At 37.6% G+C, this 72089-nt stretch overlaps 3 protein-coding genes across 5 annotated transcripts; all 3 read right to left on the reverse strand.

Moving 5' to 3' along the window:
• Nucleotides 1–21977: 21977 nt before the first annotated feature.
• Nucleotides 21978–23756, reverse strand: LOC133784149 (uncharacterized). Its single transcript, XM_062223630.1, has 6 exons — nucleotides 23511–23756; nucleotides 23082–23425; nucleotides 22729–22902; nucleotides 22538–22642; nucleotides 22277–22430; nucleotides 21978–22204 (listed from the first exon to the last, which is right to left on the reverse strand). The coding sequence occupies exons 1-6, from the start codon at nucleotides 23754–23756 to the stop codon at nucleotides 22112–22114; spliced, it is 1116 nt and encodes a 371-aa protein (XP_062079614.1). The 3' UTR covers nucleotides 21978–22111.
• Nucleotides 23757–23771: 15 nt separating this feature from the next.
• On the reverse strand, nucleotides 23772–29298 carry LOC133784150 (uncharacterized). 3 transcript variants are annotated; one of them, XM_062223632.1, is made up of 7 exons: nucleotides 29216–29298; nucleotides 24961–25212; nucleotides 24656–24874; nucleotides 24485–24577; nucleotides 24284–24394; nucleotides 24078–24190; nucleotides 23772–23994 (listed from the first exon to the last, which is right to left on the reverse strand). In XM_062223632.1, the coding sequence occupies exons 3-7, from the start codon at nucleotides 24656–24658 to the stop codon at nucleotides 23772–23774; spliced, it is 543 nt and encodes a 180-aa protein (XP_062079616.1). In that variant the 5' UTR covers nucleotides 24659–24874; nucleotides 24961–25212; nucleotides 29216–29298. The 3 variants fall into 3 exon arrangements, 2 of the variants coding, with proteins under 2 accessions (XP_062079616.1, XP_062079615.1); XM_062223631.1 differs by lacking the exon at nucleotides 29216–29298 and adding an exon at nucleotides 25293–27963; XR_009871160.1 differs by lacking the exons at nucleotides 23772–23994; nucleotides 24078–24190; nucleotides 24284–24394; nucleotides 24485–24577; nucleotides 29216–29298 and adding an exon at nucleotides 25293–27963 and having other exon boundaries at nucleotides 24661–24874.
• Nucleotides 29299–30652: 1354 nt separating this feature from the next.
• Nucleotides 30653–33322, reverse strand: LOC133782424 (3-ketoacyl-CoA synthase 11-like). Its single transcript, XM_062221727.1, has 2 exons — nucleotides 32421–33322; nucleotides 30653–31725 (listed from the first exon to the last, which is right to left on the reverse strand). The coding sequence occupies exons 1-2, from the start codon at nucleotides 33144–33146 to the stop codon at nucleotides 30940–30942; spliced, it is 1512 nt and encodes a 503-aa protein (XP_062077711.1). The 5' UTR covers nucleotides 33147–33322; the 3' UTR covers nucleotides 30653–30939.
• Between the last annotated feature and the right edge of the window lie 38767 nt (nucleotides 33323–72089).

Genomic DNA, 72089 nt, shown 5'->3' on the forward strand with positions numbered 1-72089 from the left:
AGTTCTATACGAATCTCGGTGTTATTCCAGAAATGGATAAACCACTCATTTTTTCTAGTGACAGTAATGAGGCAATAGCGAATTCGAAAGAACCTCGAAGCTACAAAAGAGCAAAGCATATAGAGAGAAAGTACCACATTATCGAGGATGTGTGGCGAAGGTGTGAAGTGAAGGTGATGATGATAGCATTGTAAGACAATCTTTCATATCCCTTTACAAAGATATAAGCAGAAAACATAATTGTGAAGCATGTAGAATGCATGGTTTTGAGAAACATGTCCCATTTGTTTTAAAAGGGCAAGTGGGAGTTTGTTGGGTTTTATGCCCTTATAAAACCATGTCGGACATGTAGCATGATTTCATATTATCAATAAAAGTAGTAGAAATCATTTAGTTTGACAACCGTGTTGCTTGCTTGTTTTATTACATGATTATTGAAATAATACAAACATTTATAAAATCCCGAACATATGGATAGTTACAATTATAGTGACTAGGTCACAGTGGATTATAGTTGTAATTATATGTTCAAAAGAACGAGTCCTAAGATTAGATCAGTGCATTGGATTTTCACTGATTAGGCAATCTACGATATGATCTACTTACACATTCAGGGTGTGATGTCTTGTCCAAGGCATCGACCAAGTAGATAAGATCGGATGTATTTAGTTACATCGGACTAGGACCGATATTGATTATTGATTGATAAATAAGTATCGTTGTTATCAAATCTAATCAATGTCACAACGTTGACCATATATTAAGCCGATCTTAATTCTGAGTGATAATATTCTGCTAATTATATTATTTAAATCTTTTGACTTGTTCGTTACCAGCTTACCCTACTAGCTAGCCTATACTTACATCTTGGAGATTTATTAGTGTAATTGAGTGGGAGTATTATTCATAGATACGAAATCTATAACTTCTGTATGAGAAGTGAAAAGATGATTTCCTTAATTGCTTTGTTCAAAAGGTTAAATGATTGAGATCTCATTTCTGTGATTAAGTTCACGGAAATATCATTTATAAGGAACTTAGTGGGAGTTAAGGATAAAATACTGATGAGGGGTAAAACGGTAATTTGCACCCAGCTCATTAGTAAGTCATCGATAGAGGATTGACTGATTGTAATGGTTATAACAATGGATAACGTATTTATGGTTTTGAAAATACGTTCTATGAATTCAAGAGTTCAATTCCAAGTCTATAGTGGAGTCACGAGGAATTAATAAGGTAGTGAAATTATTCGTAAATAAATTCACGGTAACTTGTTGGAGCTTGATTTCATGGATCCATGGTCCCCGCATCACCTTTGAGTAAATCATCTAGAATGTCTCAATTAATTGATTTAATTATCAATTAGGATTTTTAAAGTTGACTAGGTCAATTTTGGAAAATTTACAGAGATATGAGATTTAGAGAATAAAAGAGAATATTTGGGTAAATTTATTAATATTGATAAATTGGTATCAATATAAATAAATAATATTAAATCAAGTTTCAAATTATAATTAGTTAATTTGAATAAGGATTTAATTAATTAATTAAAAAATAAATAAATAAAAGGTTTTGAATTTAGGCCCAGTTGGGATTTAAATTCAAAATAAAGAGATTGGGCCCAAGTTCATTTATGGCAGCCCAAGGCTTTTAGTTTTGTTTGTTATTTTTAATTAATTTAAATTTAAATAAATCCCATTAAGTTGCCTATATAAGGAATATGATATCTAGGGTTTTTAGAAGCAAGTCAGTCTCAGTTGATTTGGGTAAGTGAAAACCTAGACACTCTAATCCTTTCTTAGCCACAATCTCTTCTTCTTTTCTAGATCTCTATCTCATGTGTTGAGAGCCAGCCCACACTAGTTCTAGGTTGATCAAAGGCTTGGTGAGGAAGACTGTGTTGCTGATCTTGTTCAATCTCTTGATAATACTCTGCTACAGAATGGAATCAAGGGTTAGAGAGATTGAAGGGTGGAGTTGTTCCAGTTCCGCTGCGTAATGTAAGTTTTTACTTTACTTTGTATTTGTATCAATTTCATAGGAGCATGTTCTAGGAATTTGCATGTTTGTGTTGATAATATGTAAATTGCATGAAAATAAATAAAGATCCTGCAATTAGTTTTTCCTACAAATAGTTGGGTTGGAGAATAAGACCAAAGACATAGTTAGTGCCAGAGTAGACTTGGAGAAGATGAAGATAAGACCATAGTTATAGCTGAGGAAGTTGAATGGTCGGATACAAAAGCCTACGACCAAATTCACTTTTACTGTTGAATATCGCCAAAAGTTTTGTCGATTTCTTAAATCAGTGAAGTTTCCAGATGGTTTTGGATCTAACCTAAGGAAAAATGTGATTGATAATGACAATAAGATCACTGGTTAGAAATCGCATGATTGCCACATCATTATGCAATGCCTTTTGCCAGTTGGTGTGCATGCATTCCTAAAGAAATAGATAAGTACAACTATTATTGAGTTATGCACTTTCTTCAAGCTCATTTGTGCGAGAATTTTAAAAGTCTCAGATTTAGAAAAAGCCAAAACTTCAATTGTTGAGATTATTTGCAAGTTAGAAAACATTTTTCCCCCTACTTTTTTCGATATCATAGTTCATCTACTAATACATTTATTGGAAGAAGCAATACTTGGAGGACCGGTTCACATGAGGTAGATGTATCCTTTTGAAATGTATATGAAAAATTTGAAGAATTATGTCCGTAATAAAGCACGTCCAGAGGGGTCAATAGCATAAGGATATGTGGTTGATGAGGCATTAACATTTTGCTCCATGTACTTGAAAGGAGTTGAAACAAAGTTCAATCGTCTAGACCGAAATGTAGATGTTGGTCCATCACTTAAAAAGATGTCGGTCTTTCAATCTCAGGGTCGTCCAATTGGTAAGAAATCCTTGACAATTTTGGAAGATGAAGTGATGAAAACAGCGGATTGGTATATTCTAAATAACTGCAATGAGATCTTGCCATATCTTCAGTAAGTAATTAAAGTAGTTATTCCTTTCATTGCATGTTTATTATAACACTTATTAGTAACTCTTAAATTAGTTGTTTTTGTTTGTTGTACAGGTTCCTTGGAAGTACATGAAGAATTAATATCTTTAGCAAATGGTTCTTCAACTCACGTTGCATCGTACCCTGGGTGTGTTGTAAATGGAGTAAATTTTTGTGTTATGACAGGGACAAGAATCGTAAAACTCAAAATAGTGGAGTCTCTGTAGTGGGATTCGAAAATAATACTTATTACGGCCAGTTGGAAGAAGTTTTAGTGATGTCATATCTTTCTAGTTGTTTTGTTGTATTGTTTAAGTGCAAATGATTTGACACTAATCGGTCTTTAGGATTAAAGTTTGAGCAAAACATACAAGTATTAAAACCAGTTCAGAGGCCTTCAAAGATGATAAATTTATCTTAGCAACTCAGGCTAACCAAAATCTCTACATTGATGACCTTAAAAATAAATCTCACTGGAAAGTCATCCAAGACGTGCATCACAGAAATGTGTGGGACATCCCACTAGTTGAAGAACAAGCAGAGGATGTAGAAGTAGATGTTATGCAGGACACTAGTTCCTCTAATTTCCAATTATTCATTGATCTTGGTCCGTTGCCACAAATCAGCTTTGAACGTACGGAGGCTCCATTACAATTTGTTGAGATAGATAATGTTGCAATTGAGGATGAGAGGGAGGAGGAAGAGGAAGGGGAGGAGGAGGAAGTTGAATATAAAGAAGAAGATGATGAAGAGGAAGATGAACATTGTAATGACCCAACTACTCTAGACTTTTGGACCATTAATGAAAACTATACATAAACACTAACCCTTAATAAATCTTTACAAGTGAAAAGACCATAACTTTATTAAGAAACTTGTAAAAATAAAAGTTAAACCTTACATAAAATATCAAGTAGGATATGGGATCCCATTGTTTTAAAATCAAAACATGACATAATTAAAAAGAGATTTACATAATAAAATGCGGAAAAATACATGTAAAAACCATAAGAAACAAACTACATCCTCGAATCGAAACGCTCGGCTCTTGAATCCATTCCGCCTCAATACACATTCTCCAAGCTTCCAAGAAACTTTCCCGCCACTAAGACTATCATCCTGCACATATAAACAAAAATGAGTGAGCCTAATGCCCAGCAAGGAAAATCTAACACATAGTCCATATACATAAATTTCATAAAAAACACAACATAACACTTATATCACATACATACTATAATGGCCATTATTACTTGGGGTCCCATAGACTAAACAAGTTATATGCCCATTAGATTAGTGGGGTCTTGCTAGCTAAGCAAGTCATATGCCCACAATCTATTTGGGGCTTGTTAGTCATATAGGTCATATGCCCAAGCCTACAAACATATTTAACATAACATATTTCATAACATAAAAACCATAAGATAACATATAAAAAGCATATAACATATAAATTCTATCCTATTTTCCTTACCAAAATTACCAGGATATGAGGACAGAGTTGGGACTTTGGAACACTCCTAAAAACCATTTGTAACAGAGTGAGTATAAAGAAAAGAAATGAAAGGAATGGGAGGCCTATACCATTGAGAATATACTTACCAAAAACTTATGTGCAAGTTCTTAGATTTCCTAACTAAAATAAAGAATAAGGTTAGAAGGCTGAGTAGAAGACTATGAGAAATTAAATAAAATAATACCAATGAACTAGAGTGTGGAAATACCTTGAAGACTTGTAAGACCAATCTAAACCTTGAACCGAAATGCTATAAAACCTTACTTCCCAAGAGTTTGATAAGCTTATGATTCCCAACCCAAGTGTTTACACTCTCACACTCACCTAGTAACTTGCAGCCTCTGAACTTAGAGTAAAAGATGAATAATGGCTGGGTACTAGGTCCTATATATAGAGTTTAGCAATGAAAAGATCTTCATTTAACTTGAATAAAAATAATGGCTTTTTGAGTGAAAATAATTTGAATTATCGCTCAGCGGAGGCTGAAGACTCGTTCAGAAAGGTGCTGGACTTATCAAGAGGTTGAAGGTTTGAATGGAAAACGATTTCAAAAACTTTCAAATGATGCTGAGAGGGGCGATATATCGCCCCCTGTAGACGATATATTGCCTGGGCCAGTATGCCCGAGGCAATCGTGCATCGTTTCGTGTTTTTTGTATCTTCGTGCTGCGATATATCTCCCCCTATAGTTGCGATATATCGGCATACGCTGATTATTTAAACACGAAATTACACATTTTTAGCTTAATTTAAATTGAGTAAACAACCTTGACTAAGCCCTCTAACGTTTTCAAAGCTGCTGACTGACCTTAGAGTATTCAAATTTTAACCTTAATAAATTAAATCCTCAAAATGCTTAATCATTAATAAACCCATATATAACATGTGCTATTATCCTATTGGTTCTTATCTAAACCTTATAGTATAATAAATATTATCCTCAATATCAATCATATTAATCAAACCTTAGGTTAAAATTAATATTCCTACACTATAGGTTAAACTTAGAAAATCTACAAGTACTACTATGAGTGTCCAAATAAATCCCGGTCTGAACCAAAAATCCACAGTCATAAAGATAATACTACTATTACTATTATACTACTATCTAACTTAGCTAAGCAAAGTTCTTGGACTCTACAATTCTCCCCTACTAAAAAGAATTTCGTCCTCGAAATTTACTTACCAAATAACTCCGGATATCGGCCTTGCATATCCTCCTCCAACTCCCACGTTGCCTCTCGTTCAGAACTATTACTCCATAGGACTTTTACTATAGGAAGGCTCTTGGACCGTAACTGCTTCATCCCCCTATCCAGGATGCTAATTGGCCGTTCCTCGTAACTTAAGTCTTTCTGGAGTGCTATCGTATCGTACTTGAGGACGTGAGATGGGTCTGACACATATTTGCGTAGCATCGAGATGTGGAACACGTTGTGACTATCTGCTAGTGCTGGCGGTAGGGCTAGTCTATACGCAACTGCTCCCACTTTGTCCAATATCTCAAAAGGACCTATGAATCGGGGACTAAGCTTGCCTTTCTTCCCAAACCACTTTACACCTTTCATAGGAGATATCTTCAGGAAGACTCGATCTCCAACTTGGAATTCAACATCGCGTCGCTTGGCATCCGCATAGCTTTTCTGACGGCTTTGAGCAGCAAGCATACGCTGTCTAATAAGCGCTACTGCTTCTTGAGCTTGTCTAACAGCTCCGGGACCAAGAAGCTGCCTTTCTCCTACCTCGTCCCAGTGCAACGGTGATCGGCACCTTCTTCCATATAATAACTCATAAGGTGCCATCCCGATCGTTGACTGGTAGCTGTTGATGTAGGAAAATTCTATCAACGGCAAGTACTTGATCCATGATCCTCCGAAATCAAGTATACACGCGCATAGCATATCCTCTAAAATCTGAATCGTACGCTCGGATTGCCCATCTGTCTGAGGATGAAAAGCTGTACTAAGACTTAACTTAGTACCCATAGCTTGCTATAAACTTCCCCAAAATCTTGATGTAAATACCGACCCTCTATCTGATTCTATCGTCTTGGGGATTCCATGCAACCGTACTATCTCTTGGATATAGATGTCTGCATATTGGTCTGCCGTGTAAGAAGTTTTAACAGGCAGGAAATGAGCCAACTTGGTTAGTCTATCTATTACTATCCAAGCGAAATCATGCTGCTTATTCGTCCTTGGCAAACCCGTCACGAAGTCCATAGCTATATCGTCCCACTTCTATTCTGGTACACTAAGCGGTTGCAATAAACCTGTAGGCCGCTGATGCTCTACTTTCACTTGCTAGCATACAAGACACTTAGACACAAACTCTGTTATGTCCTTCTTCATCCCTGGCCACCAGTAGATTGCCTTGATGTCATGAGTCATCTTGGTAGATCCTGGGTGAATTGAGTACGGGGTACTGTGTGCTTCTTCCAGAATCGTCTTTTTAATACTTTGATCGTTTGGCACGCATACCCGATCCTTATATCTCAATAAACCTTGGCTAGAGATTGAGAAATCTATAGCTTTGCCTTCTCTGACTGCACCCATATGTGCTGCTAGTGTGTCGTCATATACCTGACCATTTCGTATATCTTTTAGTAGATTCGATTGGATAGACAAGTTAGCCAGCTTGCCTACAACTACTTCTATTCCGACACTGATAAGCTCATGCTGTAGCGGCTTTTCTATTCCAGATAAAGCTGCTAAATTTCCATAACTTTTTCTACTAAGCGCATCGGAAACTACATTCGCCTTTCCTGGGTGGTATAGGATTTCGCAGTCGTAATCCTTTACTAACTCTAACCACCTGCGCTGTCTCATGTTGAGCTCCTTCTGAGTAAAGAAGTACTTTAAACTCTTGTGGTCCGTATAAATCTCGCACCGTTCTCCGTAAAGATAATGGCGCCAGATTTTTAATGCAAAGACCACCACTGCCAACTCCATATCGTGAGTTGGATAGCGCTGCTCATACTCCTTCAATTGTCGTGAGGCGTAGGCTATCACCTTGTCATTTTGCATCAGCACGCAACCCAATCCTTGCTTTGATGCATCGCAGTAGACCACGAATTTATCGTTGGGTGTCGGTACACTGAGTACTGGTGCTAAGCAAAGCTTATCCTTAAGCAACTGGAAGCTTTCTTCACACTTATCATTCCAGTTAAATCTTTGTTGTTTCCGGGTCAAGTTGGTGAGCGGAGTGGCTATCTTTGAAAAGCCCTCTACAAACTTCCTATAATAACCTGCTAACCCTAGAAAGCTTCTTACTTCAGATGCGTTCTTTGGTTTGGGCCAATCCTTCACGGCCTCTACCTTTGATGGGTCTACTGCAACTCCATCTTTCGATATAATGTGCCCGAGGAACACCACTTGCGAAAGCCAAAACTCGCATTTCTTGAACTTTGCGTAGAGTTGATGCTCCTTCAATCACGTCAAAATCAACCTCAAATGTTCCTCGTGCTCTACTTCATCCTTGGAGTATATTAAAATATCGTCGATGAATACAACGACGAATTTATCTAAGAAATCTTTGAAGACCCTATTCATTAAGTCCATAAACGCGGCTGGTGCGTTGGTAAGAACGAAGGACATAACCAAGAACTCGTAATGTCCATAACGAGTCCTAAAGGCTGTCTTAGGAATATCTTCTCCCTTTACCTTGAGCTGACGATACCCGGACCGTAAATCGATTTTTGAAAATACAGTCGCGCCTCGAAGTTGATCAAACAAATCATCGATCCGAGGTAGCGGGTACTTGTTCTTAATCGTTACTTTGTTCAGCTCACGATAGTCTATACACATCCGCATACTTCCGTCCTTCTTCTTCACGAATAGTACCGGAGCTCCCCATGGCGAATGGCTTGGCCTAATAAAACCTAAGTCTAGGAGTTCTTGTAGCTGCGTCTTTAACTCCTTGAGTTCTGTAGGTGCCATCCAGTATGGTGCCTTAGAGATAGGCTCGGTGCTTGGTACTAATTCTATCGTGAAGTCTATTTCCCAAGTTGGCGGCAATCCTGGCAAGTCATCGGGAAATACCTCGGGAAATTCTTGTATAACACGGACATCTCGAACCTTAAGTGGTGTCTCCCTTTCCACATTCGTGATGCTGGCTAAGAATGCTTGACATCCTTTCTCCATCATTCTTTGAGCTTTGAGAGATGATACTAACGGGGTGCGCAATCCTGAAGCTTGTCCCATGAAGCATAGTTTCTGGCCGTCAGGAGTCTCGAACATCACCTTCTTGCATTTACAGTCGATGGTTGCGCCATGCCGTGCTAGCCAGTCCATGCCTAGTATTACGTCAAAGTCCTTGATCACCAGTTTTATCAGGTCTCCTTCTAGTTATAAGTCCTCAATCTTGATCGGTACGCCTCGTACTATCCGTGATGATAGAACTACTTTGACCGAAGGCAACTCGGTTACAAACCTAGTTCTAAATCTTTCACAAGGTTTGTCTAGTTTTTCTATCATTCCTAACGAGATATACGAATGAGTGGCTCCCGAATCAAATAATACATAACATAAGTTATTGAGGATAGAAACCTGACCTGTGACCACCTTATTGCTAGCATCAGCCTCTCCTTGGGTTAAGGCAAAAACCCTAGCAGGAACCATCTTGTCGTCCTTCTTCCCTTCTGGCTTTTGCTGAGGACAATCTCTTTTACGATGCCCTTCCTGACCACAGTTAAAACATTCCTTGGTGTTTGCAGGGCATTCTCCAGGATGCTTCTTCTGACACTTAGCACATGGCGGGTATTCCACGTAGCCCGTCCTATTTCCCCCATTATTCGTACGTGCCCTCTTATCGCTGTCGAATTTCTTGTTATCCGGATGACGTCTTTTCTGGCCGTTACCGTTGTTGCTGGACTAATTGTTGCCGTTATGGTTGTTGCTCCGACTGGTCTGAGGTTGATTCTGCTGTCTAGGTCCAAGCTTTCCGACTTCCTCTTTACTTACGTTAGCCTGCAACCTCTCTAATTCTATTGCCGTCTCAAGAACATCGGCATATGTAGTGTTCCCCAGGTTTGCTAGATTAACCCCCATCTCGATTTTTGGTCGAAGTCCTCTAACAAATTTTTTCACCCTCAGAAAATCGGTTGGAACCATCTCAGATGCGAATTTAGCTAAGCGGTCAAACTGACGAGCATACTCTGCCACCGATAAAGTACCCTGCTTCAAGTTAGCGAACTCCTCAACTCTCGTAGCGAGTACAGCTGAATTGTAGTACTCTTTGTGGAACAGCTCCACAAATCGGGTCCATGTCATGGTGGCAACATCATGCGATTGCTGGACCAAGTCCCACCATATCCTGGCATCCTTCTTGAGCAAAGATGAGACGCAGGATATGCGGTCTGCATTACTGAGATTCATGTGCATCAGAATCGGCTTCACATTCCTTAGCCACTCTTCTGCCTCAAAGGGGTCTGTAGTCCCTTCGAAGTTTGGAGCGTGCTGCTTGTGAAACTTCTCATACACTGGCTCCATGTTCGGTACTAGATATGGCGCGTAGTTCATCACTGGCCATCCCCCATATGGACCAACTTGTTGGGGTGCTGGGGCCATTTGCTGTGGCTGCGGCTGCGCGGAGGCTGAGGCTGAGTTTGAGCCTGTTGTCGTTGTTGCTGCAAAAGTTCCTCAACTTGCTGTCGCAGTCTGGCGATCTTCGCAGTGTTGTCAGCTGGCGGTGCCGGCGCATTGCGGCAGGCAGTAGCACGCACTCCCCTTCTACGAACTGGAGGGGCTTCATTGGTCGCTGGAACAGCGTTAGAGGCGTTTCCGTTGGTGCGTGCAGATCTTCGGAGCGACATCATAGCAGAGTTCTAACAGTTGTAAGAAACATGTTAGAACTTTACCTAATAGGCTCTAAGGCAAAAACTTATTCTAAAACAAACATATCTTGGACTTATTTATTATGACTTCTTATGAAAAAATTATTTAAGTCTTTATTTATTAATTAGAGTGGGTTTCTATACTTAGAAAAACAAGCCATCTTTATTTTCTAAGTTTGTTTCTAATTATCCTATATGACTTAATTCTCAGGCTCGAAACTCATCTTTGTTCCAAAGTTAACCATATTGAGGGAGGGCTAGGATCAGTAAAATCGTTCCCACTACTATGGCCCCCTAACTCTCAATAAGGAAACTTGGTTCATTGATTTGTATCCACCCTCACCGAACTTGGTCATTATTCATTTTATTTATTATTTATTATGATTGCGAAAATAAAATCAAACTCATACATGATAATAAAATAACATGAAATTAATTTGGAAAAATAGTTTTCACTTATTACAACCATAAAATAAAGAAAGAAATAAAACAAACAATGAAAACTACTATTCTAAAAATCAGGATCTTCAACATCCGATCCTTCATCTAGCATGTCGTCATCTATCTCCTCATAATCGTCGTTATCATGTGCATCAAAATGCCCTCTAGGAAGGATTGTGAAAATCCTATGTTTTTGCTCATTTGTAAACTGAAATTCTGATTTTGCAATGAACCTAATTAAGAGGAAGTAATATCGCATTGCTAATGGCAGTTCATCCTCATCATTCATTGTTTCCCATATTTCCTCTAAGGCTGCTATTATAGGATGAAAATCTTTAAATAGTCTAATTATTAATACATATTGTTCCGTTGCTCTCATCATTATTTGCTTAGACTCTTGAAGGTGACCTATTTCTCTGTGGAACAAGAGCAATCTTCGAGTGATTCTTTCTAGTGCTCCTACAGTGTTTCTTGGCTCCCTTATTCTTTTTAAAGCCTTAATGGCTCGAATATCCTGATAGGTTAAAGCTCCATTCATACTTAACTAAAAACATAAACACTAAAGTTGTTAGCTATACACATAAGCAAAATAACTTATAACTTAAATACTTACTTGGCGGTCAGATTCGGAGCTTTTGAGTGTGTGTATCGAGGAGAACTTCATGCGAAGGAATCGTTGCTCTGATACCAACTGTAATGACCCAACTACTCTAGACTTTTGGACCATTAATGAAAACTATACATAAACACTAACCCTTAATAAATCTTTACAAGTGAAAAGACCATAACTTTATTAAGAAACTTGTAAAAATAAAAGTTAAACCTTACATAAAATATCAAGTAGGATATGGGATCCCAATGTTTTAAAATCAAAACATGACATAATTAAAAAGAGATTTAGATAATAAAATGCGGAAAAATACATGTAAAAACCATAAGAAACAAACTACATCCTCGAATCGAAACGCTCGGCTCTTGAATCCATTCTGCCTCAATACACATTCTCCATGCTTCCAAGAACATTTCCCGCCACTAAGACTATTTTCCTGCACATATAAACAAAAATGAGTGAGCCTAATGCCCAGCAAGGAAAATCTAACACATAGTCCATATACATAAATTTCATAAAAAACATAACATAACACTTATATCACATACATACTATAATGGCCATTATTACTTGGGGTCCCATAGACTAAACAAGTCATATGCCCATTAGATTAGTGGGGTCTTGCTAGCTAAGCAAGTCATATGCCCACAATCTATTTGGGGCTTGTTAGTCATATAGGTCATATGCCCAAGCCTACAAACATATTTAACATAACATATTTCATAACATAAAAACCATAAGATAACATATAAAAAGCATATAACATATAAATTCTATCCTATTTTCCTTACCAAAATTACCAGGATATGAGGACAGAGTTGGGACTTTGGAACACTCCTAAAAACCATTTGTAACAGAGTGAGTATAAAGAAAAGAAATGAAAGGAATGGGAGGACTATACCATTGAGAATATACTTACCAAAAACTTATGTGCAAGTTCTTAGATTTCCTAACCAAAATAAAGAATAAGGTTAGAAGGCTGAGTAGAAGACTATGAGAAATTAAATAAAATAATACCAATGAACTAGAGTGTGGAAATACCTCGAAGACTTGTAAGACCAATCTAAACCTTGAACTGAAATGCTATAAAACCTTACTTCCCAAGTGTTTGATAAGCTTATGATGATCAAGCTTATGATTCCCAACCCAAGTGTTTACACTCTCACACTCACCTAGTAACTTGCAGCCTCTAAACTTAGAGTAAAAGATGAATAAGGGCTGGGTACTAGGTCCTATATATAGAGTTTAGCAATGAAAAGATCTTCATTTAACTTGAATAAAAATAATGGCTTTTTAAGTGAATAATTTGAATTATCGTTCAGCGGAGGCTGAAGACTCGTTCAGAAAGGTGCTGGACTTATCAAGAGGTTGAAGGTTTGAATGGAAAACGATTTCAAAAACTTTCAAATGATGCTGAGAGGGGCGATATATCGCCCCCTGTAGACGATATATCGCCTGGGCCAGTATGCCCGAGGCAATCGTGCATCGTTTCGTGTTTTTTGTATCTTCGTCCTGCGATACATCGCCCCCTATAGTTGCGATATATCGGCATACGCTGATTATTTAAACACGAAATTACACATTTTTAGCTTAATTTAAATTGATTAAACAACCTTGACTAAGCCCTCTAACGTTTTCAAAGCTGCTGACTGACCTTAGAGTATTCAAATTTTAACCTTAATAAATTAAATCCTCAAAATGCTTAATCATTAATAAACCCATATATAACATGTGCTATTATCCTATTGGTTCTTATCTAAACCTTATAGTATAGTAAATATTATCCTCAATATCAGTCATATTAATCAAACCTTAGGTTAAAATTAATATTCCTACACTATAGGTTAAACTTAGAAAATCTACAAGTACTACTATGAGTGTCCAAATAAATCCCAATCTGAACCAAAAATCCACAGTCATAAAGATAATACTACTATCTAACTTAGCTAAGTAAAGTTCTTGGACTCTACAAACACATAGAAACCGATGGTGATAGTGAAGATTATTATAGTGATTATTAAGTGGTAATTTTATAATATGTTGAAGTAACTAATTTTAACAATAATTGATTATTATAGTTATTATGTTTAGTATAAATGAAATTTTAATATCGATTCGTTTGATAGATATGGCTGATGTTATTGCTCGATCTCACAGGAGTGATGGTGGAGGATGAGATCCTCCACGTGGACCGTCAGATATCCCAGCTGATTGTGAACGAGGTAATACATTACGCATTGATACACTCCTTAAATTTTAACAATTAATACATATTAATTTTAAAATACTAAATTTGCATACAATAGCAGCTCCAAGACAAACGTGGATGCCACAAAGGATTGAACACGCGGGGAAAAAAGGAAGAGTTGGGGCATCCTCTCCCTCTCGAATGGGATGTGCGAGGGAGAACATATAAAGAGATCAGAGATTACAGCTCAAATTTCTCAAGAGAGCTGGGATTACTTGTTCGACAGTACATAGATCTAGACTGTCCTCAATGGTCAAAAGTACCAAATGCCTCGAAACAAAGAATATTTGCACATCTGGAGGTAAGTAGTTTTTGTATTTATGTTAATTCTATTTTTAGGTTATATATCATATTTACTAGTAAATGTTTGTAATTTAGGATGATTTGTTTGATATTGGGTGTATGCCTGGGATATGGACAAGGGCACATGCTTGGGATCTTGAGAGGCATTGATACATTGTGTGCTAAAAAGTATTCTGATTGGAAGTACAATATTAAAGAACATTTAATGATTAATGGGCCATAAAATCATTATGGTGGTTGCACAGATACGAAGTGGCAAAAAGCCATTGAATTTTTCTTACGCCCATAAATTATGGTATTAATTTCTTGTTAAACTTAACTCTCTTAATTAAATATATTACTAACAGAAGATTTTTACATAAACGTTCTGGGGTCAACAAGGAAAATAGGAAGAAACTAAAAGAGCTTAGCTACGGAGGTTCTTAGTCAATTCCAGCACTACGCTATAAAAAAGTTAGTTAATTAATTCTTTTTAAGTTTGTTTTTCTTATTTACGTTTAATTATTATTTTTATAAAAATATATGTACGTGACAGAGCAATTTAGAGACTGGGCAACTTGAGCCTATCCCGGATAGCTGGATGACAAAGACAGCCAAATAAACTTGGGGGTACGTTAAGTTTTTTTAAACATTTTTCAAATTTGTAATTTTTTGTTTACAATACATAATTACATTATACATTGTATCATAGGAGGAATTACGTGCATATTGCGACACACAGCAAACACAGACAACTGATACTGAGAGTTCCACACCAGTTTCGAGTGCGCCTGAAGATGACAACTTATCTTTGGTACAAACTGTCTTCGGAAAGTGACGTGGCCACCAGAAAGGATATGGACGTATCCTTAACATAAGGTATCGAAATCCATTACTATTGATCCTCCACAAACTAGAGATGAAGAGATGTTTGAGATGAGAGAGCGTGTTCGAAAATTAGAGGAGCACTTCCAATCTCATTGTATCACCCCGGGATCTCAATGTGCCCCACCACCACCTGATGATCCCGATGTTGGAGCACCGACTCAGTAGGACTTATGTATGAATTTGATTATTATGGACTATTACATTTTCATGTTTAGGACAACTGTTTATTTTGATTTAGCAAACGTACTCTTATGTTTTTATTTATATGTTTAATATAAGTGTTTTAATTTTATTCTATTATATTATGTTTAATTCAAATTAAATAAATCATTAAATAAATAAGTGAATAAACATTACAAATATGAAACAAAATCTCGGTTCCAGTCTATACATGTGACAAAATTGGACTGGTTGTGCCGAGGACATTGTCCACTCTATACCAATGACATTGTTCTCGGTACAACTTATACAGAGAACAAATTTAATGTCGTCTGTAGAAGTTTACCTCTACCGACGCGGCTATACCGTTGACTTACTGCCGAGAACATGATCTCGGTAGAGGCTATATCGAGAATATTTAGGCTTATTCCGACGACATTTGTTCTCGGTATAGGGCTTGTTTTTGGCCGTATAAGTACACACCACCTAATAAATATATATAAAGAACACACAACTATTTATTATCAAGAGTTTTCAAATATAAATGAACATATATGTTGGAACTTATCTATATAAGAGTAAATTATTAAAAAATAGAAAAGGTGCTTTAATGACTCCCTAGAGGAAGAGTCCCACATTGTTTTAGAATACTCCTTTGTAAGGGTATATAGAGAGTGGACTTGAGCCTTGGGGTTGTGCCCCAAGGGGTACCCACTTTTGTGGAAGAGGGAGGAGTCACACAAAGGCTCACCTGACCACCACACGCGCGCGCGCCGCTGCCGTCCGTCCGACCGACCGAGCCGAGCCGAGCTGAGCTGGCTGGTTGGTTGGTGTGGTGTGCACCTTATTATTTTTTGGAAAAAATTTTATTTATTAAATATTATTTTATTTAATAAAAACGAGGTTAATATTTGGTAAACTTAAGACTTATTCTCTTCAGCTTTTTCAGGATTTCAACTGCCTCTCCCACGTTTTAATAAAACGTCTTTTTTATTCCCGTTAATAAAAAGATCCACTTTCTCTTTAAAAATGGTGTGATTACTTTTCTGAAAAAATCACTCAACATTTTTTCGATTAAAAAATTCGAGCAGTAGCATTCATTGGGGTGTGGTAAATGACGGTTCTCTACGGTGCAGTGGAGGTCCGATACAGTGTCTAGATTGGGTTTTTTTATCCTGGGGACGACGGGGCTGATAGTCTGCTTGCACATCTCTGGGTAGTGCCGCGAACGTCTTAAAGAGAGCGACCTAGTCCGCGACTCAACCCAGATTATTATTCGGTAATTTCGTTCCTTTTTATTTCTGCAGCAACTATGTCAACAATTTTAAGACGTTTAGTTTCTGCCATGACTACCGATGATAACTCTGGTGCTATTGACATAAATAAACCATTTCGTTTTGAGGGTAACCATTTTAAAAGATGGAAATAGAAGATGTTATTTTTTCTCACAATGAAAAAGGTTAACATTGCTCTAACTACTAATAAGCCTATCGTCACTGAAAAAGATGACAACGATGAGAAGGACAAAAAAACTAAGGCATTAGAGGCTTGGGTCGAAAATGATTTTTTATGCAAAAATTTCATTCTCAATGGTTTATCTGATGACTTGTATGACTATTATAATTCTGACAAAAATGCTAAGGAAATCTGGGACGCACTGCAAAAGAAGCATGACACTGAGGAGGCACCAAGAAGTACGCTGTCAGTCGCTACCTCAAGTTTCAGATGACCGATGACAAGTCAGTGGAAGCCCAATCTCATGAACTTCAGAAAAATCGCTCATGAAATAATTTCTGAAGGTATGTCTTTAGATGAAAATTTTCAAGTTGCTGTGATTATTGACAAACTGCCCCCTACGTGGAAAGATTTTAAAAAATTTCTCAGGCACAAAACAAAAGAATTTTCACTAGAAAGTCTGATCACTCGCCTTCGTATTGAGGAGGAAGCTCGTAAACAAGACCAGAAAGAAGAAGTGCTTGTTGTATCCAGCAACAACAACACTAACAAAAAGTCCACTGCGGTTCTGAAACCCAATGGGAAAACTTCAAGGATCAGAATCGAAAGCAGAATTCAAACCGCAACAATCAACCTCGGAACAATAATCAGAATTGGAACCATCAAAGGAACCAAAACAGGCAGCAGCAACAACCCCCTAATAATAATAATAAGAATGAACCTGCTCCATTTCTGTGCTTTGTTTGCAACAGACCAGGTCATATTGCACGCAAGTGCAGGAACAGGCCAAGCTCTGCTCCGCAGGCTAACCTGACAACTGAAGAGCCTTTCACGGCTATGATATTTGAGATCAACCTTGTTGGTGGATCAGAAGGGTGGTGGGTAGACACTGGCGCTTCTCGCCATGTTTGCTATGATCGAAATATGTTTAAGACATATACTGCTGCTACTGAGGATAAGAAAGTGTTGCTGGGAGATTCGCACACTATGATTGTTGCTGGTATTGGAGATGTGGAATTAAAGTTTACCTCTGGAAGAACTGTGATTCTTAAGGAAGTCATGCACACTCCAGAGATGAGAAAGAATATGGTCTCGGGCTACCTTCTCAACAAGGCGGGGTTTACACAGACTATAGGGGCTGATTTGTTTACTTTAACTAAGAATGGGATATTTGTAGGGAAAGGGTATGCAACTGAGGGAATGTTTAAATTGAATGTTGATGTTAATAAAGTGAATGCTTCTGCTTATATGATGTGTAGTTTTAATACTTGGCATGCTAGACTCTGTCATGTTAACAAGCGCATAATCAAGAATATGAGTAGTTTAGGCTTAATTCCTAAATTATCTTTAAATGATTTTGAAAAATGTGACTATTGTAGCCAAGCTAAGATCACAAAAACACCACATAAATCTGTGACTAGAGAAATTGAGCCTCTAGATTTAATTCATTCTGATATCTGTGAACTTGATGGAACGTTGACCAGAAATGGAAAACGTTATTTTATCACTTTTATTGATGATTGTTCTGATTTTACATATGTGTACTTAATGAAAAATAAAAGTGATGCTCTTGATATGTTTAAATCTTTTGTGACTGAAATTGAAAATCAATTTAATAGAAAGATAAAGAGATTTCGTAGTGATAGAGGCACTGAATATGATTCTAGCATGTTTGTTGATTTTTATAACTCACATGGAATTATACATGAAAGAACTGCACCATACTCACCTGAAATGAATGGCAAAGCTGAAAGGAAGAATATAACTTTTACTGAATCAATTGTTGCTATTTTGCTTAATTCTGGTGCTGCATCTTATTGGTGGGGAGAAATATTATTGACTGTATGCTATGTGCTTAATAGAGTTCCAAAATCTAAAAGCAAAATTTCTCCTTATGAAATCTTGAGAAATAAACAACCAAACATCTCTTATTTTAAGACTTGGGGTTGTTTGGCATATGTTAGAATTCCTGATCCTAAAAGGATAAAATTGGCTAGCAGAGCATATGAATGTGTGTTTATTGGCTATGCTGTTAATAGTAAAGAATATCGATTCTTTGATTTGAAAGACCATGTTATTTTGGAATCAAATGATGCTGATTTTTATGAACATAGATTTCCATTTAAATTGAGAAATAGTGGGGGTGCATCATCTAGTAACATGCCTATGATTAGGGACATTGAGCATCATGAGGGGAATGAAACTGAACCTAGAAGAAGTAAAAGAGCTAGAGTCTCTAAAGATTTTGGTTCTGATTTTTGTGCATATACTTTAGAGGAGGATCCTTCGAACCTCCAAGAAGCTTTGACCTCATTAGATGCTGACCTGTGGCAAGAAGCCATTAATGATGAAATGGACTCTCTTGAGTCTAACAAAACCTGACATTTAGTTGATTTGCCTCCAGGATGTAAGACAATAGGATGTAAATGGATTCTGAAAAAGAAATTGAAACCTGATGGTACTGTTGATAAGTACAAGGCACGTCTTGTTGCCAAAGGTTTTAGACAGAGAGAAAATGTAGATTTCTTTGACACATACTCACCTATAACAAGAATAACATCTATTCGTGTGCTTATTGCTTTAGCTTCTTTACATGATCTTGTTGTGCACCAAATGGATGTTAAAACTGCTTTTTTAAATGGTGAATTAGAAGAAGAGATTTACATGGACCAACCTGAGGGATTTGTGATCCATGGTCAAGAACATAAAGTGTGCAAATTAGATAAATCTTTGTATGGTTTGAAACAGGCACCTAAGCAATGGCATGAAAAGTTTGATAATCTAGTTATCTCACATGGTTTTAAAGTGAATTAAAGTGACAAATGCATTTATTATAAATCTGAGAATGACATTTGCACCATCATATGTTTGTATGTGGATGACTTGCTTATTTTTGGTTCGAACTTGCATGTCATAAATGATGTGAAATCTGTGCTATGTGAAAACTTTGATATGAAAGATCTAGGAGAAGCGAATGTGATCCTTGGTATAAAGATCACTAGGTCTGAAAAGGGAATTTCTTTGGATCAATCTCATTACATTGAGAAGATTTTAAAGAAATACAATTACTTTAACTGTAAAGCTATTTAAGAACACTGGTGATGGTGTAAGACAAACAGAGTATGCGAGCATCATTGGCAGTCTTAGGTATGCCACTGATTGTACTAGACCCGACATTGCCTATGTTGTGGGACTATAGTGCAGGTTTACTAGTAGACCTAGTATTGAGCATTGGCATGCTATAGAAAGGGTCATGAGGTACCTTAAGAGAACTATGAACCTTGGATTGCATTATCAAAAGTTTTTCGCTGTCCTTGAAGGATACAGCGATGCTGACTGGAACACCTTGTTAGATAACTCCAAGGCAACCAGCGGCTATAATTTTAGCATAGCTGGTGGAGCTGTTTCATGGAAGTCTAAAAAACAGACTATTCTGGCTCAATCTACAATGGAGTCAGAAATGATAGCACTAGCTACTGCTAGTGAAGAAGCAGGATGGTTGAGAGGCCTGCTAGCTGAGATCCCTTTATGGGAAAAACCGATACCAGCTGTGTTGATCCATTGTGATAGTACCACGGCTATTGCAAAAATTTAGAACCGTTATTACAACGATAAAAGACGTCAGATACGACGTAAGCACAGTACTGTTAGAGAGCTCCTCTCTATTGGAGCTGTAAGAGTGGATCATATACGCACTGATGAAAATTTAGCTGATCCTTTGACGAAAGGATTAGGTAGAGAGAAAGTCCTTAAAACATCAAAAGGAATGGGACTATTGCCCTTAGAATGATGAATCACACATGATGGTAACCCAACCTATAGACTGAAGATCCCAAGAAATAGGTTCAATGGGTAATAATAAGTTATGATGTGATATGAGATAGATCATGCTATTACTTAAAGTTAACTTGAAGCATGAATTCCTGAAGCGACATAAGGATGAGTTAATAGAAACTCTTAATGAGATCTATACTCTATGTGGAGTGGAGTACCGAGCTACAGGAATACTCTTGATAGACTCACCTACGTGAATGTGGAAGTGGGGCCGCTTCCTATGAAATTTTGGGAAAATTTCTAGAGCGTTCACTATACTGGGATAGACATGCATGGCCATTAAAGCACGAGCTTTTGGACTACACCCTAGAAAGATTGTGCATGGTGCAATGTTAGAGATAGAGTTCAAGACTACGTGTCACTCTAGTATATTCTAAATTGCATTCACTATGCAAAGGTTCAAGTCGAAAGATACATTTTTTTATGCTCAATCTTATTGTTCTTAGGTTACTGCTCGATGAAAAATATTTTTTAAATAATTCAAGTGGGGGATTGTTGGAACTTATCTATATAAGAGTAAATTATTAAAAATAGAAAAGGTGCTTTAATGACTCCCTAGAGGAAGAGTCCCACATTGTTTTAGAATACTCCTTTGTAAGAGTATATAGAGAGTGGACTTGAGCCTTGGGGTTGTGCCCCAAGGGGTACCCATTTTTGTGGAAGAGGGAGGAGTCACACAAAGGCTCACCTGACCACCACACATGCGCGCGCGCTGCCACCGCCGTCCGTCCCACCGACCGAGCTAAGCTGGCTGGTTGGTTGGTGTGGTGTGCACCTTATTATTTTTTGGAAAAAATATTATTTTATTTAATAAAAACGAGGTTAATATTTGGTAAACTGAAGACTTATTCTCTTCAGCTTTTTCAGGATTTCAACTGCCTCTCCCACGTTTTAATAAAACGTCTTTTTTATTCCCGTTAATAAAAAGATCCACTTTCTCTTTAAAAATGGTGCGATTACTTTTCTGAAAAAATCACTCAACATTTTTTCCATTAAAAAATTCGAGCAGTAGCATTCATTGGGGTGTGGTAAACGACGGTTCTCTACGGTGCAGTGGAGGTCCAATACAGTGTCTAGACTGGGCTGTTTTATCCTGGCACAACAAGGAAAAGGGGCTTTTACTTCGGTTTTTAAGCTTGATTTACTTCGGTTTTCGCTAAAATTCGCAACCGCAGTAGTTCGGAGCGAAGTAAAAACTAGCTAAACACCGAAGTTGAATCCCCACTTTCTACTTCAGTTTTTACATAATAACCGAAGTAGAAAGTGTATATACGCTAGCATCCTGGGCACTTTCTACTTCGGTTTTTAGGTAAAACCGAAGTAAAAATGGTACTTTCTACTTCGGTTTTTAGGTAAAACCGAAGTAAAAGGTGTACTTTCTACTTCGGTTTTATCTAAGAACCGAAGTAAAAGGGCACTTTCTACTTCGGTTCTTAGGTAAAACCGAAGTAGAAAGTACACATTTTACTTCGGTTTTACCTAAAAACCGAAGTAGAAAGTGCCCGCCTTTTTTATTTAATATATATTTCTAATTATTTTTAAATGGACGGTTTCTATTTTTATATATATATTTTGGCCTAATTTTATTTAATTGATCTAATTAATATATTTTTTTTGGCCTAATTATTTTTCAACGATTTAATTATATGATATTACAATTATATATATTTTTACAATTGAAATTGGTTAAGAATTTTTTTTGAATGAAAATATGATAACTTTTATTAATTAAAAATGTTGTACATAAGCATATAAAATACAAGTACTTAAGTAAGATAACTAGCCTTAACATTAATACATTTACAAAAGACTAAACTTACAACTAAACAAAATAGGCTTACTGATAAATGTATGTCATCAATTTGCCTAACCATTCGTGTTGGATTGGCAAGAGGCCTGCAATCTCACAATATTGCGTCTTCCCACCAAACTGTAAAAATAATAAATATAAATTAATTTCATAGATTATCGATAGCAAATAAATTATAAAAAATGAACTTACTTTTTCTTTTAGGGTAGTCATTGCATTTGATGCCCGTACAAGATCTCTAATGTACTTCAAGACATAAAAACCACATTCATGACTTTGTGGTTGTCTTGGACATGTAACATTGAATATCTTTGTGGGATTGCCGAGTAATGCATTGGAAGAAGCTCTATAATATGCATTATTTAAAAAGAAAATTAACAAAAGTTATTAAAATGTAGTAACATGTAATATTTGTTGCATATTAAGAAATATTTTAAAAAATTTAAAACTTACCTCATTATCATTGAATCAATTTCTTCTGGACGTTTGTGTGATTTCAATGGATCTAAGAACACGATTTTTCCTTTTGGCATAGCAATCACCAACATCCAATGTTCCCTAAAATAAGAAGCGTATGTTAAGTAAAATAATTAAATTTTTAATATATGACTAATCAAATAAGAAAAGTTTACACTATTTCTTACCGTATGTTCCAAGGTATAAAGTAAAGTTGACCAACTCTATCCATGGTCATCAACCAATTCGCCAAGTCAATGGTTGATCGCTCTACATCGTTAACATTATTAATGCTAAGACGTTCAATGTCATAAAACTTGTAATAGACACGCTGATTTGGAAATAGGGACTCCCAAATGCATCTGCAAAATTTTCTTTAGTGTTAAATATTTTGAAAATTTTCGGCAGAGTTTCCCCTATAAATAGGACTTCCCAAACCTGTAAACATTCAATGTCTATGAAAATTTTCAACAGATCACAGAGCAGTACTCATAACTGATTCTAAATTCCTATCATTCCAAAGAATTAGTTTAAGGGATACCTTAATCCGAATATCATTGCTGAGCCTCCAATCATATGCAAGGTAGCAACTTGTTCCACATCCTCTGAAGTTAGGAAGATTGACTCGCGATTCATGAATGTTGGGTCCACTGAAATGGAGACGACTGAGTTTATTCCCTTAACTCTGCAAAATTCTCTCACCATAAACTGAAGGCTAACATGGATGCGATTCATGATGTGATCGGCAAATGGTTGGCCTTCGGTCAGAGTGTTTTCTGGATTGACGTGAGACCCAGTTGATGACAGATGCGGGCTAGTCATAGGAGGTTTTGACATATCCTTGGATGAACTTTTTGACATAGGAGGTTTCTTTCTTCGAGGACCCTACGCAACATCAAGTAAAAATAATATTAAAATACTGGACCAACAAATATTTTAATAGGTAACAAATTAAAGAATTTGTTTATACCTGGTCAGTCATAATTAAATCTTTTGGCCAAGGAAGGAATGCGTCATAAGTATCTCGAACATAGTGTATCTCCCCAACAGAACATGGGATTTCAGCATCCTCTTGTAACATTTTGGTGACTCGCACCCTCGCGTATTCGTCTGTCAGTTGAACACCATGAATAGTCAGTGGACCCACCCCATCAATGATAACACCCTCTGCCACCACATTATGAATATTATCCGAACAAAGTAACACATCCTGCATGTACGGTGTGTCATCCTACATGTATGGTGTGTGGTATTCTTCGTCGCTCTGCTCGTCATCATTATCGTGTTCATCCATATCATCTATCCCACCTGCTTGTTTAGCTTTTTCCTCCTCTAAAGCTTTAAGTTCTGCTCTGAGCCTCGCAATTTCTGCATCTTTCTTACTAACAGCATTAGCCATTTCTGTTGTTATTTTTGGTTTTCTTCCAAAGACGGACGAAATCTTCGCAAACGACCTACAATAATCAACCAAATTTATTTTAAAACTAAAATATTATAGAATTAAGTTAAATGCAACAAATAAAAAATAATATCATACCCAAGTGCTCTAACGCGCCCTGGGTGCTCAGGTGTCCCTAAAGCTTGCGTTAATATGTCATTCCGACCCTTTGCAATGATTTCTCCACTACAAACTTTTTCTTTCAGCTCATTCTGTGGAACAAACCAGTGGTCACTTATATTAGTGACTTATAAGAACTTTATCATTCCTAAATTACTTTAAAATACTTGCTTGAAACCACTTACAATTCTTGCTTCAATTTGTTTGTCCAAATCTGTGACAAGAACCTTCCTCTTTTCTCGTGCTCTTATCCAAACTTGGTACCGTTCTACATCTGCCACACCTAGTTTAGTTTTCTACAACATACAACAATTAATTAAAGTTGGTGAGTGCAATATTCTTCATAACAAGTTGACAGTTATAAAATAGTGATGCGAATTACTTACCAGGTCCTCTCTAACATTGGCAAGCCCTCTACGAGATGTACGATGCCTCGAAGTATATTTGAGAGCTCTTTCACGTTGTGCTTCCCGCAAAGCCTACATTAAATAGGTAACAATAAGTTTTTAAGCAATTATTAGTATTTCAAAACTAATAATAGATATACATAATAGTACCATAAACTCAGGAGATAAACGGTGGCTAACAAATGTCCTCCAATCTTCTAGGTCAAGTTCTGGATATTTCTTAGGAAGGATTTGGAGTTCATCTATCAGACCGTCTTCTGCCAAAGGGTAGATTTAGTCACTAGTGATGTTGGTCTTAAAATCTCTCATCATTATTCCCGCACTTTTCATTAATTCTGGTTTCCAATTTTCTGGAATGTTAAAGGCACCCTGAAATAGAAAGAAAATGATTAATGAAATGCAAAGTAATTCATGAAAATGATCAATATATTAAAGTAATTAAAATATTTTCTTACATATACATCCTCCCATATTCTATTCTTCAATTCTTGTGGGACTTGTCTCCAATCCTTATAATTGAGAGAGACCGTTCTCCTAGTTTTAACTCCAAGGTACGATTGCATCTCATTATATGCTTTCCCTATAGGTTGACCTTTATCATTAAACTGAATATTTCTCTTTATTCCCTTAGCTTTTTGATTATTGATATTGTTCTTCTTTGTTGGGTCTCGCCTATTTGGTGTGTTCTCCCCTTCAGAAATTGTCATCTGCAGATAAACAAGAATTAACGTTACAATTATGACATAAATAAATACATATTTAACATAAAAATGAATACATTACTCACTGGACACATTTTCTTTTCTTTTTTCTTTTCTTGGTTGATCCACAATCTACCCATATTCCGTCTCTAATATCATTTCTAATGTATTCCCCATCATCATCATCTTCATGGAAATCATGGATTTTCTCAACTTGCTCATGTATTGGTTGTCCAACAATAAAATTGTCATGAAACAAATCATCGTTTTCTTCGTCATTTTCATCTTCTATAAACTGCCTTTCCGGGGTTCGTAAAACAACTGACCATTTATCATCAGCAGGATCAGTTATGTAAAACACTTGTTTTGCTTGGGTAGCCATGATGAAAGGATCATTCTTGTGACCTTTCTTACTTAAATCAACCAAAGTGAATCCAAGTTCATCAATTCTAACCCCAACATTGTTGTCCACCCAAGAACACTTGAGCAGAGGAATTTGAAATAAGGAATAATCAAGCTCCCATATTTCTTCAACAACCCCATAATATGCCATAGTACCAGCAACTGGATTATTGTCTTTTGCACTAGCGAAATGCACTGCTTCTGCCACAATACTTACTCCACTATTTTGAACCATTCGAGCATCATCTCGTGACTTTGTGTGAAATCTTTTTCCTCCAACAATGTAAGCATTGTGCTTTATTACATGAACACTTGGTCCAAATGATATGCGTTTTAACTCTGTCGACACTCCATGGTTTTCTTCTCCCAACCTTGCTAGAATAATATTTTTAATGTTTTATTATGCTCATCTATAATCCATTTCTGTTTATTTTTAACCTTGTTGGGAATCATTGATTGTAATAACTCCATGTGCTCACTACAATACAAAGTACAACATATTAAAATTTCAATTATACATAAAAATGAGCATAATGTTTATTAAATCTATAACTTACGTTATATATGGTTGAACTTCGGGATTGTTTTCCAACACAACTAAATGAGCTTGATCTAATTCTGCACGAGATATGGTCACTACTGTTCCTTTCCCTTGTAATCCTCTATCAACTCCATCCGAGTTATTCCGTGGTTTGCTAATTCCGATTGTGTCGATTCCAACCATGTACTCTGAACAAAATTCCACAGCTTCTTCTGCTAAATAGCACTCAACCATACAAGCTTCAGGGCGATGGTGATTACGTACATATCCTTTCAACACCTTCATATTCCTTTCAAATGGATACATCCATCCCGCCCAAACTGGCCCACACAACTTGGCTTCTCTTACTAAATGGACCATCAAATGTATCATGATGTCAAAAAATGATGGTGGAAAATATTTTTCAAGCTTGCATAAAGTTTCAACTATTTCATCATGCAATGCATTCAACTTCTTCATTTCCAATTCTTTTCCGCATAGTTGATTAAAGAAGATGCACACACTTGTCACACTATCTCTAACTCTTTTTGGTAAAATTGACCGAATGGCAATTGGAAGTAATTGTTGCATTAATATATGACAATCATGTGATTTCATTCCAATTAACTTCAAATCTTCCATAGACACCAAGTTTCGAACATTGGATGAGTAACCATCAAGCACTTTCATCCCTGCCAATGATTGACATACGGCTTGCTTCTCTTCTTTAGACAATGTAAAACAAGCAGGAGGAAAATATGTGCGAGCCCCTTTTTCTTCAGGTGCCAAGCGGTGTCTTATACCCATTTCAACAAGATCTAAACGACTAGACAAACCATCTTTGGTTTTACCTGGGATATCAAGTAATGTACCGATTATACTTTCACATACATTTTTTTCTATGTGCATGACATCCAAGCAATGTCTAACGAGTAAATCTTTCCAGTAAGGAAGTTGAAAAAAAATTGATTTTCTTTGAAAACATCCATTGACTTTTTTGTTTTTATTCTTCTTCCCATACCTAAAGTCAACTTTTTCTACTTCCTTAAGAATTTGCTCACCTGACAATGGCAAAGGAGCAATGTCTTGTTCCACAGTACCGTCAAATGTTTTTTTTTTATTTCTGTCAGGATGACTTAAATGTAAATATCGTCTATGACCCATATAACACATTTTGCGTCCATTTGACAAGCGACGGGCCCTTGTGTTGGTGCAACAAATTGGACAAGCTTGGTAACCTTTTGTGCTTAAACCTGATAGGTTACCATATGCTGGAAAATCATTAACAGTCCATAACAACACCGCTTTCAAATTAAACACTTCTTTTTTAAAACCATCATATGCCTCAACACCATTTTCATACAACTCTTTCAAATCATCAATTAATGGTGCCAAGTAAACATCGATATCATGTCCTGGTTGTTTTGGGCCTGAAATCATTAATGAAAGCATCATGAACTTCCTTTTCATCACCAACCAAGGAGGAAGATTGTACATAACCAGGAAGACAGGCCATGAACTATGCCTACTACTAAGAGATCTATGCGGGCTTACTCCATCAGCAGCTAAACCAAGACGAAGATGTCTTGGTTCATTTTTGAATTCTGGATTGATATAATCTACCTTCTTCCAGGCCTGTGAATCTGCAGGATGCCGGAGTTTACCATCTTTCACTCGTCCAGTCTCGTGCCATATTAAGTTCTTAGAGTGTTCTGCACTTCGATATAATCGCTTCAGCCGCGAAATCAAAGGTAAGTACCATAGCACTTTCTGAGGAATAAGTTTCCTAATCTCCTTACTTTTGTTAGGTTTGTACCGTGATAAACCACATTCTGGGAAAGCGTCTATGTCTGCATACTCCTTACGATATAAAATACAATCATTCGGACATGCATGAATCTTCTCATACTTCAACCCTATCAAACTTAATGTTTTCTTTACTTCATATGTAGACTCCGGAAAACAATTTTCTAGCGGCAAAATCTCCTTGAAAGCAGCTAAAAATTGACTGAAACACTTATCACTAACTCCATTTTCTGCTTTTATGTTATAAAATTTAACCATTGTGGGCAATCTTAGTTTATTGCAACCACTGAACAATTGTCTGTCTGCATCTCTAACCATACTATGAAATTTTTCTGGATTATGAAAAAACTCTTCTTGTGCTTCATCAAGCAATTCTATAGGATGATCATCAAAATCATTACTCTCAAAATCATCTACACCTCGCCTACCTAATGGATATGGGTCATCATTTAATAATTCTCCATGCTAATACCATTTACTATAACTCATATCAAATCCCCGACAAAATACATGATCCTTTATCATGGTAATATTCCCCTTTACTCCATTACCACAATCGATACAAGGACAACAAATTTTTTGTGGATCACTACAATTCTTTAGGCAAAACTCTAAAAATTTGTTGAATCCATCTTGAAATTGTGATGTTTCTCTCCTCTCAAGCATCCATGATTTATCCATACTAATAACAATATTCAATTCCCAATAAGTTAGAAAAAAAACTTATATTAGGTTCTAGTCTTATAAATTTTTTTAAAAAGTCGACAGAGTATCCTCTGTTTCTATAGCATACCGTAATTTCATAATTACCTATAAAATCAATACAAACAAACACAATAATCAAGCATATATGAATCCATCATTATTAGGTTCTAGTCTTATAAATTTTTTAAAAAATTCGGCAGAGTATCCTCTGTTTCTATAGCATACCGTAATTTAAAAATTACCATTAAAACCATTTAAAACAAACACAATAATCAAGCATAGATGAATCTATCATTATTAGGTTCTAGTCTTATAAATTTTTTTAAAAATCCGGCAGAGTATCCTCTGTTTCTATAGCATACCGCAATTTCAAAATTTCCTATAACAACAACACAAACAAACAAAATAATCAAGCATAAATCAATCCATCCTTATATCACCACAGCACGCAAATTTCTCAGAGCCTACTTCACTAATTTTCAAACATATCTTTCACTAAATCTAATATGCATGATTACATTAGTCTTATCTTTATACATAAATCTTGTAGTAATATAAATAAAAAAAATAACTAACCTTCAATATTAATCTTGAATGCACCCGAAATGAACAACAAAGTTCACCACTCAATCAACGACCCTACTAAAACATTACATAATTAGTAAACTACATAATTAATTATCAAACCAATAAATAAAAAAAAATCAAACTAGTTAATGAAACTAATGAACAACACTTTGATCATCTTCAAGCTATTTATTTTTTTTTCAAATATTTAAAAAACAAATTTATCTATTGTCAAAATTTCTAAAATTAACTAATATGCATATATATATATATATATATATTTATAATAAACCTAATTTTTATCACATTATTTAAACTAACAAAATAAACAAATAATTATAAAAATTAATAAAATATTAATTATATTAATTTTAAATTCGGAATAATAAAAAAAATTAAAAAAAACATAGAAAAATAAAAAATTATCATCAAAACCACATTTTAGTAATCTATACCTGTTTTGAAGCTCAAAATCCCCTTACAATGACAAAAATCCGGTCAAAATCCGGCAAGAAACACCACTTTCAAATGGAGAAAAATACCCACGGCCAAATGCTTTTTTTTCTCTAAAAAAAAAAAAAAGATTTTTGGACTATATTTCGGTTTATAGGGTAGAAATGTTGCAAGAAATAAAGAAAAAAAAAAAGGTTTGGAGAATCAAAATGGGTGTTGGCTCACGGTGGTTAATGGAGGTTTTGGGGGTTTTTTTTGCACATAGGGTAGAGAGGGTTTGAGGAAGATGACCGTTCGGGTCTAGGGAAGGGGTTATAAAGCACTTTTAACTTCGGTTTTTTGGTAAAAACCGAAGTAGAAAGTGGACTTTCTACTTCGGTTTTTACCAAAACACCGAAGTTAAAGGTCCATAAGTGATATGGCCTTGTGCACTTTTAACTTTGGTTTTTAGGTAAAAATCGAAGTGGAAGGTGCACTTTCTACTTCGGTTTTTACCTAAAAGCCGAAGTTAAAAGTGCACAAGGGCCGCGTTTGGTTTGGCCAGCTTTTTGCATTTTTACTATCTCTAAACATAATATAAGGGCTTGTGCAAACAAACACGGCCCTCTCCACTATGAATTTTTCACTTTGTTTTTTTAAAAAAGCGAAGTAATATGTAATTTTTTTCAGAGCGCCAATTTGAAAAGCGAAGTAAAAGAGTTTGAAAATGTTTTTACTTCGCTTTTTTTGTATGCTCACTATAAAAACCGAAGTAAAAACTTATATTTCTAGTAGTGTGGAGACGACGGGGCTGATAGTCTGCTTGCACATCTCTGGGAAGTGTCGCGAACGTATTAAAGAGAGCGACCTAGTCCGCGACTCAACCCAGATTATTATTCGGTAATTTCGTTCTTTTTTATTTCTGCAGCAACTATCTCATCAATATATAACATCATTTTTTTTCTTTCTAGCATAAAATTATATAATTATATTCTAATAGATAGGAAACATGCATACAAAAAAACACTTTTCTTTTTTAGAGGAACACATGTTTTACTAGTACTAGTCGTCCGAACAACATGAGTTCCTCTGATCAGGGACAACCTTAAAAATTACAGTAGTAAAAGAAAGAGGAAACATAAAACTTAAATTTAATATTGCCAAGTGGTGATCATGATATCGCCATCATGTTTTGGAAGGACGAGACCCCTAAACACTATTAATCGTGTCATCGTGTTCATATCTTCCTTTCTTTTCTTCTATAAAATAGATATAGCAATAATAAAAATTATTATTATAAATTAATGGGCTAGAACGGGTTGCACATCTGGCACTGTAATGGGAAACTCGTCGATTTCATCGATCCAGGGATTCTTCTCCTTGTCCGGATTGACGGACCGGATTGCTTTCCAAACTGCACTGTTGCATTTAAAACCCGACCCGAATGCAATTTGCCAAACCCGATCTCCTCTCCGGACCCTACCTTTGGCTTCAGTGTAAGCCAGCTCGTACCAAAGAGAGCTACTAGAAGTGTTTCCAAACCTGTAAAGGGTCATTCTAGAAGGTTCAACGTGCCATTTAGTGAGATTCAGGTTCTTCTCGATCTCATCAAGGACTGCTCGACCACCGGCGTGGATACAAATATGTTCAAAAGCTAGCTTGAAATCAGGCACGTACTGCTTGATCTTCATCCTAAGCATTTTCCTCCCCACTAGATTAGCCAAAAAGAGGATTTGTTCCGATACGGGGAGGACTAAGGGGCCTAACATGGTAATATTGGTCTTGATGGCGTCTCCGGCCACCGTGAGGAGATCCCTCGAGAGCTTGACGCCAACTTCTCCGTTGTCGTCTTCTTGTTGTATCACGCAGCGATAGCTCATATCGTCGGCGCCCTTGTGTGTCCGTAAGGTGTGCATGAGTTGGTATTTGGAACGGCGGCGTTCGGAGGATTTGTTTGTTAGGAGGACCGCGGCGGCGCCGAGGCGGAACAGGCAGTTGGTGATGAGCATTGATTTGTTAGTGCCGCCGTACCAGTTTAGGGTCATACTTTCCGTACTCACCACTAGGGCATACGTGTTCGGTTGGTCCTAATAATATGTACAGTACATTCAAAATATCATTTAGTTAATTATTTAAAATATATAAATATATTAACATACACGCGCGCGTGTTGCATTAACTAAACTCAATATGAAACTATCTAGATCGGTTACATAATTTATGCCGTGATAAGTCGGTACAGATATGCACATGTTCCTATGGATACTCGATTTATATATATACTTTTTTTGTTATTGAGTCAAAATTGAGTAGCATTGAAAATAAGACCAATACTGCAAAAAAACTCCCGTGTAAGTAAAAGACAACTATGTTTATGAACATACATAGTCAATAATGTGCTGATGGTGGATCAGTTTTGGAATATCATATATAATACGTCATTTTCATAAGCTGAAGATCTCAATGTATTTACTTCCTACCATGGAGAGTGCTGAGCTAAATATTTTGACAACACTTGACATATGGACAATGCATGATTCTATAAAATGAAAGTTTATAGATGATATCTTATTCTAGCTAGATATCACTACCCATAAAACTGAAAATTTTCCTGAAACAAAACAGGCGACAACATGTGCATGGACACAGCAACTTCATGATATATATACAAGTCAATGCTTTTTATGTTGTCTTACTAACGTTGTCCGTATTATTTTTTATATATAAATATATATATATATATATTTGTGTGTGTGATAATTAAGTATTTTAATAAACAAACCTGTAGCAAACGTTTGGCAAGGTCAACAGAAATAATGCCAGCGCTGCATCCCATCCCACCAAGACTATAGCTCAAAATGTTCCCTCTAAGCTTGTAACGGTTAACAACCATGGCTGAAAGCGATGGTGTAGGATTGAACAAGCTACAGTTGACCACCAAAATCCCAATATCCTTGACATTGACTCTTGTCTTGGCCAACAACTCGTCTATTGCCCCAAACATCACCATCTCCACCTCCTCCCTCGCCTTCTCCATCGTTGCTATGGGCGGGTCCTCCAGTGCTGCCTTGGGCACGTATGTCTTCTGTCCGTAGCCTGATCTCTCAATGATCTTCTGGTGAAACCCTAGAAGCTCGTCGCTGAAGGTGTTGGCTAGCTCAGTTTGCCGCATGAACGTTTCGCGGCTGCACATTAGGCTGGGCTCCGGCTTGAAGCAGGAGAAGTCGAGAAGATAAACGTCGCGAGGGCGCCATGAGAAGTAGAGCGTGACGAGGCACACAGTAAGGGCCGTGCACACAAGAGTGCCGGAGACAAGGCCCAGCTCGAAGTGTTGGAAGAGTTGAACAATATCTTCAAGCGAGAGGTGGCCTAGGGCTATGATGAGTGGAAGAAGGAACAGATACATTGCATTTGAGATTAAGTAGTGGTAACCAAGTTTGACGTACTTGAGTTTCACTGAGTTTTTTCTGTTCTCTATGCTTCGAGCATCTTGTTTCTCGTTCCTCATATTTTGAGCTGTTGAACACAAAAAAAATGAGATTATTATGGCCTGGTTGAATTGATAAAATATGGATTAAAGAAACTCCTAGTTGCTAAATACGGAAGGTATTTATGAGGTTGTACAAAGTACTAAGAAAATGTTAGACAGCGATGAAAGGAAAGTTGATTGTGCAATATGAGAATGGTTTGTGGTTTTTATAGACGAAGAGAAAGCGTATAATATAATTGAGGAACTTAATTTAAATTTATTGGCATTTCCTACCCCCTGACTCGTGATATAAATGTAAGCCAACTATCGCCATAACTATCCACAACTACCACTTGTACTCTGGTGAAATCCATCGTATATATTTATGTAATTATCCCATGGTAGATATAAATTCATGTACAATACCAATTATATGTGATTTATATATTCGCACACTTTGGGAAAGGGGTTTAAATATTTAGGAGAAATAGGCAGGGAGCTAGCAGGACGTAAATGAGGACGATTATTTGTGATTTTTAATTTTAGAGCAAGATGAATTAAAATTTCTGTTTTTTTTTTTGGACAAAAGAATTACTATTTCATTAATAAGAATTATTGATAAAAATATTACCAAATTATTTTAAAAAATAAGTAAAAAAAATTGAGAAGGGAAGTCTCCCCTCATTCCTAACTGGCTTCGTACTTTGAGATGGGTATAGGTTGGCATACGTGGGAGATAGTTCCAAATTGATGACACATACATGAATAATTTATTTCTTTAAAATATATTTATATATACAAATAGTTGGGAAAATTGCTGAGAAAATTTATATGTAGCGCTTAAATGTCTAAGTATTTTTTTTGTGGGGAAAATCACTACTGTTAGTATTTTAGTAAGCAGTTGGTCTTTGGCCATTGAATATATTAAGAGTGCCACCTGCCTTTACCAGATTGAATAAAAAAAAATACTACATATGAATTTAACTGCTACAAATATATCTACATACGAATTTGCCCCATAAGTATCCCTATTTTATGTCATTATTTTTAGCCACATTTAAATTTTATAAATAATTTTATTTCTAATTATATAAATATATATTTTTTATTCATTTTATAGTATCATTTCTTTAATTTATTGAATAATTTTGATGAATTTATATTAATTTATCATTATTATTAATATTAATTAATTTATCTAAAATGTACAATAAAATAAAGAAATTACACTATAAAATGATAAAAAAAATATTAAAAATATATATATAATTAGAAGTAAAAAAATTTATAAAACATAAATGTGACAAAAAATAATAATATAAAATATGGTCATTTGTAACAAAACTCGTTATGTAGTTATATTTGTAGTACTTAATTTTTTGCGTGGTATTTTTTTTATCCAATCTAGTATGGATATGTGACCATTAATAATAGTAATACACTAATAATAGAAATTTTCGCGGTAAAATAAATTATATTTAAATGTTACAAACATCACTAAATAAGATTTTCAAGGGAATTATATAGTTGCCTATATTGTAGGTTTTTATTTATTTATTTTTATATGGAATCATTAGTTAATTTGTATTTTTTTAATTTATTAAGTTTGGGTTCTCTGTAAGTCCATCAAATGATTAATTCTAGTTATGTACTCTTTGGAGGCACTCATTAAATTTAACAATAATTTTTCCCTTTTTAGCAATTAAAACCTCCAACAAAAGCTAAAGTATTTCTATTTAAAGATGCAACATGCGCGAAATATTCGTGCCATTAAGTTTCATTTCTGTTTGGGCTTTGATACATTATTACTATTATTATTTTGTTTTGTTTTAATTTTTGGTAGAAATCGAACGAGTTGTACTCTTTAAAAACTTAACCATTCAATACAAAAAAGATATGCACAAGAGCTGGGATATATGTGATTAAACCAGATCACTTTGACCATATGAGAATAACGAAATACATAATAATGGGCAAGGTTACATGAACCATACAAATGGGCTAGGTTATGGGCAAGACTACATGATTTTCGAATTGATTTTAATGTGTTTTTTAGTTTTGGTGTGTGAATGAAATAATTATCCAAATTTGAAATAACCCATATCATACCATGTGCATTGAACAGCTACTTTAGTGCGACATATAATGATATATACATATATATATATATATATTGACCCTATAAGTTTATTTTCTTGGTATTTAATATTGATTGATATTATTCATCAGTTCACACGGTAATCGTTCAGGAAAAATTCCATGACATGCACCAGGAGAATGCTACCGTGGAAACCGGTTGCATAGGTCGCCATCAATTAAAGACTTTCCCGACGAGCTTTAATTAAAATCCCAACTTTTAACAATTTTCGTTATGGAGCATTTATTAACACGTGATATACAACAAGAAAAAAAACTTCATAAATATAACGTAAAATAATATTTTCACTTAAAAAGAAGGACACGACTTCTTTACAGAGGTGGCATTTTATAGTACTTTAATAATGCAATATTAGTATTTTTGTCGGTGTTTAATTAGTGCTCATTCAGTCCGATGTTAAAACCTATATCTATATATCTAGTTCACCATCTCCATTATTTTTACTTCGTTTTTAGTTCAATTTTAATTCCCAAAAATTTACTGTTATGTCTCCAATCAAATACACTAATAGATAAAATTAAACAATTACTATTAGATAATATTAATGAAAGAAATACAATTAGAAATTAAAATTAATCAAAGATGTGAAATAATAGGTACTATTTTAAGAGAGGGATGTAGGGCGGAGGCAATTAGGATCCGGAGCCTGAATTTTTGCTTATTAATAAATGATATTTACATTTATGCTCCCAATTAACAATAAACAATTATTATTTTCACCAAGTCTCATAAAGTTTTTCTCTTCCTCACTCTTTATTTTTCTCTCTACTTGTTAATTCTTGTAACGACTTGAAATTCTTAAACGTTGACACACTAGAAAATAACAGTATTTTCATAGCGGTCAACGTACTCTAAAATAGCCAATTTATCATAAAACGGTCCTTAAAATCGTAAAAATACTTGTATAAACATAATAAAAGCATTTACATCGCAAAACCAAAATTAAACATCTGTGAGTATGAGATCTCGGTATTTAAACAACAAAACAATCTTTAAATGATGAAGAAATAGAGTACTTGGCCGACAATACTTCAAAAAATGTTATTTGTAACAGTTCTCAACGGATAGAAAATATTTTGAGAGTTTACAACTGAAGCAAATATCACATTTTTTGTAATTGTTCACAATTGACACAAATGTTATGTTTGTGACAATTGCCAACTGACACTAAATCCTGAGCTTTTAATGTCAGTTGGGAAGCTTATCTAATAATATATTAAAATATTAAAAAAAATTGATAAAATTAATATTGCACAAAACCGAGAATTGAATTTAACAAGAAAAATCAAAATTAAAATATATACAAAAATAAAATCTGCCCAAATCTAAAATCAAATACAAAACATATACATTAAAATTTCTTTAACAAATCTGTGAGCAAAACAATATACAAAAAAGCAAATTCTAAAATTAACTCAGATTTACAAATGGGAATGAACAGAATTCAAGTATTCTAAAACAAAAATTACAAGAACAAAAAAAGTATGAATATTTTCCAGACCAAAACTAAAATAAAAAATAACCGCAAAGCTTAATTGAATATGGTTTTTCTCCTGCGCTCATCAGCAACCTTCTGCGAAAATAAGCATAAGAATTAATTATCCAAAATAATAAGGCATAAAGCATATCATATAACATATAAAGGTTTGAAGTTGGGCGCGGCCAAAGATTGCAATCCAAGAAATTTTGTGGTTGAATTTGACTGCATCAATGCAGTCAATTGCTAGTCAATAGTCCCTGCGGAGAGTGCAATGAACAGGAGGGTCTTCTGTAACAAATTAATCATCTTGTTGCTAATTTAGATGGCTGCATAGTGTTAGATACAGTCCAAGAAAAGGAAACAAAGCTTTTTACCAAAAAAAATCAACAAATATGCTGCTTTAATTATAAAAAAAAAAAAAGCTACGGAATGGTTAATTAGAGGTAAGTAGAGTAAAAACTAAAAACCAAATCAAAAGAAAATATATATATATATAAATGCACACAAACCATTAACTACAACCCAGATTAATTAAAGCAAAATGGAAACAGAAAATGCATGAATGAGAAAAAAAATGCATTTTATTGCTCAAAAACCTGCATGCTCTTCCAAGAAGTTAATTCACTTTCAAGTTTTGATTAGTCTTATCTTTCCATTTCACCATTTCCTTAAACATTTCCTGTAAATTTGAATGGTAGTTGAGGTTTAGCAAGCAAAAAGAATACAATTGAATCCTAATTAATACTAACCAAACAAATGTTGTTTTGAGAGCTCACCGCAATTTGATTGCCATCGTATGGCTCTTGCTTCTTGCACGCTAATTCTTTTATATCGCTTTTTTTCATGCAAAAGAAACAATGTAGAAAAGACGCATCATTTATTAATGAAAGTTTCAAGAAAATATCAAATAAACTAGCCTTACTACCTCCTCATTTTGTTCAACTCTGTCCTAACCAGTTTCAATTCTTAAGCAGACAGAATACTCATCCACTGGCCTCATCATGTTCATCCCTAATGGTGGAATCCATTAACTACAAACCCAAATTAATTAAAGCAAACTGAAACCCTGTAACCTCGCAACCCATGACTCAGCCCCCGCTAAAATGCACAAATCCTACCCAACAACACAACCCAAATCCCAACCCCACGACCACGACCCCGACCCAACTAAATCAGAGAAGAAATGAAGAAAAAAAAGGAAAAAAAAGAACCTTACCCTCCGCCTTCCCCGAGCCCTCCGTCGATGCCACCACCACGAGGCCCCGCGCCCTCCGTCGCACAGACCCCCGCCACCACCACCTGCAAACAGCGATCCCAAACAAACAAAAACCCCATATCAGTCGAACCCAACAATAGAAAAAAAACTTGTCTGTGCGTGTTCCCGAGTCTACCGTCGCCATGTGTGAGAGAGAAGGGGCGAGCAAGTACTGAGATAGAGAGAGGGAGAGCGACGAAGATGACTGGAGAGAGAGACTAAGGGTTAGCAGCTGATTAGGTTGAGAGAGAATAAAAGAGGAGAATAGTCGAACAACTATCCATATTTATGGGTTAACTAAAATTAGATAGTAAATATACTTACTTAAACTTGATCCATTGTTATGTCCAGACTTCCTAAAACTTACTATTTCAGCCCATGATTCTAGTGTTCTTCTAATATGTATTATATTTAAATTGTAAATGTATTATAAATATAGTGGGTGAACTATATTTATAGGATTGTATTCATTTTATGCAAAATTATTTTATAAATATATATATCAAGGTTTATAATATAAACTACAACTCTTTAAAATTTAAACCACAAAATTTAAAGTGTAAACCATAATTCTTTAGAATAAAAACATCATGACATAAAATCTAAACAACGACCCTTTAAAAGTTTAACCTTAAGGCTTAAAACATAAACCACAACTCTTCAAAATGTAAACTACAATGCTTAAAATTTAAACTGTAAGACTTCAAATTTAAACTACGACTCTTTAAAAATTAAACCACAACTCTTTAAAATTGAAATCGCAAGGCTTAAAAGTGAAACCATTAGGCTTAAAATATAAACCACGACCATATAAAATATAAATCATGATCATTTAAAATATAAATCACGACTCTTTAAAATTTAAACCACTATTCCTTAAAATTTAAACCAGGACTATTTAAAAATTAAACTATGACGACCCCCGCCCTCGGTTGTGGCAGATTTGTAATATCCATAACTTAGGTGGTCAAATGTCAAACTTTGACCCTTGTCGGAAAACAACTCTTATAAATTAGCATTTGGTTATAAATAGTACCAAAACTATTAGTAAAAAATAATGGAATAACTCATATAATTATATATAAAAATATTAGTGATCAAAGTAGGATCATCTATCATTATATATAGAACAATAATATTATCCCCACAGTAATGTAGTCGCCAAATAAATAAAGTTAATAAGTCATAAACACCAAAATAATAATTAACATCCATCATTCCTCATTCCGAACTATTTCATAGCTAATTACGAGTTACAAACCGCAAGGTTCCAAATCAAATACATAGACAATGTTCAAAAGATAAGACTATGACACTAAATAAAACTAGGCTAAATTACATTGGCTCCACCAATGAATCACCTTATTCACATTCACGTCACTAGGTTCCTGGAATGGGAGAGATATAGGCGGTGAGCATATAAAGCCTAGTAGGAAAGCAACTAATAACGTAGGACTTAAAAAGTTTAATAAAACCCCTGCATGGTTATCTTTAAAAACAAAACATACATCATCATGTATAATCCAAAAATAGGGAGAGAGAGACCTCAAATAATCACAAGAGCATAGCTGTAACGCCCTACTTCCCTAGAGCCGTTACCATGTGATTTTAAAATGTGTCACTAGCTCGCTAATCGAGGTATTAGACTAAAAAGTATAGTTAATTAAAATGTAAACTCGTTTAAATAATATTTTGGTGTGAAAGGTCGGTCATTCCATTAAATCATGAAAAGGGTTACATTGGGATCCCAAAAAAAATCCTATTTAGAAACATATTTACACTCAAAAAGTTACTTTACAGTCGGCCTAAGCGACAAAATCAACATTTATTACCAACTCCTCAAAATACCCCAGTTGTGGCGGCCAGGTAGGCCAAACATGTACGCACCGCTCCATGCCCTCTAACTCATGGTTGAACGATTTTCTCCTTGCCCTTACCTGCACCACAGAGCACCCATGAGTCGAGGCCCAGCAAAAGAACCTCAAAGCACAACATACTATAATTTATCTCAACAAATAAATACTTAACTCGAGGCAATAAACAATCTATAAACTGTTATTGGAATATGCAATGGCACGACAGCACAACAACATCACATCATAACAGTATAACACCACATAAGTACAACAACATAGCATCATAGCAATATATCAACACATAAGCACAATAGCATAACATCTTAGCAGTACAATATCATGGCAGAGGACTACTCTGCTCAGGGTGCGCTTCCAGGCACCTAGTCCGCGGTCTTAACCGAACGGGTGTGTGCAGCACCCTTAGAGGGTCTCACCCTGGTGGCTTGCATTCAACATGCTTAATGCAGATCTCGGCCCCTTGCCGCTTCTGCAGTCTTAACCGAACGGGTGTGTGCAGCACCCTTAGAGGGTCTCGCCCTAGCGGCTTGCATTCAGCATGCTTAATGTTGATCTCAACCCCTTGCTGCTTCTGGTTCTTGCCGCTCCCGACTCTTGCCGCTCTCAGCTCTTGCTGCTCCCGGCTCTTGCCGATCAATCACATCCACATGTTTGGCATAATAGTTATAAGCAACACATACATCACAACACACCACGTAGCTCTACGGGTACAAATAGTTCTCTTACCTGTGTCCCGAGCTATCTGAGTCAATGCGATCCCGAGCACAGTCCTCTAATCCGAGCCTCGTTGAAAACCTAGTCACAATGCATTCATAATAACCATCCATCAAGTCCTAAACAAATAAATAACTTTGGAATATTAACTTAGCCTCCGGGACCTTGGCTTCTACTAAACCGAGTAGTAGGATCCTTCCCGAGCAAACAACCCTCAAACTGCCAAAATTCTGCATCCGGGCCGCGGCCCAACCCCCCTTAAGGCCACGGCGCACACAAGTCATAGGCGAGAATGCCTCTCTGCTGGGAGACACGGGCCGCAGCGCCCAAACCTTGCGTCGCGACACCTGGGCAATTTTTTCTAAAGTCCCCTGGCCTATAAACTCAAGCGGACTGCAGTGCCTGATGAACAAGGCCGCGACTCGAGCTCGAAACCCAGAAAATACCTCCATTTTCATACTTCTAAATCCCTTGCAAATCGACCCAAACCTATGCTAAAGTCAGAATTCAGCCCCATATCATTTATACCAAACTCATAGTAGCACATAAACTTAAATAAACTAAACAAAGTCCTACTACAATCCAAGTTCAATTATCTAGGTTCCAACCCCCGAAAACTCCAACAAAAAACAGAGAAATTCAACAGAAAAATAGTTCTGATTCTTACCTTTGAGATAGTTTTGACCTGAACTAATTCCTCAACTCCCCAAGCTTGCAAATCACCAATTCTTTAGCCCAAATCCTCAAGATTCCTCAAAAGTTCACAAACACCCAAGAGAGAGAGGGAGAGGGAGAGAGAGAGAGAGAGAGAGAGAGAGAGAAAGTTCCTTCTGCTTTTTTTCTAACCCATCCTAGAATCTCAGCTGCCTAGACATAAGCCTATCCCTTAGCCACAAAGTCTAAAATACCCCTAAGCCTATCCTTAACCCTCAAGTGCCACCAAGGGCAATTTTGTCATTAGCCATGTCCCGCTAATTCTCGAGTGTTCCTATAAATCCCCGTTTAATCTCGACATGTCCAAATCATTACTTAACTACTACCTGTTACTCGATAAATCCCGAACACATATTACGTTCCCAAAATACCCATAGGCTCCTCCCGAGTCGGGTATTCAACCTCGTTGTGAGTTTCTAGCTAAACTGCTCCCTAGGACTGTCTCAGATCGTACATCACAAATATATCACCACCCACTCGTGGTATCAATCACAATGTACACAAATATTGCATTATGCCCTCAACGGGCTAAATTTACAAATATGCCCTTAATAGCCAAATGGGGCCCACATGCATATTTAATTCACCTAAACATGCATTTATAATCACATAAATATTAAATTCACATATTAACATAGTTAATTCAATTATTGCCCTCCCGACACCCTAATCAAGGCCCTAAGCCTTATTAGAAAATTTGGAACGCTACAACTATCCCCTCCTTACAGAAATTTCATCATTGAAATTTGTTTAAACATCTCAAGATACTAATTCTGTAACCCTGGCTATAACCCTAGAACCAGGTTCTTTACTTTGCCACTACTTGCAACACTTTCACAAGAAGGATGGTCTAAGTTTGTATGTCTAAATCTCTTGTGTCCAGAGTTTCACTAGATTTCCCTTGTACAACAAGTTCCCCTGAACTTCTAAGACCTCTTCGCCCGATTAGGGGTAGTACTCACACTTCTCCGCTTAATTTTGACACCAATAATATCTCATGAGCCTCTACCCGCCCATGATGGGGTAAGGCTAAGTTGTAGGCCCCTAGCCCAGTCCTTATTAGGATCTTTCATATCTTTCCCAATCTAGGGTCAAAACTTCTTCCTCCTTTCCCAAACTCCTTTACCTTACTTAATCCATAATATTCAGAGAAGCACAGAGTCTCTAGTCTTGGAATCCTACGTTCCCATACTCAAATTTCGTACTCTCTACCCTTTAGTAAAATAAACACTCAAACCTTGAGTTACTCTTTCAAGTGAGCCATGTATAACTGTAACCGTTAATTCTAGGTTTCATCCTCATAGTCATCTCCTTCTATGACCCTCTTCCCGAACCTGGGAACCTAAGGGTCTTAAGCTAACATTGTCGACTTTGGTGTCCAGTGGGGAGATATGGTCTTCTTCCATACACACTGCCTCTTTGACATCACGCTCACACCAACCATAGTGTGTAATACAATACGTCTGGTCACAACTTTTCGCATCCACTCACCTCACCTACAAACTGAGGTGATCCACCTTTACGGTCCATAATTATATTTCTTCATACTTATCTTAGGTTATCCTAGAGTCATAATAGCCCTTCTGGCTTCTAACTATCATTTCTCACTTACCAAAAGATCAAGTCGTGCGCCTCCCAGTATTCAACTTCCTGGATACAATAGTTCTAAAGAGGTAACCCAAAGCTCATCCCGTGTCTTATCTTCAATACCAGCACCCATCGGATCACTCACCCAATTCATATATCTTAACTCATATGTGCTAAGGCAGTGGAATTCTTAACCATTTCTACAAAATCTTCTTCTAGTGTTTCACTGCTTATTTCTAGAGGTGTATCTGTTACTCATTAATCATAGGCTTTAAGCCAATCTTGATCATTTCTCCACCCTAACTGTGGCTAACCAGCACCACTTGCACCTGGTGGGGTTGAGCTATCTGTACTCTTTAGTTATTCTGTCTTTGACTTTGGGCAATCCCTCTTGATGTTCCCAACTACTCCACATAGAAAAAATGCCTTCACTCAGCATTCTCCCAGGTGGTGTCTCTTGCACCTGGTGCATACTGGATAACTTCTCCATACCCCGTTTCCGCCCTGGCGGCCACCCTATAAAGTATAACCCCCTCCTACCAAGACCAGGGGGTAGTAGAACTGTCAGGGGTCTATAACAAGGGCCCTCCCTACTACCCAGGCGTAGGTAACAATCTTATACACTGGAGTGATCCTAATGCTCTAGGCCATCCCAGATTTCAGTCCTTGAATGAATCGATCCTTCCGGGCCACATCTGTTGGTACCAAATCAAAAGCGAATTTGGACAACCTATCAAATTCATTGACACACTCTGTCATTGTCTTACTACCTTGAACCAAGTTCATAAACTCATTGGTATTTGCAATTCAAACTGTGTCATAGTAGTGCCTTTCGTTGAACCATTGTCTGAATTCATCCCAACCCATCATGAAAACATTTCGGATCTGGGATACAACTTTCCACCACGTTTGGGCATCCTCCCACAGCATGTACGTGGCACAAGCCACTCTATCATTGCCTTCCGCTCCTTTATATTCAAGGACGGAGCTAATCATGCCCATCCATTATTCGACCCTGAACGGGTCCAAACCTCCCTCGAAAATTGGAGGATAATGCTTCTGGACTCTTTCATACATTAATTCCCATATGTTTCCACCCTCAGGTTGAACCATAGTTGGTGCCATTGTTGCCAAAACACACAAGGCAGCGTTCCTTGAGAGAACCCGCTGTCTCAACCACCTAATCTCTTCCTCTTGCTTTTACAATCTTGCTTGCACGCCAGCAAACATCTACTGTTGATCCCAAGGGGTAGATGGAGGATTCTGGCCTCAACTGTCATCCGCAACCCCACTATTAACAATGATTGATCCAGTTGACTGCCTTGGATACAAAACATCCAAATCTATCTGCAACCAATAACTTAACCTACCAGCCTTGATATTCTTATCCAGAACTATACAACTAGCAAGACCAAACAACACAATAGCCACATACAATATGCATAGACGTAAGTCCATAATGCTTATGCATCAATTATCAAGTCTTATTCCCCTAAAATACATATATATATACATCATGTTCTCTATTTTAGAAGATAAGGCAATTCAGATAAGCAGTTAAAATAAATATTTCACTTAATACAAACCAGCCTTGACCCGAGCTTGTCTCTAGCAGTGAGCGTACATGATTCGTCAACCTCCAGGAACCAAAAACCATGGCTCGCTCTGATACCAAGTTGTAACACCCTACTTCCCTAGAGCCGTTACCATGTGATTTTAAAATGTGCCATTAACTCTCTAATCAAGGATTTAGACTAAAAAGTGTGAGTAGATCATAATAATGACTCATTTAATGAAAATTAAGTATAAAAAGGTTTGGAAATTCATTAAAATTATAAAAGTGCTACATTGGGATCCCGAAACATTATTTTAAAATATATTTACAACTTAAGAGTTAGTGTACAGTCGACCTAAAAGATAAAACTAAACGTTTATAACATGTTGCTAAAAAAAAACCCCAGCTGTGGGGGCCAGGTAAGCCAAACATGTACGCACCGCTCCATGCCTTCCAACTCATGGTTGATCGACCTTTACTTTGACCTTACTTGCACCACAAAGCATCCGTGAGCCGAGGCTTAGCAAGAAAAATTCACAGCACATCATATAACAATTTATTCCAAAAAATGCATAATTAATCAAACACATAAAACAATCTACAAGTTCCTATAAGAATTCACAACAACGACCTACGCCGGTTAGGTTGCCATACCAGACACCAAGTTTACGGTCTTAACCGAGCGGGTGTGTACAACACTCTTAGAGGGACCCTCCCTGGCAGCCAACATTCAACATGCTTAATTTCGATCCCAGCCTTTGTTGCTCTTAGCCTTCACCATTCCCAGCCTTCGCTGTTCTTGGCCTTCGCCATCCCCGAACTTTGCCGCTCCCGACCTTTGTTGATCCCAACCCTTGTCGTTTCGCCACAAACACATGCATGATGTAATAGTTATAAACATTACACACAACACTAAGCACAATATAGCTCTACGGGTACAGACCATTTTCTTACCTTGAGTTCTGAGCAACTAGCATATGGCAATCCCGACACAATCCCTAGCCCTGTGCCCTAGCAGAATAACCTAGTCACCAACAATGATATAAATATCCATCAAACCCTAAGACAATTAAAACTTTGGAATAATATTCTAGCCTCCGGGACCTCGAATTCTACTAAACCAGGTAGTAGAATCCTTCCCGAGCCTTTAGGTTTACGTTCCCGAAGCCTAAAGGCCTGTTTTGGCTATTTTCTTTAATTAGAGGCACAGCCCAGGCCTTAAGGGCCATGACGTTCTACAAGTTTGAGAGCCTCAAGGCTCTCTCTTGGGGGACACGGGCTGTGGCATGCTCAACCTGTGCGGCGGTGCCTAGGCAATTCAGAGACCCCTAGGGTCTTCTCACGCACATGGGCCGCGGCTCGAGCCCGAATCCCATAAATACCTTATGTTTTTCTCGAGCCAATTCCACAAAAATCCATCCAAATCAAAACATAAGCTTAGAATTGTGCCTAGAATTCACATCAGTGCAACATGATCAACATAACTACCCCAAAATACTACTCCATAGCCTTATCAAACTCCAAAAATCAACCTAAGGTTCACCCTCTAGAAATCCCCTTAAATTACATCATAAATTCAACAAAAACTAGCATAGAACCCTTACCTTGATAAGGTGTAAGGGCCGAAATCATCACTAAGGTAAGGTGTAAGTCTTGACTTCTTTATGGTTTTTTACTGTAGTTTAAGAGTTTTCCTTGAGGTTTAGACCTTAGGTAGATTTTGGATTTTGGTAAGAATATGGAGAGGTTTTTAGAGTAATTATACTAATTATATTGCATTGATATGAATTCTAGAGGTAATTCTGGGTTTAGGTATTGATTAGGGTTAATTTCAGTGGAATTGGCTCGAGAAAAATGCAGGGAAAATGATGAAGTTTTTGGGTTTGCAGGGTCGCTCTGCAGCGCTGTTCTTGGGTGTCGTGGCACACATGAACCAAGAAGGCCTAGGGGGTCTTTGAAATCGTCCAGGCGCCGCGACGTAGGTTGGGGCGTACCGCGGCCCGTGTCCCTCAGGTGAAAGCCTTGAGTTATCTGACTTGTAAAGGGTCGCGACGCCCAGAGGAGAGCCGAATCTCAAATAGAAAGTAGTCGCCAATTAGGGTTTTTGGGCTCGGGAACTAAAACTTAGAGGCTCTGGAAGGATCCTACTACCCGATTTAGTAGAATTCGAGGTCTCAGAGGCTAGTATATTATTCCGAAGTCTTTTAATCGATTGAGATTGTGATGGTTATTTATTATTACGTTGTGACTATCTTTTACTGCTAAGGCTAGGGATTAGGAATTGTGCTCGGGATCGCCTGGTACTGTCAGCTCGGTAATCAAGTAAGAAAACTGTTTGTGCCCGTAGAGTAGGACATGGCCTGATTATCTATGTTTAGTGTTATGTATGAATGTTTATAATTGTCATGCCATGTTTATTTGTTTATGAATGATTGTTATGTATACTTATTTTTTTTATCTTATAAACATAAGTAGCTAGTTTAACATTGCATTATATATATATATGTTTTAGGTATATGAATTAGTTTGGGGAGAAGAGTGGTACTAACACTAGTAAAGTTTCTAGTTCGATGTTGGGATAACAACATGTCTCTATCTTTTGCCAATGGCAAGCAAAGGGTCACCTGCACCAAGATCAATATTTCCACAAGACAGTGGCACTAATGGTAATTATGGTAAGCATTTCTACACTGAGAACAACAACAAAAACAACACTACTGCTACTACTATTAATATTTCTAATTTTTTGCAAAGATGATAGCCAATATTACGGCTCAGCGTCTATTTCCTCATCTATTGACTGCCTATGCCAATTTCCAGAAGATGATGATAATGATATAATCTCTTGTGATTAAAAAACTAACTAAATTTTTTTGAAAACCCCACTTCATGCAAGGGATTTAAAAAGCTTCTCTAGATATGATTTGAACATAAATAAAATCATATTTAGCTTCATCCCTCACTTGATCCACAAATTGTACCAAAGAAAGTAACACCACAAGTTCAAAAATTCATATGGACATTTCTTTGTTGAGTTTTGTAAAACAAAAAAAGAACCTATCTCACATAAACCTAACCTCCAAAATCCCATTTTAAATGAATCTTAGCTAATAAATTAGCACTCTTTTTATCAAACAAAGTACATGAGAAAACATAAAACTAACCCCAAAAACTAGATTATTAATTTAATTATTCTAGTTGGCATTTGTACAAAATCTAACATTTGCTCAGATCATTTTAATAATTCATCAAAACTTTAACACTATATTTATTAGTTCAGATATTAAAACTCTAACCTTTTACATAACAAAATGACCTGAGATATTCCGATAAGGAAATCATGACTAGTTTCATTTTACTATATCCTATCGCACACAATTTCAACAACATCAACTCAATATCACTAACAATCCACATATCAATCACAAACAACACTTACCAAAAACTAAAAACATATGGAATTCTTATAAGTATGCTTTGACTACTAAAGCTACTGCTTATAAGTATGAATGATTGCATGATAAAAAACAACAAGAACAAAACAACATACAAAATAACCAATGAAAATACTAGAGAACAAGGGAAATTAATCATCATACAAATGATGTTTAGCTAAAGACTTTCATCAAACAAATGGAATTCAATACATTGTTGAAAACCATTTTACATACCTGACGACAATAAAAATCTTTCTCGGCTTCAAAATAGCCTAGATTTGGCAGGAAAATGAGTGAGTTTGGCTATGTAGTGCGGAAAGAAGATGATATGGCTTGCGTTGACAGAGTGAGGATTATGTCGTGACAGAAATTGATGGTGCCAAAAGTGTAGTGGTGAAAGAATCAATTGTTGGTGGTGAAACTAGACTGGTGAGATATTGCTAAAGTTGCTAGAGTATCATTGGAGTATCGACAGAACGTGGAGAAGCTAAAAATTCCTTTGTGTTGTGGGAAAGAAGAAGATGAATGAGGGTTGTGCGTGATTGTGTGTGAGTGGGAGAAATGGTATAATAGGAAGAGTGATTAAAAACTGGGACATAAATGAAAGAATTTTAAAATTTGGTTTAAAATTAAAGATGCCCTCTAACAATGGTACCCGATCTAATTTTTACAAAAAAGAGAGATGGGTTTAAAGGGGAAAGTGGGAGAGTGGGCTTTGGGCCTTCTTTTTTTAATATTTGGCCATTAGTGTCAGTACACAACAGACGCAAATGGCTTTAGTTAACCGTGTCAGTTTGATTTGTATAACCCTTTGTTCTGAATTTGTGTCAATTACCAACTGACACAAATGTCCAGATTGAGTCAACCACATCAGTGAATGGAGTTGACTGACACAAAAAATAGATTCTGTAGTAGTGAGAATGACCTTCTTGACATGCTTGAAAACATAACACATACTTAAAAGACTTAAAAACATGGTGCGGAAGACTTTAGGAAACCCCTCACAATATGCATGTGTTGACGAGATTTTCTCCAACTCATCATCATTGAGTTCATAAACCTTAGCTTTACCTGTACACATAGAGTAACTGATGAGTTAAAAGGCTCAAGTTAAAAAAAAACATACATAAGTGTATACTAGATCACAACATAAGAATAATACATGGTGGGCATAACAAGCATATTAATATCTTATCCTATCTTAAAACTTATAAATTTAATCATAAGATCTGATGAATTCGGTACACCAATCTAATACTCCATCCCATCTATCATAATGTAACTCAAATCATATATGTAAAGCCACTGGGAATGAAACATAACATATTAAACATAAGGAGGTGATCAGCCTCAAGACCCCACAATCAAGAGCAAAACCACAGTACAAACACATTGTCACCAATAACTACAGAACCATAGCATGCATAACAAACAATTGCTTCCATGGCAAGTCATAATTCATAATAATGTAAAGCATATCATAAACTCATACATATCACTGAAACAGATAGAATCAACATAACCTAAGTTACTCTTGGTTACAAAACTTCCTTACCTTGAGTCATTAGCTTTGTATATCTGTCTATAAGTGTGATCTCCGCTAGACCCTACAATTCCAACATGATGTATTTCTTAGCTGATATTCATCTTATGTCTTAAAAAAAAATTAAAGGACAACTTAATCCTAAAATACTATTCCTGACACTTAGTGTATATCCGAGCCTTTAGGGTATAATGACCAAAATGTTCCTATCATAAACCCGTATTAAACTTTGAAAATTATTATTCTCAATAGTCATTTATTCTTAATTTGTATATGAAATTTCATGTCAAAACTCCAATTATATCTCAAGTTATGAATTCTCGAGCCCTCAACCCAATTCCCAAGCCCTTACGTAAAATCGAGCCCCAAACATAACTATCATTATAACTTAACCATTAAATTATACTTTCTAAATCCTCAAATAAAAACCACAAACCTAAAATATCATTTTTTGAGCCCTGAGCCCCATCTTAAATGTCAAGCCTTAGGCTTCTCTTGGCTATTGTTCTTAGCCATAATTATTTTGATCCCTTGATAATATTATCATGAACCTCAAATTCTAAATCTCGAGCCCTTGACCATTTCAAACCCCGAGCCTCAAACCAACTTTCATGTGCATGGCCAATTAACGTACTTGGTCCGAGGGCCATTCCTATGACTCAACATTTACATTATCACCTATAACCATCACCTCTTGACTTTGGGATTATTGGCCACCACCACCATCTTTGTGGCTCACAGCCACCACAATCATCCTTGCCAGTCACGGTTACCACCACCATCTTCATAACCATAACAACAACTCATGGTGGTGGTTTCTGTATTCCTCGATCCTACATCAATCCGAAAAGGGGCTAGTATCCTCTAGCCATTACCATGTCACATACCTAGACCCAAAACCATAATAACACCACCGCCAACCAACCTCCATTAATGCTTGTGGTGTGGTTTCTGAAATTTGGTAACGGTCCCTTAATTGGTAACTAACACAATCAAGGTCTATATCTACTCCCTTAAAACCCTAAATTGCCATTTTGTTAAGCAAATAAGATCAAAACTCAATTCTCAACACCATAGGCATCAAAATTCATAAAAATTATATTGGAAGTCCAAAATCACAATCTTACCTCTATGGTCGAGACTACTTCTTCTCTTCTCCTCTTTTTGGATTCCAACACTATACAAGACAACAAAAGCCTTTAAAACACACTCTAGAGCAAAACTTAAGGGAAATGACATGGTCAAAACTCACCCTAATCTAGCCTTCCTTCTCTCCATTCTCTTTAAATTTAAAAAAAAATACTTGGCATATTATGATGTAGTAACTGCCCCTTGGTAGCTTATAACACTTGGTAACCACCCCTATATTTAAAAATAAATAAATACATAAATCATTTCCCTCCAATTTTAGTGCTTAGTGCTGGCTGAACACTCTATGTCATCCTTTGACATTTTGTGTGCAAAATGTACTCTTGAGTCATAAACACTATCACTAATCTTCAAATAATCATAAGCTTGTAAACTATAATCTAAACCTCAATTTTGTTTCATGCATTTCGGTCACAACATAGCCTATAATCCAAAATAATTTATATGATCAATGTGTACCTCTAACACATAAAATCACAAGGTAAGGTTCCCAAAAATAATTTCCCCAAAAATTATTCCAAGACTATAGAAATAATTCCAATCATTATCATATTCTTATAAAAATAAATATTGAGAATATTTATTTTTACACTAAATCTCCAAAGACTCTAAGGAAGTGATCCACTCGTCTTATCATGTAATTAAAATAATTTTTCTCATAATTATTTTAATTACCATGTATAGCTTATAACATAACTTATCATATCATTGTTTAATTTAAATAATTAATTATATACAAAAAGTATACCGGGTATTACATTCTACTGTCCTTAAAAGAATTTCATCCTCGAAATTACTTACCTATATAACTTTGGAAAGCATTGGTTCATGTCATCCTCTAGTACCCATGTGGCTTCCTCAATCGCACAATTGTCCTATAAGTCATTGACTATAGGAGTCCTCTTAATCATGTGCTCCTTAATTTCCCATTCTAATATTCTTAAATTTCTTATAACTAGGGTTCTATATTTTCAAAACTCTAACCCAAACACCATGGAAAAAAGATTCTCAATCTCAATCCTTAAGCTCATGTCTCAAGATCTAGTGACACTTGATCTCTTTTGTAAAACCCACTATTTTCCCACTAATATTTTAAAATAAAATATTTTCATTTTCAAAGCATGTGGTTCTTGCTTAGGTCAAAGGTCTTCTCCACTCTCATCCCCCCTATATGCCAGAGCACCTCCCTCTCTTTCTCTTCTTCTTCTTCTTCTTCTTCTGTAGAGTCCCAGAATATTTACTTAACTAGCTAGATAGTAGTAGTAGTTGTAACACCCTAGATAGCAAGACCGTTACACTATGTGTTTATAAAGGTGCAAGACTTGCTAATCAAGTCGTTTAATTTGAAACTTGTCAGTGAAACTACAGTTGAGCTAGGGTTAAAAGGATTTTGGTCTCAAAAGCTTCAGTTCTTATAAACAAACATTTTCTTTACATGGGATCCCAAAAGTTGTAAAGTTAAGAGACAGTCTACAAAATATTAGGATAAAAGTGCAGTTATTAGCCATTATAAGGCAAAACAGACAATTAAGCTCTGCTCGTCCTGTGTCACTCCTCGGCCATGGCAGCCGATCAGCTGACTATGTACATTCAGCCTCGCAGCTCTCCATCTCAGGATTGGTCCAACTTGCCTTTGCCTTTACCTGCACCACGTAGCACCCGTGAGCCAAGGCCCAGCAAGAAAACACAATAACAGAGCATAATCATTAAGCAAACAACTGGATAACCCATACAGTATAAACATATACTCAACAGTCCAAATATTCATGTTATTCAAGTATTGAGCATATCAAGTATATCATTTCATATTAATAGTCATTTCACATATGATAACCAGGGTTAATGCCCTTAGGCCGCACCCTCTATTTATCCCACTGACTCCGGCCCGCTTAAACCGAGCTCAGTGAATATTAAGCTATCCTCGGCTACCAGTGGCTGCGTCGTGCCCTGTGCACAAGTATTATTTACGACACCCTTAGGTCGTTTATCACATGTCCCATGGAATAATACCATCTATGAAATCACACAGATATAGGGAGCTCTTAGTTCCATCACAAACACATAACTGGGTGTAGTTTTCTTACCTTTAGATTTCGCTAGCTTTGTTCAATTTGATCCTCAAGCACGATCCCGTCTGAGCCCTAGAGTACACCTAGTCAAAGCCATAGATCAAAATCATCACCAAACCTCGAATCCAAAACCTAGCCTCGGGACCAATCTCGAGCCCTCGGGAAGCCCTAATTCCACCAAATGGGGTGGTGGAATCAAACCCCCAACCCCCGGGCAAAAACCCTAAGAAATAACCCGAAACCCCCTTTCTGGGAACAAGGTAGCGCTACAACACCCTAAGGTGGGCGCTACAGCGCCCTGAGGTTGGCGCTACAACGCTAAAAACAGAGCCTTCAGGCTCCCAGACGCCCAAGCCTAGCGCTGTAGTGCCCTAAGGCTAGCGCTACAACGCTAGTCACAGCCAGACTCAACCCAGTTTTCTCCTCTTCGAATTTCCCCGAGCCAAACCTTCCCAAAACTCAATCAAAACCCAACCAAACTCTCAAATCATCCCAAGAAACCTAACCACAAGCAATTCAATCACATGCACCCCAAAACACAAAATTCACCATGGCTGAACCTAGAGCTCAAAATCTCAGCAAAACAACAGAAATCACAAAGCCTGAAGCTAGAGTTTCTTACCTTTGATGGATGAGCTCAGCCTAGGTTGTCTTCCACACTTGATTATCCTTCACCTCCTCAGACCCTTAGGTTTAATTCCCTAGAATTCCCACAGAACCCTACTTAGAAAACCAATTCAACACCAATACCAAGAACTGAATATTAACCTCAAAATCTTACCTTAAATGATGAACAACCTCAGCTAGTTTCCCCAACCTGATCAATATCGCAAGTACACAGTCTTAGCCTATAGCTCCTCTGGATTTGAACTCCAAATTTCTGGAAGAAATTGATGAAGAAAACCCAAACTGTTCATGAGAATCTCCCTGCTTTTCCCTTATTTCCTTTTCCTTCTCTTCTTTCTTTTCTTTCTTTCCTTCATACTTCTAAAACCTTATACATATTCCACTAAGGTATAAAGCCTAATAATACTTATCCCTTATAAGCCAAATGACCAATTTGGCCTCCCTTTATTCCTAAGCCTTTAAATCAACCTAGGGGCATTTTGGTCATTACACCCAATTCCCGCTAATTCCTCGAATGTCTCTTATATTTACCGCTTACTTCCCAACACCTAACTAATCACCAATTATATTTCTCAACATCAAAATAGACTCCAATATATCCTCTAAATTCCAAAAAATACCCCCAGGCTCGCCCCGAGCCGGGTATAAATCCCCATCGCGACTTTTTTGCTGAATCGCTCACTAGAATCGCCTCGAGTCACATATTACAAATATATCCACATAATAATGAGGTCTCAACAATTTATTACAGTTATTCACATTTATGCCCTCAACGGGATAAAATTACGAATATGCCCTTCTAACCTAATCAGGGCCTACATGCACACTAATACACATAGTCATGCATCACAAACATTAAAATAATCATATAGCATGCTTTGAATCATTAAATCACATATAATCCAATTATGCCCTCCTGACACCCTAATCAAGGCCCTTAAGCCTTATTAGTGAATTTGGGTCGTTACAACTATCCCCTCCTAATGAGAATTTTGTCCTCAAAATTTACCTGAATAATTCGGGATACTGATCCCGTGTCGCTGTCTCAAGCTCCCAGGTCGCCTCCTCGACCCTACTATTCCTCCATAGTACCTTAACAAGAGGAATCGTCTTATTCCGTAGTACTTTGTCTTTATGATCCAAAATCTGAACCGGTTGCTCCTCATAAGCCAAATCTGACTGCAACTCCAAGTCTTCATACCTCAGCACATGTGTCGCATCCGAGATGTACTTCCAGAGCATAGAAACATGGAATACGTCATGGACTCCTAACAATGATGGTGGCAAGGCTAACCTGTAAGCCACCTAACCGATCATTTCCAGGATCTCAAAAGGTCCGATGAACCTAGGGCTTAGCTTGCCCTTCTTACCAAACCTCCTCACTCCTCGCAATGGTGAAACTCAGAGAAACATGTGGTCCCTAACCTGGAACTCCACGTCCCTACGCTTGGGATCAACGTAGCTTTTCTGTCTGCTCTGAGAGGCGAGCATCCTAGCTCGGATCTTCTCTATAGCTTCACTTGTCCTCTGAACCATATCTGGCCCCAAATACTTCCTCTCACCCATCTCATCCCAATGAATGGGTGATCTACACTTCCTTCCATATAACATCTCATAGGGAGCCACTCAAATCGTTGATTGGTAACTATTGTTATACAAAAATTCAATCAATGAGAGATACTTACTCCATGATCCCTCAAAGTCGATCACACACGCTCTAAGCATATCTTCCAATACCTGAATCGTCCTCTCAGACTATCCATCAGTCTGAGGATGAAAGGTCGTGCTGAACTTCAACTACGTCCCCATAGCCTTCTGCAAACCACCCCAAAAGTTGGAGGTAAAGATAGGATCCCGGTCTGACACTATAGACTTAGGAACCCGATGGAGACGTACGATCTCCCTCACGTACAACTCTGCATACTGATCCACAGTATATGTCGACTTCACTGGAAGAAAATGGGCTGACTTGGTGTATCTGTCCACTATCACCCACACTGAGTCATGAAGCCCTACAGTTCTGGGTAAACCTCCCACAAAATCCATCGTAATGTCCTCCCATTTCCACTCGGGAATACCCACAGGCTGAAGCAACCCTACTGGTTGCTGATGCTCAGCTTTCACCTGCTGACAGGTTAAGCATCTGGCTACGTACTCCACCACATCCTTTTTCATCCCGGGCCACCAATATAACCTCCATAGATCCTGGTACATCTTCGTGGTACCCGGATGAAGTGAGTACGACATCGTATGTGACTCATCCAGTATCTCTTGTCTGATCCCCTCATCATTCAGAACACAGATCCGTCCCTGATACCGAAGCAAACCAACCTCAGAAATAGAATAGTCCTTAGCTACTCCTGCTAAGACATTTTCTCTAACCTCCCGTAACTGAGTGTCTACCAATTGCCCTTCTCTAATTCGCTCTAGTAGGGCCGACTATAGAGTAATATTGGCCAACCGGCCCACCACCAATTCTATCCCCTCTCTAACCATTTCATCAGGTACCTCTCTCGAAATCTGGGTGGAACTATATAACTGGCCTGGGCCTCTCCGGCTCAATGCATCCGCCACTACGTTGGATTTCCCCAAACGGTAAAGAATATCACAATTGTAGTCTTTCACCAACTCTAGCCAACGCCTCTGTCTCATGTTCAGATCCTTCTGTGTAAAGAAATACTTGAAGCTCTTATGTTTGGTGTATATCTCGCACTTCTCCCCATATAGATAGTGCCGCCAAAATTTCAGTGCGAATACCACCGCTGCTAACTCCAAATCATGGGTAGGATACCGCTGCTCATACTCCTTCAGCTATTGTGATGCATAAGCTATGACATTCTCATTCTGCATCAACACACAGCCTAAACCCAACCTCGATGCATCGCAGTAAACAACAAACTTCCCTTCCCTCGAAGGAAGACTCAACACAGGCGCAGTAATAAGTCATCGCTTCAACTCTTGGAAATTGTTCTCACATTTGTCTTACCAAGTAAACTTCAAATTCTTCCGTGTCAATTCTGTGATCGGTGCCGCTATCTTCGAGAAGCCTTCCACAAACTGTCTATAGTAACCCGCTAGACCAAGAAACCTCCGCACCTCCGAGGCATTCCTTGGCCTCGGCCAATCCCTAACTGCCTCTACCTTAGATGGATCCACCTTAATCCCATCTGCACCCACAATATGTCCAAGGAATGTCACTTCTGGTAGCCAAAATTCACATTTCTTAAACTTGGCGTACAACTGATGCTCCCTCAACCTCTGTAGAACCTGTTGAAGATGAAACTCGTGCTCTGCCTCTGAACTAGAGTACACTATGATGTCGTCGATGAAGACAATAATGAACTGATCCAGAAAGTCCTTGAACACCCTGTTCATTAGGTCCATAAAGGCTGCTGGGGCATTGGTCAAACCAAATGACATGACCAGAAACTCATAGCGCCCATACCTCGTTCGAAAGGCCATCTTCGGTATGTCCTCGTCCTTGATCCTCAGCTGGTGATAACCAGATCGAAGATCAATTTTTGAGAACACCGTCTTACCCTGCAGCTGATCAAACAAGTCGTCAATCCTTGGTAGGGGATACTTATTCTTAATAGTCAACTTGTTCAATTCCCTGTAGTCTATACACATTCTCAAAGTCCCGTCCTTCTTCTTCACAAACAAAACTGGAGCACCCCATGGCGAGTAACTAGGCCTGATGAACCCCAAATCCAGAAGCTCCTGCAACTGTATCTTCAATTCTTTTAGTTTCGCTAGTGCCATCCTATATGGTGCCCTCGACATTGGCACTGTCCCTGGCACCAAAAAATTGGCCTTGTTCTTCAGGCGTCGCGGCTCGCATGAACCAAGAGGGCCTTGGGGATCTCTAAAACCGTCTAGGTGCTGAGTCGCAAGCTGAGGCGCGCCGCAGCTTGTGTCCCCTAGGAGAGAGCCTTGGGGCTCTCTAACTTGTAGCGTGTCGCGGCCCTAGGGGCTGGGCTGCAACTCAAATTAAGGGGAACTGCCAAAACATGTTTTAAAGCTCTGGAACTCGAATTTAAGGTCTCGGGGGAGGATTCTAGTACCCAGTTTAGTAGAATTCGAGGTTCTGGAGGCTAGAATATTATTGTGAAGTTTTTAGTTGGTTTAGGGTTTGATGGATATTTATTATTATTGCATTTTGACTAGGTTTTACCACTAAGGCTCGGGTTTAAGGGATCGTGCTCAGGATCGCACTATACTATCAACTCGAGACTCAGGTAAGAAAAATGTTTCTGCCCGTAGAGCAGAGCATGGCCCAATTATCTGTGTTTAGTGCTATGCATGAAAGCTGATAACTATTATGTCATGTTTGTGTGATTATGAATGATCGGTGAATGCCAGGAAAGGCAAAGGCCAAGATCGGAAAAGGTCGGGAAAGGCAATAAGCGTGTTGAATGCAAGCCGAACAGTAACAAGCATGATGAATGCAGGCCGACATTGCATGGACATCTAGGGTGTTGTACTAACCTATTCAGTGAAGATCGTGAAATCGGAGCCTGGTAATGCACCTTGGTCGGCATAGGCCGCTATGCGAATAGTCTGTTTTATCTGTTTAAAATTTAGTCATTTATTGGAATGAATTTTTATATGCTATGTGTGTGGAGTTTTCTTGCTGAGCCTTGGCTCATGGGTGCTCTATGGTGTAGGTAAGGGTAAGGGAAAGGCCGATCGAGCATGATTTGGAGGGCATGGAGGGCGCGTACATGTTTGGCCCACTTGGCCGCCATGACTGGGGTAGTTTTGAGGAACATTGTGCAAATGTTTGATTTTATCGCCTAGGTCGACTGTACCCTAACTTTTAAGTCGTTAATGTATTTTAAAACAATATTTTAGGATCCCAATGTAACACTTTTATGATTTAAATGAATGTCCAAACTTTTATACCGAAATCTTATTTAAATGAGTCTTTACTTAGATTAATCACACTTTTTTATCTAAAACCTCGATTAGCGAGCTAATGGCACATCTTATAATCACATGGTAACGACTCTAGGGAAGTAGGGTATTATACTTGCTCATATAGGTTATATCACAATTAAAAGAGTTATTAAATGTGGTTTAATTGTATGTGATAGGTTGAGCATGATAAATACTAATTATGTGTTAAATCTAAAATGGTTAAGAAATCTTATCCTAGTGTTGAAAGAGAAACTAAGTTGTTGGATTTGATACAAACTTATGTGAATTAAATGGAATGATAACTAGAGGTGGTCATAGCTACTTTATTACTTTTATTGATAATTGTTCTAGGTTCACATGTATTTACTTGCTTAAGAATAAGGATAAAACTCTAAGCATGTTTAAAATCTATAAAGTCGAGGTTGAAAATTAATTGGAAAAAAAATCAATGTAATAATTAGTGATAGAGGCGGTGAATACTTTTCCAATGAATTAAACTTTTTTTGTGAAATGCATGGTATAATACATGAATGTACAACCACTTATACTCCCCAACCAAATGGTATAACGGAAAGAAAGAATAGAACATTTGTAGAAATGATAAACACTATGCTTTTACAAGGAAATTTGGGTTTTTCATTATGGAGAGAAGCCTTGCTACCTGCTTGTCATATTCTAAACAAGATTCCTGTAAAGAAGAATCAAATTTTACCATATGAGATATGAAAATGAACGAGGTCCAACCTAGTGTATCTCAAAGTGTGGGGGGTGTCTTTCTTATTGCAAGAAAGTAGAACCTAAAAGGAACAAGTTGAATCCTAGGGTGATAAGGTGTGTATTTGTAGGGTATTCCTCAAATAGTAAAGCCTATATATTATTGGGCTTAGAGTCTAATGTCATAATTCAATCAAGAGAAGTTGAGTTCTCCGAGAGCTTGTTGTATAGTGATAAAAAACCTCAAGAACCTATCTCATTTGAAGAAACTCAATAGGAGATACCTTTAAAGGTTGTAGAACAACCATTATTGCCTAGAAGAAGCCAAAGGCTTAAAGAGGCAGAGTAATAAGACAAGTTCTCTCAAGTGGAAACACTTTACTTAGTAGAGGGTAATCACAAAGGAGACACTTCGAAGTATCCAATTGAACTTCAAGTACAGGATGATCCCAAAATATTCCAAGAAGCTATGTCTTCAAGAGACTCCATTTTTTAGAAGGAGCAAATAAATGATTAGATAGATTCAATTATATCCAACCACACTTGAGAAATCATTGATCTATCACACTGGTCAAAACCAACAGGGTGTAAGTTGGTATTTTCAAGAAAATACCATACCAATGGGACCATCAAAACTTTTAAACCAAGATTGGTGGCTAAAGGGTTTGGACAAAAATAGGGCATAAAATATTTTGATACCTATCCACCGGTGGCAAGGAAAACTTCAATAAGAATGTTGTTTGCCTTATCATCAATACACAACCTATATGTTCATCAAATGGATGTCAAAATGAAATTTCTAAATGGTAACCCGATGTGGAGGTTTACATGGAACAACTACAATGGTTTGTTCTAAGAGGAAATGAACATAAGGTGTGTACACATATTAAATAATTATATGGTTGCCTTAGTATTAATTAAATAAAGTCGTTTAAAGTTTGAGGATTTAGTATTATTTAACTTATATTAGATAATTTTTTTATGATATGTGCTTTTAAGTTATACAATATTTTTCTCGCAAAAAAAAAGTTATATAAATGTTTGACCATTTAGTTTTGTAATCTAAAATAAATAAGCCTGATTTAATATAAATTGTTGGGGTTAGACTAAATTAACCTTGGTTTTGTATTACAACTCAAAGCAATAACAACAAATAATCAAATTCTAATGTAAGATAATAACAAACTACATAAACACAAGAGACAAAGTGTAGAGTGGACCTTTCGTGAAGAACAACCTTCAAACACAAAATCACAAGTCTATGATTTTCTGTGAAACACTAAAGTAACAAGGCAAGACAAAAATTGTAGAGTTTTTGTCCAAAAATCTTTATTCCTAGTCTTCTCCTTCAAATTGCTTGAAGCTACTACAGTGGAATGAGATTGGGATTTACAAGCCTTGATCCTTTATACAAGTCAAGCTTTCTTGATTGTGATCTTGGATAAAACTAGTAACCTTGAAAGCTAGAAAGTGAGAGAGTTCTTTTTAAAGAGAGAGACATGTGAGTGATTAAGTCGCCAATTAACTCAAATGAACCCTTTAAATAGTATAGGAACCTCATTAGACTTAACCAATGAGATTAGAGCATTTTAATTTGAATTTTGGAGCCAAAAACACGTCACTGTACGAATAGTTCAGGCAACGCATCGTTTGGCACCAGACAATGTCGCCTAGCATTGAGCGACACATCACCTGATATACCATTTGTTGGCCGAGCGATGCGTCGCCTCCGAGGTGTCGACTCGCTGATACTTCAATTTTGACGCTCCAAAATTTGTCTCAAAACATCCCCAAATGCCCCCAAACACATAGGGTGCTCTCATATACCCCAAAGAAATACTCTGGACCCAAAAAGATGATTAATAAATTCATATAGCGAAAGTCAACTCTTACTTGTTGAATTTTGTGAAATCATTATGGTTTTCCACCTCTTCGTGCCAAACAGATTTCACCATGTATTTAACAAATCATAACATTATTCCACTAGGTTAAATAAATCCTCAATTCTCTAGCCAAATGATATTAGTGCATATAGTAAAGTATCTTTTGGGTTTGAACTTTACCTTAGTGAAAACACTACAGAGCTTCTACCAAAATGCTAAGGTATTCTTAAAAATTGAACCCAACATTCTTGGTGATAAAAACCGGTGATGTCTCACACACCTCCATCTGATTACTCATATATTTCCCACTGTTCGTGCTTAGCACTTTTAATGGCCTTCTACTTGATCCATTCATGAACCATCAGAAGAGAAAACTCCTACTCTCTTGAGAGGCAACGCCACCTCTAGCTTCACATAGGTGGAATTCTTACAACATCTTTGCTACTTTTAGAGATGCTTGTTGCTCTTCAACAGAATTTTCTTAAAATTCTATGGCTTAACCTTCATGTCTAGTAGCAACCAACATAAACTCACTCTTGATGGGATTTTTAAGTTGTTAATGTTTGTTTACCCGAAAAATATTTGCTTGATGACGTGGCACAATAAGGACGTACGTGGGTAGCACGTGACTGCTTAGTGATGATAGTCTGGTTGACCAGCGACCAGGATAACATGCTGCTCGATGGATTCAAGAAAGATGCTGAACAATATGATAGAAGATATGCTGGGATATGCGATCAGGTCTGATCGTAGTAAGAAAGCCAGAGTTCAAATACAATTATAAGTTGGATATTTTTAAGATATTTGACCCTCTTTATGTGTATCCACTGCCTAGGATCAACGATTTGTTTGACCAGCTATAGGGAAGGACAGTGTTTTCCAAGATTGATATTCGGTCGGGTTATCACCAGTTAAGGATTAAAGAAGAGGACATACCAAAGACCACTTTCCGCACGAGGTATGGACACTATGAATTCCTGGTTATGTCCTTTGGATTAACTAATGCCCCAGCAGCTTTTATGGATATGATGAATAGGGTTTTCAAGGACTACTTGGACAAGTTTGTGATTGTATTTATTGACGAAATTTTGGTGTACTCTCAATCATAGATAGAGCATGAGCAGCATCTACGTTTGGTATTGCAGCGGTTGAGGGAGCATAGGTTATATGCTAAGTTCAGCAATGGAGAGTTTTGGCTACCACAAGTTACATTTCTGGGCCACATCGTTAGTAAGAAGGGGATTCTAGTTGACCCTAGTAAGATTGAGGCAGTGAGAGATTGGCCTAGACCGAGTAGTGTTCCTAAAGTTAGGAGTTTTCTGGGATTGGCAGGGTATTATCGGCGGTTTGTTGAGGGGTTCTCTAGGATAGCTACGCCATTGATAGAATGAACAAAGAAGAAGACAAAGTATGTTTGGACATATAGATGTTAGAACATTTTTAAGGAGTTGAAGCGGAGACTGATCACTGTGCCAGTGTTGAGTCTGCCAACAGATAATGAGAAGTTTATGGTTTATTGTGAAGCTTCCAGACAGAGTTTAGGGTGTGTGCTGATGCAAGCTGGTAAGGTGATATCCTACGCATCGAGGCAGTTAAAGGAGTATGAGAAGAGATATCCCACGCATGATCTAGAGTTAGAAATGGTGGTATTCACACTTAAGATTTGGAGACATTATTTATATGGTGAGAAGTGCGAGATATACACTGACCATAAGAGTTTGAAGTACTTCTTTACATAGAAGGATCTGAATATGTGCCAGAGACGGTCGCTAGAGTTGGTTAAGGATTATGATTGTGATATCCTATACCATCCTGGGAAGGCTAATGTAGTGGCTGATGCATTGAGCCAAAAAGGCCCAGGATAGCTGTTCAGTTCGAGACAGATATCCGATAGGCTAGCGAAGGAGATGACTAGAGCGGGTATAGAGTTGGTGGTTGGTCGGTTAGCCAACATCACTCTTCAGTCTACACTCCTTGAGAGGATCAAGGATGTATAGAGGAAGGATTCCCAGTTGAGAGGGCACGAAGATAATGTCTTAGTCAGAGCGGCTAAGGACTTTTCTAACTCGGAGATGGGATTACTGAAGTAGAAGGGTCAGATCTATTTTTCGATGAATTCAGATATCTGGCGGGAGATCTTGGATGAATTGCATAACACTCCCTATTCCTTACATCCAGGTACGACGAAGATGTACCAAGACTTGAGAGCTTTGTATTGGTGGTCAGGCAAGAAGAGGGATGTGGTGGATTATGTGGCTAAGTGCCTAACTTGTCAGCAGGTCAAGGCTGAACATCAGAGACCAGCAGGGTTGTTGAAGCCTCTTGGGATTCCAGAGTGGAAGTGGGAAGATATTACCATGGACTTCGTGGTTGGTTTGCCGAAGACGGTTGGGCAGCATGATTCGGTGTGGGTAATTGTGGATAGGTATACCAAGTCCGCCCACTTTTTACCTATTAGGATGACTTATACTATGGAGCAGTATGCCGAGTTATATGTGAATGAAATTATTCAACTTCACGGGGCTCTGAGGTCGATAGTATCCGACAGGGACCCCACCTTCACCTCCAAGTTTTGGGAGAGTCTGCAAAAGGCTATGGGCACGCAACTACGGTTTAGTACCGCTTATCATCCTCAAACAGATGGACAGTCTGAGAGGAAGATTCAGATATTGGAGGACATGCTACAAGCTTGTGTGCTGGATTTTGGGGGATCTTGGAGCAAGTATCTCCCTTAGATTGAGTTCTCGTACAACAACAGTTATCAGGCGACTATGGGAGTGGCTTCGTATGAGATGCTTTATGGGAGGAAGTGCAGATCACCTATCCATTGGGATGACACGGGTGAGGGGAGATATCTGGGCCCTGAGATGGTTCAGAGAACCAATGAGGTGATTGACAAGATTAGAGCTCAAATGCTCGCCTCCCAGAGTCGCTAGAAGAGTTACACGAACTTGAGACGCAGGAGTGTAGAGTTTTAGGTCGATGATCATGTGTTCCTTAGGGTTTCACCTTTGAGGGGAGTGAAACGGTTTGGTGTTCGGGGCAAGCTGAGCCCTAGGTTTGTTGGCCCCTTCGAGATTCTGGAATGGGTTGGAGAGGTAGCTTATAGGTTGGTGATGCCTCCAACCTTATCAGGGGTTCATGATGTTTTTCATGTGTCTATGCTCTGAAAGTATGTATCAGATTTGGCGCATGTTCTGAGTTATGAGAATTTGGAGCTGGTCCAGGATTTATCTTATGAGAAGAAGCCGGTTCAGATCCTCGATCAGAAGGATAAAGTCTTGTGGAGCAAGACCATCGCCTTGGTGAAAGTGCTGTGGAGGAATAGCAAGGTTGAAGAGGTGACATGGGAACTTGAATCAGAGATGCGAGAGCGGTATCCCGAGTTGTTTAGGTAATTTCGAGGATGGAATTTCTATGAGGAGGGGATAGTTGTAGCGTCCTAAATTCGCTAATAAGGCTTAGGGATTTGATTAGCGTGCCTGGAGGGTAATAATTGATTAATTGTGTTAATATATGAATTTGATGAGTATGTGATTAGAAATGCATGTTTAAATGAATTAAATATGCATGTGGGCCCCGTCTAGTTATTAGGGGCATGTTTGTAATTTTAGTCCGTTGATGGCATAAATGTGATATTTGTGAATATTGTGATATTTACCACGTGTGAGTGGTGATATATTTGTGATGCACGATCCGAGACAGTCCTAGGGAAAAATTTAGTTAGAAAGTCACAACGGGGTCAAATACCCAGCTCGGGAGTACCTTAGGGGTATTTTGGGAATATTATAATGTGTTATGAAATTATTAAATAACTGGTAGTAATTAAGTAATAGTTGAGATATGTCGGGATTAATAAGGATTTATAAGACTACTCGAGGACTTAATGGGGTATGGAAAATGACTGAAATGCCCTTGATGTCATTAAAGGGTTAAGGTTAGGCTTAGGGGCAATTGAGTCTTTTTAGCTAATGGTTATATGCTTACAAACTTAGGAATGTACTGTAATCCAGAAAAGATAAGGCATAACTCAGTTTTGACTTCCTTTTCTTTCTCCATCGATGATCTCCTTTTCTCTTGGGATGTTGAAGCTTTGAAGAAAATCGTGAGGACTTGGGCTGAGGTTTTGGTGGTTTGCAAGCTTATGGATTAAGGGGTTAGAGCTAGGAGGAGATTTGGAGTTGGCCAAGTCAAAATCATCAGCAGAGGTAAGGATCTAAGCTTGAGTTCTATTTAATTTTCCTCTGTTTTGTTGGAGTTTGAGGGGTTAGAACTTAGAAAATTGAGTTTGAGTTATGGTATGATTTTGGTTGGTTTCTCTAAGTTAATGTGCTGCTTAAAGTGTATTAGTATGAGTGTGGGACTCAATTCTGTTGTTGGGATGTGTTTAGAATGATTTCAGGGGAGTTAGCTCGTAAAGTTTGCATGCAATTTATGGGTTTCGGGGTTGAGTCGCGGCCCTATTCATCAGCGCTGTGGCCCGCTTGAGGTTTTAGGCCAAAAGGGACTTCGGGAAAATTACCCAGGCGCCGCGGCCCTAGGCTGTCAGATTAGAGGCCAGTTTGCCTCTGCTTTGGGGCATGCCGCAGTGCTTAAGGGAGGTTGAGCCACGACCCAAAAGTGGATTTTTGGCAAAATTAGGGTTTTTAGCTCGAGAACTCGAACATTAAGGCTCGGGAAGGTTTCTACTACCTAGTTTAGTAGAAACCAAGATCCCAGAGGCTAGAATTATGTCTCGAAACTATTTAATGGATTAGAAAGTGATGGTTGATTATTATTCATGCGTTGTGACTAGGATCATTCTTCAAGGCCTGGGTTAGTGGACTGTGCTCGTGATCGCGGTGCTTGTGCAGCTTGGGACGCAGGTAAGAAAACTATTGTACCCTTAGAGCAAGGCGAGGCCTTATAGTTTGTATTGCAGGGCAAGGCCCCACATGATTGTGTTGCAGCATGTAGCCCCATTGAATATGTTTATACGTGTTTAAGTATTTGTTTAGTTATGTTATATGTGCATATGTGTGAATGGATAGCAAGAGCCGGGAACGGTGAAGGCCGAGAATGGCGAGGGCCGAGAACGATGAAGGCTGAGAAAGTCAAGGCCGAGTACGGCAAGGGGTCAGGACCAGTGTTTAGCACGCGGATTGCAAGTTGCTAGGGCGAGACTCTATAGGATACCTGGGATATCCTTACGGTGTAGACCGCGAACCCAGGGCCTGGTAAAGCACCTGGGACGGCATGGCCGTATGTGTTTAGCCTGTTGGCGGCTTGAATATATGTTGAATGATAAATGTACATATGTTATTTGTTTGTGTGAGTTTTCTTGCTGGGCTTCGGCTCACGAGTGCTCTATGGTGCAAGTAAGGGTAAGGGGAAGGTCGACCAACCATGAGTACGGAGAGCGTGAAGTGGCGCGTACATGTTTGGCCTGCCTGGCTATCACGGCCAGGGGTATTTTTGGGCGATGATTGTACTAAACCTAGATTTTTTCGTTTAGCCGACTTTAGTTATATTTTTGAGTTGTAAATATTTCTAAACAATATTTTGGGATCCCAAATGTTAAACACTTTATGATTTTCAATGAATGGAATTATTTTCAACATTTAAGACTCTATTTATGGTTTAATTACACCTTTGACTTAAAACCTCGATTAGCGAGTTAATTGCACATTTTAAACTCACTTAGTACCGGCTCTAAGGAAGTAAGGCATTACAAAAATCCACAGTCAGAGCATCCCCAAATATCATCACAATCCACCACACCCAAGGAGTCCTCAGAGACTAGAGCAACCTCCTGCTGCTCAGCAGGAATGACCAACCTAAAATCCTGATAGAAATAACGAGTAGGAACCATCCTCTCGATCTGGTCGGGATAACATTCAACAACACAGGCAGAATAGGGCCGAGCAGCGTCTCAAAAGCCTTAGACACTAGGCAGCTGGGGAAAAGAACCCTCCTGGCAGGGAACAACGTCCCTCAGGAAGCCGAAGGCAAGTGAACTCAGGCTCTATGGTTTGGGATCCCCCGCGACATAGTAATGTTAGAGGACTTAATGACCAACGCAGGCCCTCACCTGTTTATCGAGATGGACCAGGAGGAAGAGAGGGGAATAGTGTGTATAGTAGGTCACACACTCATAGGTCGCAATTCAGAGATGTCCATGATTATAATGAGGTGGACTCTGGTAGGAGGAGCAATGTTCGGCAGCAGGAGGAAAGGGGCGGACAGTAAAATCCTTCTCTAATGGAGAACCAATCGACGAGCCAAAGTACGGGGGGACAACCTAAATAACCCAATGTCTTTGACCGACTAGGTGAAAGCGAGCAGAGATGTAGGGATGAAGATCTGAGGGATGTGATCAATAAACAAAGGGAAAGACATGATGAATAGTTCCCCTCGGCCCCAGCCACTCCAGCAATACCAGATGCTGTACAAGCTCAGATAGATGCCTTGAATCAGGATGTGCAGCAACTAGTTGGAAATAAAATGTCCCACATAGGGTTTGATCAAAGTAAGGGCACCCCATTCATTAAAAGAATTGTTGTGGCAGAAATCTCGAGCAAATTCAAAATGCAAGTTCTACCCAACTTCAAGGGAGGAAAAGATCCAGTATCTCACGTGAACAAGTTTGAGATACAAATGGACATCCAGAAGGTGTCCGATGATGCTCAGTGCAGGATTTTTCATGCCACTTTGTCTGAGTCTGCTTAGGAATGGTATTTCAATTTCCCTCCGACCGGTATAGTTTACTGGCAAATGTTTGTGAAGGAGTTTTACGAGCAGTTTTATGTTGGTCAAATACATCCAACAGAGGCTAATCACTTGGTTGACATTCGATAGAAGGAAGGAGAAACTCTCAAGGAGTATATCAAGTGGTTTATGCAAGCGGCTGCTCGGGCCAAAACTGTTGGAGACGAGGGAAAAATTCTGGCAATCACAACTGGAGTGCAACGCCATTCTCCTCTCTGGAGTAGTCTGTGAAAGAATGGAGTCAAGAGCACTCAAGAATTTTTGGATTGAGCATACAAATATATCAAACTTGAGGAGGCCATTGCCTATGAAGGAAAGTCCCCAAAGGATGACCAGGGTAACAAAGAAGACAAGACTAAAGCTGCCAGTGGGTCTGGTAAACCCAACGACAACAACAAAGGTAACAGGAAGAATGAAGGAAAAATGGCGAACACTAAACCAGTCACATCTGATAGCAAGCACCCCAAACAAGATAGATATGAGCCAAGGTTCACCAATTACATTGCCATGGTTGATAGCTAAGAGGAAGTGTATCAGGCCAGTCATACCACCGTTCCTTTTAGGTGACCAGCCCCGATCAGGAATGACATATCCAAAAGGGATACGACCAAGTTTTGTCATTTTCACAACGGCTATGGCCATGATATAAATGAGTGTAATCAGCTCAAGGATGAGATCGAGTTCCTTATTCGACAAGGACATCTGAGGAGATATGTGTGAACAGGGGGAAGTTCTAAGCAGGAGGCTCATGGAGGCAATGAGCAGGCACCTGTACGCCAACGCTCGCCTCCTCTACAGCCAGCTCCTGTCACTGGTACATTGTTGACCATCTATGGAGGACCACATATATCAGGTGACAATTGTAAGGCGAGGGAGAGATATGCCAGAACCCTACGTCACGATTAGGACATCAAAATGGTAAATGTCGAGGAGCGAACTCCCAAAAAAGCTCGAACAGAGGAAGAATTACTTACTTTCTCCGAGCTGGATGCACATCATGTCTGATTTCCCCACTCAGATCCTCTAGTCGTGGATGTTTAGATCGCCAGCATGAAGGTAAAATGAGTGTTGGTGTATACAGGAAGCTCAGTCAACATTTTGTACAAGTCTTCACTAGAAAGAATGAAATTGTTAGTGCTAGATTTAGAGCCATGCAACCAAACAATCTATGGTTTTTGGCAAAGGGCTAGCACCAACATGGTCGATCAGACTCCCAGTCTCAGCACGAACTGCACCTGTGAACAAGACATTGCTTGGTACTTTTATAGTAGTTGATTGTCCATCCGCATATAATGTTGTGATCGGAAGGCCCATACTCGTCGATTTGCGAGCAATAACTTCAATATGGCATTTGGCCATGAAGTTTCCAACCGATGTAAGAGTTAGGTGCGTGTTGGGAAACCAGACAGAAGCCAGAGAATGCTACAATTCCTCGATCACAAAGGCAAGAAAAGGTGGATAGGGAAGTGGAGTCGGAAAAAGGTTGCTAGTGGTAAATGAGACGCAAGCCCAATCAGGTGAACAAGTCACCAAAGAGAGCATTGCCCAAAGTGAGGATGGGATTTGGATCCTTGCTTTGGGGATTTTGAAGAAAACATTGGGCCTGTGGAGGACCTCGAGGAGGTCCAACTGTTGGGGTTTTATGCCCTAATTAAAACCCAAATTCTTTGTAATCTCATTTTATTATCAATAAAAGAATAGAAATCATTTTTTGACTTGGTTAATCACTTTGCTCACATGTTTTATTTTCATGATTATTTGTTTAATATAAACTTCTATTAAATCCCGAGCATATAGCTAATCTTATTTATAGTGACGTAATCACAGTGGAATATAAATATGAATATATGTTCAAAATAAGTTAGTCCTAAGATTAGTCAGTGCACCAGATTTACACTGACTTGCCAATCTACGATATGATCTACTTACACATTACAGTGTTATGTTCTTTCCAGAACATTAGCAAAGTAGATAAGATCGGATGTATTTGTTACATCAGACAGGACTGATATTGACAGTTGATAAGATAAGTAAACATACCGTTATTATCTATTCTAGTCATATCATATAGTTGACCATAGGTCAATTCAATCTCAATTCTGAGTGGTTAGTATTCTAACTGATTGTATTATTTGAGTTCTTTGACTTGTTCGTTACCAGCTTACCCTACGGACTAGCCCATACTTACATCTTGGGAACTCGGTAGTATAATTGAGTGGGAGTGTTAATCATAGATATGAACTTCTATTGCTTCTGATGAAGAAGTGAAACGATGGTTTCCTTTTAGTTTGGTTCAAGGTGTTAAATGATAGAGGTCTCATTTCAGTAATTAAATTAGTTTACTGAAATATCATTTACAAGGAACTAAGTGTTTTAAGGATAAAATACAATGAGGGGTAAAACGGTATTTTAAGTCCTATCTCATTGTAGACCGTCCATAGAGGATTGAGTGACAATTATGGTTGTAACAATGGATAATTAATAGCGTATCTATATTTGTTATAGAGCGTTCTATGAATTCAAGAGTGCAATTCCAAGTCTATAGTGGAGTCACGAAGAATTAATAAGTTAGTAAATTTATTTGTTAGATTTATGATAACTTATTGGAGCTTGATTTCATAGGCCCATGGTCCCCATTGTACCTTGGATAAAATCATCTAGATAGTCTCAATTAATTGATTTAATCATCAATTAGAATTATCAAAGTTGACCAGGTCAATTTTGGATAGTTTCACAGAGTTGTGTAATTTTGAGAAGAAAAGAGAAATTATGGCAGATTTATTAATTAAGATAAATTGGTATCTAAATTAATAAATAAGTTTAAATCAAGGTTCAAATTATAAATAATTAATTTGATAAAGGATTTAAATAATTATTTAATTAATTAAATCAATAGAAAATAATACAGGCCTTGATTTTAAGTCCAATGGGCTTATAATCAAATGAGAAATTTCACGGGCCTATAGCCCATGATAATTTCGACCTAGGGCTTCAAAATGGCTGTTATTTTATTGATTTTTTAATTAAATTAAACGGCCTAATTGAATCTATAAAAGGAGTGCTTATAGAGAAGTCAAAACAAGGGTTTTTGATAAGTCATATTTTCTGATAGTTTTATATTCTCTCTAAACACAAGTCCTTTTCTAAGCCACTTTGTTATTTTCTCTTCTTCTCTCTATATCTATCTCATGTGTTGAGAATTGCCCACACTAGTCTAGGTGGTTCTAAGGATACATTGGAAGATCGTGAAGAAAATAGAAGATCGGTTCAGTTTCTTGATAATACTCTGCGACAGAAAGGATACAAGAGTTAGAGAAACTGAAGGAAGGACTCTTAATTCCGCTGCGTATATTGTAAGTATTATATTATTTGTTTATCTTTGAATTCAATTTTAGAAACATGTTTTAGGCTATCTTGTATTAATTTGTTTAATATTAGATATACATGAAAATAAATAAAGATCCTGTATAAACTTTTTCCAACACCAACTAGAAGAGAAAGATCTTACCAGGGTTGTGAAAGTTGGTAAAAACTTAGAGACAACTATAAAAGACAAACTGGTAAAGTTTCTGGGGAGGCACCAGGAGGTCCTTGCCTGGTCGTATAAAGATATGGTTGGGATAGACTCAGCAATAATTAGCCATGTCTTAAATATAGACAAAAACCATCCACCTATACAACAAAAAGAAGGCTGCTCGACAAAGATAGATCTAAAGCCCTGAAAGGAGAAGTTGGGAAGCTAAAGGAAAATGGATTCATCAGGGTAGCATTTTATCTATCATGGGTCTCTAATCCCGTACTAGTTCCCAAGCCAAATGGTAAGTGGAGGATGTGCGTGGATTTCACAGACCTAAATAAAGCATGCCTAAAGTATTGTTTCCCACTTCCAAGAATTGACCAGCTGGTCGATGCTACATCAGGACATGAAGTTTTATCATTCATGGACGCATACTCTGGTTATAATCAAATTAGTATGCATCCACCTAATGAAGATCACACTAGCTTTCGAACATATACGGGACTTTACAGCTACAAAGTAATGCCATTCAGTTTGAAAAATGCTGCTGGGACTTACCAGTGACCAGTCAACCATATGTTCAAAGAGCTATTTGGCAACAACATGGAGGTCTACGTCAACGATATGCTGGTCAAGTCAAAAAAGGCTGGTGAACACATCAAGGACCTACAGGAATGCTTCAACAGCCTGAACAAATATCAAATGAAGCTAAATCCTCTAAAGTGTCCATTTGGTGTAGGATTAGGAAATTTTTTGGGATTCATAGTAAACTCGCGAGGAATCTAAGCCAATCCTGAAAAGATTCGAGGACTGGTAGAGATGCAGTCACCAGCCAAAGTTAAAGATGTGTAAAGCCTGACAGGAAAAATTGCTGTCGTAAGTAGATTCGTATCTATGTACATGGACAAGTGTGTCCCGTTTTTTAATCTACTCAAAGGAAACAAAAAGTTTGAATGGACAGAGGAATGCAAGCAAACTTTTTAGGTGCTCAAAGCCCACATGTCGCAACTGCCCATTTTGTCCAAACTAGTCGATGGAG

The sequence above is a fragment of the Humulus lupulus genome, chromosome 6, assembly GCF_963169125.1.
Source record: "Humulus lupulus chromosome 6, drHumLupu1.1, whole genome shotgun sequence".
Taxonomy (NCBI): domain Eukaryota; kingdom Viridiplantae; phylum Streptophyta; class Magnoliopsida; order Rosales; family Cannabaceae; genus Humulus; species Humulus lupulus.

Coding starts and splice junctions, on each gene's coding strand:
- LOC133784149 (XM_062223630.1), bottom strand. CDS start 23,756: ATGCAGGATGTGTTACTTTGTTCGGATAATATTCATAATGTGGTGGCA. Junction 23,426..23,510: donor ATTTAATTATGACTGACCAG/GTATAAACAAAT, acceptor GATGTTGCGTAG/GGTCCTCGAAGAAAGAAACC. Junction 22,205..22,276: donor TGACTACCCTAAAAGAAAAA/GTAAGTTCATTT, acceptor TTATTTTTACAG/TTTGGTGGGAAGACGCAATA.
- LOC133784150 (XM_062223632.1), bottom strand. Junction 24,395..24,484: donor CCAATGTTAGAGAGGACCTG/GTAAGTAATTCG, acceptor TGTATGTTGTAG/AAAACTAAACTAGGTGTGGC. Junction 24,191..24,283: donor AACAAATTGAAGCAAGAATT/GTAAGTGGTTTC, acceptor TTTGTTCCACAG/AATGAGCTGAAAGAAAAAGT.
- LOC133782424 (XM_062221727.1), bottom strand. CDS start 33,146: ATGAGGAACGAGAAACAAGATGCTCGAAGCATAGAGAACAGAAAAAAC. Junction 31,726..32,420: donor TTGCCAAACGTTTGCTACAG/GTTTGTTTATTA, acceptor ACATATTATTAG/GACCAACCGAACACGTATGC.